The following is a 72,089-nucleotide window of genomic DNA, read 5'->3' on the forward strand; positions in this document are numbered from 1 at the left end:
AAACCGATTATTTCCCCCACATATTGCTTGTGCTAACAGTTAGCATCTGCTGCTGATTCAGCCACCACGTAAAAAGTGCCCGATCACGTGTTTCGCCTTCATTTAATAACTATACAATCGAGCTACATGTGCACGACAAACTGATTCAGTAGTTGACTCGCCTGATATGAAGTGATTGCTACACAACAAGCAATGAGGAGGATCTCAAATTCTCTCTTATTGTTGTTCACCCATTGGCTGTGCTTTGGTTCCTCTTTTGGTAGCCTGGAGAATGCTTGATCCTTTTTCTGCCTCTTCTGGTTGTGGCAGCTGTCAATCATCGTTTGCCATTTACTCAAAACGGCGGACGCGTTTTCTATGCTGCCAAAATGGCGACGCTGGCGGCCATTTTGGGACGTGTGACGCCAACGTCCGCATCTCTATGGCGGGAAATTGGACAGCATCATACTGGGAGCTGTTTGTGTTTCTTTTCGTTATGTATTTCACTCCATTCAACGTATCTGAGTAAGTAAACAAAATCTGAAGTTCAAAATCACTCAATTAATATTATGTCCCAACAAAACCTGCCAGCCTAAAAAAAAAAATCCTAAAATGTGTTTGTTCATGGTTCAGTGTCGTGTTGGGTTGAAGAACCAAGTCATACATTCGGGACACAATTCGATTACAGTATAGGTCATGCGATCATAAACATTTTTTTTTATTTACCTTAACTGATGACAAGAGCAGCTTCTGACTGCTCAGTGTCTTCAAAATTCCAGCGATTATTGCTCAGATCTTACAGCTCACGATTGACTTGATTTTCCAAATTGTCACTGAAGGTCCGAGGGCAGTCACACACAAGATCAATATGCCTTATTGGTTGTTCATAGAAGTACACTTTATTTTAAGTATGCGACAACAACAAAACGACATGCAAGTATCCCTATCTCTACATGATATTATACAAATAATGATTCTTTAGTTACAAAATATAGAGATATTTAAGACCATATGTACATGACATTTACATGACTATATCCATTGCCTTAATATGTGTATTACTATATAAACATTTAATAGGTATTTGTTTTAATTTCCATAAGATTATTATTTCTTAATGATATCTTTATGGTTAGGATTCTTATCTTTATTAGAAGTTACTGTCAAAAAACAAAAGCATGTTGCAGAAGAGAAAACGGGACCATACCTGACGTTACTGTGCCTGAATGATCAAGGAGCAGAGGCACGCCAGCGCTCTGTCCTTGGTAAAGCATGGAGAGTTGGCTAATTTATGCAGAGCACAAGGTTCAACAGACTATTTGTACATGGCGCTAACGGGGCTAGCGAGCTAACACTCCATTCCCGCAGCAGTCGTGAAAAACAGCTCGCAATCCGGCAGCTGGCGTTCACTAGCCCGACACAACTTCCACATTGTCCACATTGATACATTTAACGGCCAACGGCGTAGTTTGACCTCTGAACCGTGACATCGCTCACGCCAGTATCTTATTGACCTGTAAAGCGATTGTTCAATGTCCCTAGAACAATGGACACGCACAGACACTCACACAAGTCGTATTTACCTTGACCACATTCCGAGGCGGCAGATCCAGAAAGTAAAAACCCTGCCACAGTTTGGCTTTAGCTAGCTAGCTCTCTAGCTAGCTCCCATGCTGCTTGTTTACCTGCTAGGGAGCTAGCTAGCAGGGGCTAAAGCCAAACGGTAGCAGGCTTTTTAGTTTTGACTTCCCCTGACCCGGATACGTAGTCAAATTAAGCAGCACTTCTTCTTCGTACCATCAGCAGCCCTAACATCCAACGTTGTAAACATTATTTTTCTTTTATGTTGTGTAAGACAACTCAGCTTCCTCTTGTAGTTAGGTCATTGTGTGTAGGTGTACACAAACACTACCCGAGTTGTGTAAGCTCACAGCAGGAAAAATAGGCCTAATGTCTCTTTGCATCCACCCCTACACACGATATCTGTCACTATTTCACACTCTGCAACCCACTCTGTTGCTTTTATCGTCTCCTCACCTCGTTCTCTCATCTCCTTCACCTCCCTCGCCATTATTTATGTCTAGATTTATGAAATGATGCAGTTTTTGCTCTTCCTCCTCTGGCGGGCATGCAACTGGCCGTGACCGGGTGCGTGCAGAGGTCCGTGGTGGCCGGCCACTCCGGAGGGGCTGTAGCGATGGCGTAGCTCCTCGTTGTTGATGTAGCACAGCTGCACGGGCCGAGGGATGGGCTCCCCCATGAAGTAGCCCTCGTTTTCCTCCGATTCCGAGGAAGAGGAGCAGCTGGAGCACCACGGGTCAGCGGCTTCCACGTACCTGTCGCCCCAGCATGGCCCACCCAAGCCCACGGGTTGCCAGCCGGCATTTTGCAGGGTGAGATCCGAAGTGGTGCGGGGACAGGGCCTGCTCGGGTGGGCTTGCTGTCGGCAGCCGCCTGACTCCGGGCCAAACAGCTCCCGGGCGGCGTGGCCGGGAGGGAAGCGATCGTAATCCTCCTGGACGCGCCGGTACGGCGGCTCCGCGATTTGAGCGGGTCGGTCGGCCACCAGGTGCAGGGCGTTGTCGGAGCGAGAGCGACGGGAGCGCTTGTGGTGGCGGGCGCCGCGGTGATGCCCCCGGTGGTGCTTGCGACGCCTCGGCTGAGGCTGCTGGTTCTGGGATGCGAGTTCCTGACCGTTTATCAGCCGGCGGGGCATTCGGTCACTCATGGGAGCCATTCGCAAGTTGCCGCTGCTGCCCATCACCCCGACGCGACCTTTGCTATCAAAACCCAGCGGCTGCGGGCCATCCCAGTACCGCAGCGGGTAGCCCGCTCCGTGTGGCGTGTACATGTTGTTGTTGTTGTTAAAGGGACGAGATGAGGACAGCGACTCGGTGCTGTGGAACTGGACTGAAGAGCTAAGCGTTCCCATGTTGCTTTTTTCAGACACATTGACACCCGAATCCTTGCTCAGGTCAGGCATGGAGAACCTGGACAAATTCTCCTGACGTTTGCTCACTCCATCCAGAGAATTGCCTGTTCACATGAGAGAGCGCGTTTCATGTCACATTTGTAAGCGTTTGGAATTATGGCAGGATGTGTGGAGGACCCAAAATGCCAAAACAAACAAACAAACAAATACATAAATAAATAAACTAATAAATAAAGAAAGAATTTATCAAATGGATATACAGTAAAAATATAATTCAACAATTAAATACAAAAAAAGGAAACATAAATGGAAATAAAAACCCTTTTTTTTTTTTTTAAATACAGATGTTAAGGTTAATACTAGCCAAAAAAAAAAAAAGGTATCGCCACCATATATATATATATATATATATATATATATATATATATATATATATATATATATATATATATATATATTTGGGGTGTCGGTCAATACAAATTTTTAATCGTAATTAATCGCATGACTTTAGACTTTAATAATTAACTAAGAATTAATGAATCACTCATTTTATATCTGTTCTAAATGTACAATAAAATAAAATGTACAATATTTTTTCCAGTTTTTCATATTCTTGTAAAAGTGGAAAAATATATACCTAATACAAATATGGTTGTATTACTATACTATACTATAAATCATAAAGTTATTTGAAGTTAAATTTAAAGATGTACTGTAAAAAAAGGTAAATACAAAAATAAAAGCATATACAAAAATAAAAAATGAAATTCAAAAAATAAAAATAAATAACAATATAAATAGATTTAAATGTCAATAAATTAAAAAACTCTGCTCTCATATTTATTTATTTATTTCACGCTGCCTACGCTGTCAGCATGAAATGCGTCATGAAATGTTATTCAAATGAGGGGGCGGTCCTAAGCGTGTCTGTATCTATTTTTATTCAAAGTGTTTTTCTGGTATTTGTGTGTATATATATATATATACCCTTTTATATTTTGTATTTCATTTTTGGATACTTTTTTAAAATATCATTTCCATTTTCACTTTTCTTAATTCAATTTCTGTATTGATTCGGGCGTTTTCGGTCCTCCATCGAACGTGCAGGCGTCTTTACCTGTGGCATTGGACACCGTGAGCGAGTCGACGGATCCGCGCGGCGTCTGTTCCAGCGGCGTCAGCGGCTCGTTGAAGCTCATGGCATTGATGGGGTTCCTTCTGGTCAGCGGCGGCCTTCCGTCCCTCTGGAATCCATGAAGACTAATACTCCTCTTGTCGGAAAATCCTTGGTTCTGGCTGGACATCTCGTTGAAACTCATTTGGGTGCGCAACTTGTTGGGCCTGAACTCATCCTGGCTGTGGTGGATCCAGTTATCATTAAAGGAGTGACCCCTCAGGGCCGCCATTGGTGTCCTCTTTGCATTGCCTTGTTCTTTCCCCCAGGAATCAGGCCTCTTTCCTGGGTTGGCGGGACTCTGGGCCGGAGGATGAACATTTGAGCCGGGATTGTAGCTCTGCCTGGCGGTACACTGACCCAAAAGATGAATGGATGTCGGGGTGGGAGAGGATTCCCGCTGGGGCCCCTCAAAGGCAGCGGGGACGTAAGGGTCGTCCCGGCTCATCCACACCTGGTTAAGGCTCGGCGCGCGACTCGGAGTGCGGCTGGGGGTGCGGCTGGGAGTGCGGTTGGGCGTCCTGCTCGGGGTCTGGCTGGCCGATACGCTTAAACGGTCCATTTGAACGGTCAGTGGATCGATTTCAGCCGACAGACGGTCGGGCATCGGGGGCGGAGCCGGATGGCGCGACTCAACGTTTCTCCGCTCCTGCTCAGAAGTCTTGCGCTCCTTTTGCCCAATCTTGGTGCTGTGGCGAGACTCGCGGGATCGGGCGCTCTGGAAGGCGGAGTCTGACGAATCCGACTCGTCCGGATCCTGATTCAGACAACAAAACCGTCGGCAACTGCGAGCGAATACATCTGACGCACTAGAGCAGTGTTCCCAAGCGGTGGATCTGCCCGTTGCCATTCATTCGCCGGAATGGCGCTAGCAACTCAACAGACACCGAGTTAACCGACACAAGCTCATCATTAACTCATTCACTGCCATTGACGGCTATAGACGTCAAAAATTCATTTGAACTATTTCCCTCACTTAGTATGTAAACCCAGACATTTTGTTTTATTGTACATTTAGAATTTGTGATTAATCGTGAGTTAACTAGTGAAGACGCCCCAAATTTTTAATTATTTTTTTTAATCATTTATTTTTTAAATAATACAAATAACTAGTGAAGTCATGCGATTAATTACAATTAAAAATTGTAATTGGCTGACGGCCCTAATTTTTTTTATCTTTTCTTCTTCTTTCTTTTTTTTTTAAGAAAAGATTAAAAAAAGAAATGAACAAAAGTGGATTTTTTTTTTTTAACTAATAGAAATAGTTAAAATAATTGTTTTGACGTTTATAGCCGTCAATGGCAGTGAATGAGTTAATTCAGATGACTATATATTAGGGGTGTCAGGCGATTACAATTTGTAATCGTAATTAATCGCATGACTTCAATAGCTAACTCACGATTAAATGCAAATCTGCTCTAAATGTACAAAAAATTTACATTAAATACGTTTTCATACTCTTAAGATAAAGGTGGAAAAACGCTAAATTAATGGAAAAATGACTGCATCTTTTAGTTATTGATGCAGTCATTTCAGAATAATTCATAAAATTGAGTTAAAATTAAAAAGATATACTGTACTGTAAAAAAAAACAACCCGAATGTGATATTGATCTGTGTTGAGGTCAATTTTCTGCCACTAGATGGCATCATTGCATTTGTAAGACATTGATGACAGCTCAGCGCATTTTTCTTTTCATGTACAGGCCGTCCAAGTCAGGGGCCGGTCATTAATGGCAAACTTTAAATGAACTCACTCATTTTGACAGCCCGAGCAAATATCCTTTTGTGACACGTGCCTTGCTCCTTAAAGGCTGGGAAACACTGCAATAGAGATAAAAGTGCTACCACTTTGTAAATGTCTCACTGAGTATCAGTACCTGTCCAGCGCTGCAGGACCGTGAGCAGAAGATCTGTCCCTGCTTTGGCAGGAAGGGACGTCCGAGCAGGGAACGTTTGCAATGAGCGCAGCAAAAACATTCTTCAGTCGCGTGCCAATGTTGTCCGTCGTACGTCATCTGGCCTTGGTCGATGCCTTTCAGCAAGCAAACGAGAGACAACGTTCACTTTCGTAGTCTTATGAATGGATGATGGCGTCGGTGGTAAGCAGTGTTGTTCCGATACCGATACCGGTGTGGCCCCGAAAAACAGTGGTATCGGTATCGGCGAGTACTAACAAGTAACGTGCCAATACTATTCATTCTGACGCTAATATAGGACTTTGGACGCGGCATCTTGTGTCTTGCTCGTGCGCGACATTCACTGATGTGTGACGTGTTCACTGCATGCTCGGGGTGGGAATCTTTGAATGTCTCACGATTCGATTCCGATTCGAATCGATTTTCGATTAAGGGCGATTTTTTTATCCTAAATGATTTGATTGACAACGATTTTTGCTTAAATTTATAGATGTTCAAGGAATCGGTATGATCTACTCCAGTCTGACTCGCTAATGCTAATTAGCGCGCTACTCCACGCTGCAAAAAAAAACAGCTTTTATTGGAATAACTCGATGGTGACTTTTTCCTTCTACTCGCTAATGTGGCTACAACTTAACAGTGTATCAGACCGCGTGGAACCACACTGCCCTTAAGTGGCCAAACCGGGTACAACATGAACAGTGCTCCCAATAAAGGCACACACAAACAAAGGGAAGACGGTATAAAATAATTGAAATAAAATCGATTTTGGGACATTTAAAATCGATTCTGAATCGTACTAAATGAGAATCGATTTTTTGGGCACACCCCTACTGCATGCAGAGCTAAGACATCCTATTGGCCCTTGAATGCTTTGAACCAATGGCAGGACAGCTTTTTCATGTTGAGAAAAAAACCCCGTTGGTATCCGATACTGCAGAGCTGGGTATCGGAATCGGTATCGGGGGCCAAAAAGCAGTATCGGAACAACACCAGTGGTAAGAATGGCGCCATTCTAATGAATGTGATGGTGTGTTTTTTTTTCTCTCTCTCTCTCTCCAAATAAAACATTTCACTCTCAGTGGATAAGAAGCGACAAACGCACGTCTCCGGCCTCGCTGCTGATCTCAAGCAAGTAATAATCATTCACAGATCCCATCTGGATACAAAATGGGGGCTCTCACTTAATGACCATCTACATCTCGATTGCGCTGGCTCCGCCTCTCCGCAGCTGCGGCGCTCACAATAGTCGCTCTTCAAATGAACGTCTTGAAGAGGTTTTTACTCGGCCGCGTTAGAAATCAATGCTGGCGTCTCGGGACTTTTGAAACGGGATGAAGGACGCGTTGCTCACCGATGTGTTCGCCGCACGCGTCGCAATATTCTGCGTAAAGCGACTCGAAGCAGTTGCAGCAGTGCGGCCGTCCGTCCTTCATGATGTAGCGCTGGCCGCCGAGGGTGGTCTCGCACTCGTAGCAGCAGAAGTGCTTCATGTGCCAGTGGCGGCCCTCCGCCTCCGTGCACTCATCGGCAAAGATGATCTGGGGGGGGGGGGGGGGGGGGGGGGGGGACACGCCTTCAAATGAGATCAAAGGTCATTCGCAAACCCCGGGGAAACATGAGCGTTGTCCCGCCCTTTTCACATTTTTACCGCTCCTCGTCAGCTGGATACATTTTTTTTTTTTTTTTTTTTTTTTTTTGCCATGACACCCGACTGGTCGCTGGCCAGTCGCAGGGTTTACGGTTTGAGGAGTCAAAACACAAACGTTAACAATTCACAACTATGGACAGTGTAGAGCGTTGGTGTCCAAGCCATGGCCCAGGGGCCAGTTTTGGCCAGTCGGCCACGTTCTAGCGGCCCTCAGCATATTGGTATCCTCTTAAAATAATTCCCCAAGTCATTTTTTTTTTTGCCTAAATCATCTCCTCGTGACGCAAATGGTTCCATTTTTTGTGTTTCCTGAAAAATCTGAAAAAATTACTTAAGCGATTATTTTAAGAAGGGGTCGATATATACATTATAACTTTTAACACGACAAGTTGATGCGTTTTAAAAGTTGTTTTTGATTACGCTTGCTTTGATTCTGAATGCTTAGGGCAGGGGCGGATCTATTCTAGCAGGAATAAAGGGCAGTGCCACCCCACCACCATGAATAAACCCAACCTGTTTGCCTTATTACCTTTTAACAGGTGTTAAAAATAATTCAAATGAGCGAAAATAGCACAAAGTCCCGTTAAAAAAACCGTAACACATAATTGCTCATTTTGATTTATGCTCATTGACATTTGACATTATGACGTTGATTAATCGACAGGTAATCGGTTGTCAAAATATTTTAATAATCGAGTAATTGTTCGGCACCAATTTGTAATTGAAAATTGTCCAAATCCTTTGATTTTAGCACATCATCCGTAATCGTTGACTGGTTTCTGTAGTCCTTGATGAAAGAAGACGGATTATTTGCTGTATTTAATCAAAACAAGACATTTGCAAACAAAGAGAAAACAATGACCGAACCGATGACGTCGTACAACATCAATCCCCCCTTTTTTAACCACTATATGAATACGAAGTACGAAATAACCACCAATCCCTGGTTAGTAAACAGTAATCAGGGAAAAAAATTGTTTTAATACACGTTAATGTAAAATTAAAATTAATCTGATTATTCGATCAATCGATTGAACAATCGATAAATTAATTAAAATATTCGATAGTGGCAGCACTAGCTCTATCATTTATTTTTAGCATTGTATAAAGTTGGACAATGTCAAAGTGGCCCTTGCATCCTTCGATTTTTCTGTATGTGGCCCTCGAAGACATTTGTTTGCCGCCCCCCCCCCCCCCCCCATGTAGAGACTTCAGTAAAGCTAATAAGCATGTTTTTCGGAAGGAGGAAGAAAGCCGGACAAATCCCACGTCAGCATGAGGACAAGCTGCAAACTCCTCACAGAAATGCTGGCGACGATCACATTCAAAATGGCTGCCCGCTCACGCACTGTGAAAAGTCGCCTTATTATTATTACTATTACGATGACAAGACTCGAACGAGTGAAAAGTGCCACGTCGCGACTTGCCCGCTTGCCTCGCATACGCTACATCAAAACACGAGCAGATTTTCCGAGACGTGGCGAGAACACTCAGCCATCTTTTCACACCGGGCTCGTTCCAAGCGGCGATTATCGGGAAATCGCTGCTTGCGAGCGTTGGCCGTTTTTGAGGAAGGGCACCGGGCCCGGAGAGGCGCACCTCGTCGCAGGCACAGCAGCGGGGCTTCAGTCTCTCGGCGTGGTGCCGGCCGCAGTAGAGCTTGCCGTCCTGGTGGAAGTAGATGAGATCCACCAACATTTCCTCGCACATGCAGCACACAAAGCAGTTTGGGTGCCACCATTTTCCATGTCCCGCCCTGGCGGCGAACACCACGACGTCGCCCCCCTGGATCTGACCGCTGCACTGTTGGGGAGGAAAGCGGGAAGGAAAGGGTTACACGATTTCACGAAAAGAAAAAAAAAGGGAGCAAGTATCCAATGCTCGGCACGAGTTTAAGCTCGTAACTAGTTTGCTCCCAAAAACGTATAAAAACGTTTATTTTGAATATTGACATGGTCCCAAAAACGTATTTATGCGTTTTGATGTTTTTTTGTTTTTTTTCTGCTACAGCAGTCTTTGATGCAGCCTCTGACCTGAAGAGGTCGCTTAAAGCAATGGTAGTTATTTCAAAAAATTTAGAAAAGGGTAGCAGGTGGCAGCAGAGTATAAGAGATCAACCAGGGCCATGTTGAAAATAAAGCAGATTTCCCCACAATTCCATTCAGATTTGTGAATAATGATGAAACTTAGCCATATTTTAATGCTAATTGCTGCAAAACGGAAACAGATAGAAAGAAGAGACTGTAATCTTTCTTTTGGTAGGTTCCATGTTTTTATAGCAATAGTACACAATGTTCTGTGGGCCTTGCAAAATCCAGTAAAATAGCCGGGAGCAAAGGGGTCTGCTTCAGTCAAAATGGCTGCCAGTCAATGAGTTAAAGGGGAAGTCAACCCCCCCCAAAATCCTTGACAATAATATGTTCTATGCACCACATTGGTCTAAATATGACATTCTGGTTAATATTGCGCTGCAGCAAAATCCAGTCGTTTTTATCAATATCAGAAGGCGGCCATTTTGCCACTTGCTGTCGACTGAAGATGACATCACAGTTGCTCAGCTCTCAGGTAACAACCAATCAGAGTTCAGCACCAGAAAACAGGTGAGCTCTGATTGGTTGTTGCCTGAGCCCTGAGCAACTGTGACGTCATCTTCCGTCGACAGCAAGTGGCAAAATGGCCGCCCCCAAAGAAGGATAAAAACGGCTGGATTTGGCTTCATAACTCATATTCCACAAATGTCATGTTTCATTATATAACATATTATTGTCAAGAAATGTTTAGAGGGATACTTGACTCATTGAGCCATTTTCAGTAGTAAAAAGTTAATATTTTGTCCAGAATTATTTTTCATATACAATTAATTCCTTTAAAAGCAAAATGTTCCACTTGCTGTTGACTGAAGATGACATGACATCATAACCAAACCCAGAAAACAGCGGAGCCATAAGTGGTCGCTAACTACTTCCTTAGCACAGGTGATGTCATCAATTGATAGAAAAGTGCAAAAAAAAATGTTTTTAAAGGTATTAATTGTACATGAAAAATAATGAACTTATCAAATTTATTCCGATCAAAATAAAAAAAAATTACTGCTGAGAATTTTGGAATTTTGAAGCGTATCAAAAAATAATAATTAGAATTTTGGCAACGGAAAAAGGTTTTGCAAATAAAAGCTGACGAGACCGGATACACGTCGCACGTTTCGGCCGGATATGACGTCACACGTCCGTTTGTAGTCCCAAAGCAATGGCGGACGATAAAGTAAGGTATGTTTGGGGGGACGACCAAACAGAAATCTTTTTTGAATGAATTAAAGAAGCAAATATTAATTATATTTTAGATGGAAAACAGCAAAGAAACGTTACGGATGATCAAGAATGACAAAAAGCAAACTCATACGACGTCACCGCACGGCGCAGACACTTCCTGGTGGTGATCTTCTTCTTTTAAATTACTATTGGATTACATCTCGCACCTCTGGTGTATAGCGCCACCTACAGCGGCGGAGTCCCCTCTTAATATTCGCAAAAGAAGAGCAGATGGAAACACGTTTGTTTTGCGCATTTTCAGTCAATTCGCTCACAAAATTCAGACCGATTGGATGGAAACTCGACTCGTATGTGGATGAGTGGCAAAAGCTTTCATCTTGATTTCCACGCCAAATAGATGAATTTTCTTTTTAGTTGAAAATTTCTGCTTCCGAATATTGAAAAAAGATACGGAAACATGACCTCATCTTTGCATGCTTTTGATCCATATTTATGTTATTTGACTTTTTGTTTGATCACATCCTAAATAATAAATGCGTATAATATAACATATATTATGGCTAATAAAACATATAATAGTAAAAACGATGAAAAAACTTTGATATCATTTTATTCATATCAAAACATTTGTCATGTGATACGCCAGCAATTGTAATCATATTTTGAGTGAAATATAAACAATGCCAATAAGAAATGCTCAGTATTGCTATGATTGAAATCATAATCAATATCATATCAAATGTGTGTGTCGCCCATCCCTGAAAGATCAAAACGCAGTCCAAAATATAATTTTGAATTAAGTGTATACACAAAATACAGTTTTGCCTTGAGATATGAATTGAATTAATTCTGTGACTACGCCGATAACTCAAAACAATTGTAATGAATGGAAATGGAAATCTGGAAAAAAAAAATTGTACTTAATTAAAAGCATAAAGTGATGACGTAATTAGTTGGAATGTAAACAATTTGTCACACTTCATCAATTGTGCTGCTTTTTCTGGCTTTGGCCATCGAGAAAACGGAAATACTCTTTTTTGAGATGTCCCTTTAAGATCATCACTTAGACACCAATCGTAGTCATTCTTCGCAGATGATAAATAATATATGATTGTGAGTACTGTTATACTGGCTGTACATGTGTTATACGGTTTGTGGCAACATTTAGCATGAGCATAAAATAGCGGACTGAAATGCAAAACTGTGGTCGTAATTGTCTTTTTTTGCTGGTAATAAATAAACAGCTTCAAGCCTCTTTTTTTTGGGGGGGCCAAAATGTTGCTGATTGTTGAAGCGTTTTGAGCCACCATATGTTAAGTCTGCGCTCACAAGTTTGGAGAGTGGAATCGCTTGTATCTCAAAGCGCCTTTTGGATTGGTCCTACCTTATCGCAGATGGCGCCGTTGACGGTTAAAGGGAAAGGACGGACGTTGCCTCGGCCCAGGTTGTCCTTCTTGCGTTGGTTGCTGAATATCTTCAGCTCTCTTTTCTCCTCCTCGTTCAGGGAGTTGCAATACCGCACCTGGACAACGCGGGTCATCAGCGCTCCCAAATAAGCACGACGGACGACTTCCGTAAAGTACGAAGGATTCTGTTGCCGAACTTTACCTCGTTGTCGTGCGGTGGCAACTGGTGAAGCAGTTGTTTGATGCGCTGCTTCTCCCCGGGACTGTTGATGTACGGGACCTTCTCCTCGGGTAACGAGTTGTAATACTGATGCACCTGACGCAGACGAGAGCGCGCGTTGTGCCGCGTGTTATTTCCGAGGAAGGAATTTGACCTCTAAGTGTCACAATCAGGAAAAAGGTTTTGTTGACAAGTTCTTTGGCGGACTTTCTGGATTTGATCATGTGCCGTTCTCAGCGCTCAGCTGTCATATCAAGGTTTTCAAAAAAGCAACAACAACAATCAGCCAATCAATCCATAGTCATACTTGGAGATACATTTCACATGAACCCATTCAAACCCCAAAACGTGGAAACATGTTTTTTTTAATACTTTAATATTTAATATTTAATATTTAATACTACTTAAAAATATATATTATTTTCTTGCAAGAGCATACAGACGGCTTTAAAGCAGCTTCTGACATGCAGAGGTGGCTTAAAGCAATGGTATTTAAAACGGCCAGCAGGTGGCAGCAGAGTATACGAGATCAACCTGGGCCATGTTGCAAAACGCTGCTAAATGGAAACAGAGAGGAATAATCTTTTTTTTTTCTGATAAAAGAAGAAACTCTAATCTTTTTTTTTTTTATAGCAATAGAAAGCAATATTCTTGCAAAATCAGTCAAAATCCAGAAAAGCAGTAAAGCGAGGTTGCTTTAGAGAAAATGGCTGTTAAAAGGTCAATTCTGTACATTTTCCTTCATTCCCCTATAAATGGTCCAACCAAACCTTTTGAAACCGCTTCGGCAAGCCTCGCCACAATTTTTGCAACACTCGAAATGAGTAAAATTGGATTTGCGTTGGGAAACGGTCCGTAGAATAATTGATCGACAAATTGATGAGGCTGGTTTAGAAATGAGTTAATCGCTGCACATGTAAAAAAAATTCCTGCCGCACGAGAGGTACGACATCCTTTCCCACATTCTATCAAGATGGCTGACAGGCCGCGTGACTGGGATGCAACAACAGGCGATCATATTTTTATGGAGTTGAACAAAAGCTTTTTATCAAAACGTGACAACTGATGAAAGCATTTTTCTTCCCGCGCGATGGACAAAATGAGTTTGGTCATGCATACAATTAAGAGGAAGGAAGTTAAAGTGCAAACGAGCCCATTGCGGCACCCGAACGCATCAAGTCATTAACACACATTTTCAATTAAACGTATCCGCACGTTCATTGACGTCAATGACTTTCATTCCTTTGGGTTTCATTTTGAAAGGCGACTTTCAATCCCGCCGCGAGTCGGAATCGTCGTCAACTCTTTTCTGAAGTGATGTGTTCTAAATTGCAGCGTTGCCGCTGGGGGAAATTGCTTCCTCGCCAGAGCGACCCGGGCGCCGTTTGTTCACTGCATCACAGGTTGCTTTTTAACGTTTGGCCGCGCTTGTCACTCTGTTGAACGTGAACTGAGTCCCGACACGGTGTCAGCTTGATCATTGCCTCCTAAAAAAAAAAAAAAAAAAAAAAACGTCTTTACAATGATTCTTTCACCAATAGCCTGACAGCTGGGTTGCAGTTCTTTGTTTGACCCCCGCCCAACTCCAAACACCCCCACCGACCGCAAGCCAAAGACTCTTCAAGCACCGTGAAGGGAATCAGTGAATTAACCCTCTTCGTGTTATTGGGAAAATGCCGCCGATCGGCTAAATAATTCAATTCCGCTTCCTGATTGAGTTCAATTCGCGACACAAACACGCGTTCGCTAATGGAGCACGCAGGAGTGGCGAACGGCGCGCGGCGCTGGCAAATGTGAGCTGAAAATCTCATCGCCGTTGAAGGCGAATAAGCAGAAAAAAAAAAAAAGGGGGGGGGGGCTCGTACCTGTTCCGGACTCAGGCCGGGCGGAACCCAGGCGTATTCCTCCAGAGCGCATCCGGAGTCGTCGTCAGAGGTGGAGTTCCTCTGGAAGTCGTACATCAGCTTGGTGATGGTCTTCTCCATCTCCAGCGACATGGCTGTCACAACATGCTCTGTCACGCACGCTGCTTCAGGGGGACGCTGGCGCGCCTGGACTGACCCCCGCCCAAAAACACACCAAAAAAAAAAAAAATACAGTCAAAAATGGGAGCGAGGAGAAGATGCGGCTTTAGTGCTTATCATTTCCGTTTGGAAGGCCGCACGGCAAACTGCACTGCCAGTTTTGCGGCTGCCCGCCAACACGAAGGAGTACGACGCGAGACATTTTATAAATAGAGCTGTCAAAATGAGTGAGAAAATTTGGAGTCAATTGAAAGTTCCTTAAATGTCCGCCCCTTGCTTGGAAAGCCGGTGCTGCGGGGAATTTCAGTCGCAACGCAGCAGGCACAACATTTTGCAGTAATAAGTTGAATAGCATATATTTGTGGAGTTTGGGGTATTTGATACTTTTTCAAATGTGCAAGAAAAAGAAAAGAAAAACGCACCGAGCTCTCACCAATGTCTTACAAATGTAATGATGCCATCTAGTGGCAGAAAAAATGACCTCGACACAAATCAATATTCTTTTACAGTACAGTACAACTTTTTAATTTGAACTCAATTTGATGAATTATTCTACTGTATCAATGACTAAAAGATGCAGAAATATTTCTATTAGTTTCACATTTTTTGCCACTTTTATGTTAACAAGAGTATAAAAACAATAATTTTATTGTATTTTATTGTACATTAAGAACAGATATAAAATGTGTGATTAATCGAGAGTCAGCTATTGAAGTCATGCGATTAATTACGATTAAAACATTTAATCGCCTGACACCCCGAGTTATGAGACCTTTACAAAGAAATGATTTGTTACAAATTGAGTACATCTTGGTTGAACTATCTATGCAAGCGAATCTATAGGGACCGGCAGAACAATGAAATGTTCTTCCAGTAGATAGCGGAAGGTAAAAATGAACCCGTGTAATGTGCAGCAGTTTCCACATTTCAAAATCTTCATTTTTTTCGGTATTCATATTTTTGTGACAATTTTTTGTGGGGGTGCTTTTCTTTTGTAAAATGGGCGGTTTGGCTCAATATAAGGTTAGGAAATACGAGACGGCATCTGAATTGGACTTTTGGTATGGAATTCAAATTATGCACGTCTTCAGTATCGCAGTCAAAATAGTTACAAACTTCCACGAAGAGGAATATTACGAAATATCTCCTAATTTGGAATTTTAAATTTGGACGTTTTTGGAACGGGAAGATGTACTGAATCATGAGCAGAACATTTTGAAAAATGGGAAAGGAGGAGATACTTACCGGTACGTAAAATATATTGATTGATTGATTTTAATGAACATTTAAAAATTAGGAGTGGGGGGGATCAAAAGAAAGAAAAGGACCCTCAATATTTGTCATAATTCAGCACAGTTTTCATGTTCAAAACAAAAAAAGTCAAAAGTAAAACAAGTTTCTGCTCATGTTTATACCTGATTTGAATTTTTCTCTAACACTCGTTTTAAACGTCTTTTTTCAAATCTATAATTCCATAAATTGATACCTTTCACAGAAACACATATTTGCTTTATATTTGTTCTTATTTTGTAAAATGACTTGTGCCAAATAACTTATAGCAGCAAACCATTTATTGCAGCCCATTTTCGCATATGGGAATTTTATTGTGAACATTCCAGGAACTTCAGTCTGAAAAGTGTGTCGTTTTTTAAATATAGAAATTCTAGGAGTGTGGAAAATATTCTGAAGTTGGAATGATTTGAATCAGTCATGGAATAATGAAGGAGGAGAGAATTATTATTATTATTTTTTAGGAATTTATGGAAAATAATTCCCTTGGATGCGTCCATTTTTGGAATTTTGGTCATTTTGAATGATTTGAATCAGTTAGGAAATATGGAAGTAGCTGAGCACTCACAAAGTGATTAGAATAATGATAAAGAATTTTGGTGTTGCACAATAAAAATAATTTAAAAAATCTGTTAGCATGCCAAAAAAAATAAAACCCTACATCAATTCCCATGGGTAGTGGAGGGCCATTTAAAATCAAATGATTTGTTTTTACTGCCGTAACAGTTTGTCGTTGGTTGGTTGGTAGTTGTGCAACTAAAATATGAAAATGAAAATAATTTTGCTGGCATGCAAGGCATGAGAGCCAATATTCCTTCCCCTCAAAATCAACAATTGTTACAAACAGGGGGTGGCATGGCTCAGTGGTAGAGTGGCTGTCTCCCAACCCAGCGGTTGTGGGTTCGATCCCCAGCCCTTGTGACCACGCTGAAGTGACCTTGAGCAAAATACTGAATTGCTCCTGATGCCGTGCCATTTGTTGCTGAATGAGAAAAAAAAAAATCTCAGTCGAGTCGCTTGTATCTCAAGGCACCGCTGTATCTTACAAACCTTGAGATATGACAATATTCCCACACGGCGTTTCCACATACAATATGTGGCGGCAGATGTTTCCGCGCGATGAGGCGCTCTGTCCAAGCGCAGCTGACAAGTGTTTACCCCTCGAAAGTGGACGCTGCCTCTTTTTTGTTTTTTTTTCCCCTTTTGTCAGCGAAGATTGCAGGTTTGCAACCTTGAGGCCGAGGCTGTTCTTCTTGAGTAGAGCGGGAACGAGAAACAAGCCGTTTGGCAGCTCCACATCAGTTCAAACGTGACTTCAGGTGCCAGAATGAACCTCACATCGTTGAAAAGATTATTACTTCTTAATTTTTTTAACATATTTGCTTTGCCACTTTGTCAGTAGACGTAAACAAACATATTAGCCTTTCACTTGCTACTGCGCTGGAATCAGAAAGCAGATTGTGTCGTCAGCAGCTCGTGTTGATGGACAAAGAAGGTGCGCATTCCACAGCTGCTGTTGTTTGTTTGAAAACATCTGCGAGCTGACACAGATCGTCAGACGCCAACATCCCTTTGACGACATTTACGTTTGCTGTCATGAAGATACTTTTTGTTGGAGATTTGCTCGCTGTCCGCCATTTTTCATGATGTACACCGGACGTGGTTCACACCGGTGGGACATGTCCTACTTCCTATTTTTTGCGGAATGCAGTATCACAATAATTTTTTAAAAATACAGAATGTCACTTAATAACGTTCACAATGGCCATTTTGAAAAGAAGGTATCTCTCAACAAAACACTTTAATGACCGCATTGAGTGAACATCTCAGCTGGCTTATTTGGGGATTTCGAGGAAATTGAAAATACACAGAACTGTATCGTTATTGTCATTGCTAAACGAATGAAATGCAATGAGCAGCTGTATTAGATGAAGAGTGTTATAATGGTAAAATGAGGGAGTGGGGGGGATATATAAAAAAAAAAAAAATAAATAAATAGCAAACAAATATTCAGCTCTGGAAAAAACATTAAGAGACCAAAAGAACACTGGACTTTTCTTCTGCAAATAAATGCTCTCAATGACAACATTTCTATTTGGAATGTGGGATCTGTTTTTCATTAGTTGATGAAATAAACCACCAAGTTAATTCTCAAACTTTTTACCTAATTTGACTTTTTGTAGCTGTATCCAATTAACGGCCCAGCTAGCTATCTATCTATATATATATGCGTGTGTGTATATATAATATTTGTAATTATTATGATTTGAACAGATTTTAACTCTTTTACTGCCAAAAACGTTAAATAACGTTTAGTAAAATCCTACGGAGGGGCGCCAAAGACGTTTTTTTGGAAACGGGTGGAGGAAAGCCTTGGGCAGCTGTGCTGAATGTATCAAGCAGATCTAGTTAGTATAATGACTCATTTTGGCCCCTAGATGGCAGCGATGACTCTCTTTGGACAAGATTGGGTGGGCGTCAGTAGAAGACGTGAGGCGGAGCTAGAGTGTTGAGGGGACAATGGCTGAGGAAGCAAAAATGGCGACCGGTTGCAAGCAGCTCACGCTTGAGCATTTTTTTCAAAGACGAAAAGCATCGACCAATGCTAAACAGCACATTGATGATGACGATGATGATGATGGTGACTCCCGAGGTTGACGCCGAAGTTGGAAGCGTTGACGCGGCCGCTATGATCACGTAGTAAAGCCTCACCGGCTAGCGATGCTAACGCCGGAAAACGCGGAGCACAACCGAGCACTTCTGCACAAGCGGACGTTCAATCGGACGATGAAGAGTACCCCGAGTCCAATGCATATTCATCGGAGGAGCGGGTACAGTCTGATCACGGAGAAGACACTGGTTCTGGACTACGATGCCACCATGAATGGAGTGGATAAGATGGATCAGAATATCTACCACCCGGTATAGGAACTGAAGGACATGAGGAAGCCAGACGTAACACCACCGTAACGTAACCGTAGCATGATCCTGAGAGTAGACTTGATGGCAACACACACTGCAGTATATACTTGCTATTCCCCGGAAAAAACGGCCGGCAAGAAAGTGCACGCGAAGGGGCAATCGCAGTGAAACTAATCTGTTGTGCAAATGCTGTTGCGTCTCCTTGCACGCAGGGGAGTGTTACACAAAAAGAAAAACTGTCGTTGAAACATCCACATAATTGTAAATAGTACCACAGTTGCACACATTTGGAAATAGTTTGCCAAATTGTTGTCAAATTGTTACACTGTTGAATGTAAATAAACACATTTTGCTATCAAAAAATACTTTTTCATTCTTGGTGATAGTGTTTTACATAGGTAAAGCATTGTTTAGATGTTTGTGGCATCATTCATGAAAAAAAAAAGGGTGTCAAATTCACTAGAGTGCATGAAATAATATCGTTTCACTAAAAGCTTGATTTCTCCATATTTTGGTCCAAAACAAGCGCATTTGGGTGAAACTAACCATTTTCTATTGTTGATTACTGAAGAACGGAATAAGGTAGAAACAAACTTTTTTTTCTGATGAAAGATGAAAGTCCAATCTTTCATTTGGTAGTATGTGTGTTTCCATAGTCCAAACACAAAATTTTCTGTGGACCTTGAAAGATCAGTCAAAATGCTTAAATCGACAGCATCCCTTTTCTGAAAACGTCTGGCAGTCAAAGAGTTAATGTCGAGATACCATTTTAAATGTGAGTGCCTCACCAGTGGCGAACCTCAACGCACGTCATTTCCTTTTCCCACTTAACCCGCGATGACGTATTCCACTTTTGCCAACAATGACAAAAGGGTTCTAACAGAAGGCGACCACCGAGCGTGCATCGCAACGTTTTGACGTAAAGTGGCCCGGCCGAAGGTTTAGTCATAACACGCTGCTCCGTTTCCTCCTTTTAATGAATTCATACTTCAGAAATGAGCGCTTGTGTATTTAGAGTTGAGGCCGTTTTGTGGAGGATTGCGGAGAGGGCCGATTGATTGGACGCGCTGCGCGGCAGTTGACGCAATTCGGAGCGTCACGTTTTTCTCAATTGAATTTAGGACGTGCGCGACTTCTGCTTCGCTGCGCACAACAATTCAAAGACATTTTATCGTCATTACAATTAAAAGCAAGTCTGGTGCCTCGAGATGACAATTCGCAAGCACTTCGCACGGCAACCTTTTCAAACAACCGCTTGCTGCTTCATGTCTGTCAAATTAGAGATCGGTGTCATATGAAGGCGCATCTGATAGATGACGCGAGTGCCTCGAAATTGGACTTTCGTTCGTTCCATCACATGCAAGTTTGAACAAGAAAAATGGCACCTTATAATATTGTGCTTGATTTTTTTGACGCTCCTTCTGGTGTGCTTGTAATTGTCAAACTCATGAAGACACAAATGTGGAAGCGTTTCATAAAACATGTGAGTGGAAGTCATTTTGTGACTAAATATAACTTCTTTTTTTTTTAAACGTTAATACTGTGCCTATCCAAACGAATTGTTAGCCCACCTATGGCATTTTGCTTTGTTTGGTAGCATTAAGCTAGCAGCAGGCAAAGTTGCGTGGTTGCTTTAAATTAGGGGTGTCAAAATGAGTGCCTTACATTTATTGTGAATGATCATTTTTGTTAGGCTATTGCGTAATTACAATCATTGTCTCATGTACCAGGAAGTGCAAAATAATCCGATTAAAATAGATAACGATGAGTTTGGGGGAAATGGCTGGAGAATGAAATAGTTAATTAAAAGAAACATTTCTTTGATCTGACCACTGACCGGAGATGTAAACTGGACTCGAGTGAGGCAGCAGAGATGGTGGATGAGTTGAGGAAGAGAGAGCGAAAGCTGAGTTGCCGTAGCAACCGCTTGCTGAGCATCATCTCGCTATGTGGAGACATGTACGCGTTACTGATTTAACAAGGAAGTGCGTTTCTAAAAATGCGCCTTCCGTGTTCTTCGTCATGCATTGTTGACGTTGCATAATGACGGACGCGCGTGCTCGAGGCGTGTCATGTTTTAATCTTTAGATTCATGAGGATTAGCCCCGCCTCCCCGTTCCTTCCAATCAGCACTGCCTTCATTTGCACATCAATTAACGGCGATTAATCACCATCTCCGAGCCCGGGGGGCGGGGGGGGGGGGGAAGAGCTTCACGGGAAAATCAGGTATCGAGACGGGGAGACGCTTTGTGCGCGAAGATGGACCACATAGTTGCGAGGGGCGTCGGAAAACACAATACGGATGAGCAAGGAAGAGGAGGCGGCGAAACAATGGAGGCCTGTCGAAGCGGCGTTGCGAGCGGCGCTTTTCACGTGTCATGCTTCGCCCTCCTCCTTCCCATCCTCATGTGCCTCTGACAGCCTCTGTGTGGGCGTGCGCGCATGAGAGAAAGAGATGGAGAGAGAAAAAGCTCTTATTTATGTCAACGCCGACATGAGAGGAAGTTCTCGGCTCCAGCGCGCAACCCGACCGAGCTCGGCGGCCAATCGCTGGTTTTATACCTCCTCGTGCTGAGCGCAGGAAGATTGATTGTTGATTTGTAATCTCGTCATCTGTTACTCTCACGCCGCAATTTGACTTGCTTGTTTTATGATTGCGCTTCATCAAGCTTATCTTATTCCCTGCTGAAGAACGCTTCGCTGATACAAGCTTAGTGAACAAAAGAGAAAACAATTGACAGCCACCAGGTATCGGAATCAAGCTCGATAGGAAGCTCGGAGTCGGACAACTGCTTTGAACTCATTTGTTCCCCAAAAACGGATAAAAGCGTTTTATTTTAAATATTGCCCCAATATAGTACCAAAAACGCATTTTTTAATGCTAAAGCATACAGAAGGCTTTGATGCAGCCTCTGACCTGAAGAGGATGCTTAAAGCAATGGTAGTTATTGCAAAAATCGGCCAGCAGGTGGCAGCAGAGTGTAAGAGATCAGCCAGGGCCGTGTTGCAAAAAGGCTCTTATTCCCAGTGTTTTAAACAAGTTTGTGAATAATGATGAAACTTAGCAATATGCTAATGAGTATTGTTGCAGAACAGGATTTCAGAGACTTTTTTTTCCTGATGAAAGAAGAGACTCTAATATTTATTTTGGCAGGTTCCGTGCAATATTCTGTAGACCCTGCAAAATCTGTCAAAATCCAGTCAAACAGCCGGGAGCGAAGGGGGTTGCTTCAGTCAAAAGGACTGCCAGTGCATGAGTTCAAATGGAAGTCAACCTTAAACATTTCTTGACAATAATATGTTTTATGTGACCTCACGAGTCTAAACATGACATTCTGCTGAATATTACATTTGTGGAATATGAGTCATGCAGCAAAATGCAGCCATTTTTATCCATCTCAGGGGGCGGCCATTTTGCCACAATGTTGCTCAGGTCTCAAGCAACAAGTAATCACAGCTCACCTGTTTTTTGAAGCTCCACTGATTGGTTGTTACCTGAGACCTGAGCAACTGTGATGTCATCTTCAGTCGACAGCAAGTGGCAAAATGGCCGCCTCCTGAGATGGATAGAAACAGCTGAACTTTGCTGCTTCACTCGTACTCCACTAACGCAATATCAACCAGAATACCATATTTAGACGAGTGTGGCTGCGTATAACATTTTATTATCACCAGTCATTTTTGTTGGGTGGACTTCCCCTTTAGACGTGCCACACCAAATTTGGTCTGTTTTTAAAATAATGCCCTCAATAACTCAACAATAAAGTAGGTCAATCTTTGTGTTGGCCTATTGTAAACAATATATAGGGCTGGGATCAGGATGACCCTTGACCCCATATTGTGTGATCCAGACAAATGATTGAAGCAGCTGAAATACTTGCATGCAACTTTTGGTGCCCCCTAGTGCCGGAATTGTGAACAGCAGCTGCATCAACATCTCCACAGGTAATTGTTGTAAACTCCCCGCCCGCCATTGCTGCTTTTTTTGTGGCTGCATTGTTCGCTGCTGAATTTGCTATTTTATATCAGGCACCTTTGTGGGCAGCTCGGCTCTCTGCTAACGGAGAAGACGTGTCGACTTTGTTTCCTTTTGACACGAAAGCATGCTTGCTTTTGTGATGAAGACAGAAACATTGCAGGCAGAGTGCATCATCCCTGAATGTGGCTGCGTTTGTGCTTCGCGTATTTTAAGCCAGGAATCTTGTTGGGCAGTCTCGGAAAGACGTCGAGTTTGTTTTTCATTTGAATTATTGCTTTTTAAACAGTAATTAGTGAATGGCTATTTTCTGCGAGAAACACAAAATGTATTTAGCTAGCTTTTACAAACAGCAGACAAGGGGCCGCGCGCCGCCTGTTGCTCGAGTTAGCAAGTCGAGCACATCAAGCAGCTGAGAGGATTCAGAAGTGATGCACAACTTTAGCAGTCAAAAAAGTCGTACTCAAAATCAACAGCATTTTGTGCTATAGTAATGCTCCGGTGCAAATTCATCATGCCACCAAATTCAATAGAGCAACTGTGGCTAAAGTTGGCATGTTTACAGCGCTAAAGCTAGCGCTGCTATTTTGTCGAAGCTTTCATAACTGCATTGCCATTATGAATGGCCGCGCTTGAGAATCGTGCTCGCAGCTGGATGGGAAATTTTGAGCGGGCTGGCCGGATGCAGAGAAGCAATCTCGAACGCGTAGGACGAGTTGGGATCGCAAACCTCGACGTGCCACTCGGAAACTCCAGCAAGGACAGAATAAAAGTCGATTTTGACTCATATAGGCGCATAGCAACTGCATGGCAACTGACCACGCTATCACATTATCATCACAAGGAACATAGTAACTGGATCAAACTTGGCAAATTAACTCATTGACTCCCAGCCATTTTCACTGAAGCAATCCCCTTCGCTCCAGGCTGTTTGACAGGATTTGGACAGATTTTGCAAGGCTCACAGAATATTGTGTTCTATTGCTATAAAAACCTACTAAAAGAAATGCTAAAGTCTCTTCTTTCATCAGGAAAAAAAAAGTATATTTCTATGTGTAAAATATGGCTAAGTTTCATCATTATTCACAAACCTGTTTAAAACTGGGAAAAGGAGCTTTTTGCAACATGGCCCTTCTTGATCTCTTATACTCTGCTGCCACCTGCTGTCCTTTTTTTTCGTAATAACTACCATTGTTTTAAGCAACCTCTTCAGGTCAAAGGCATAAAAAATAAAAAAATTAAACTATAAAAACATTTTTGGGACCATGGCAATATTTAAAATAAATAATAATAAATAATAAAATTAAAATGAATAAATAATAAAACCAGTATGCATTTTCATCAACTAATGAAGACGAGACAAAAATTTACTTCACTTAATATAAACTGGACTACAATTTATGGACACTTTAGTTCATGAACAAAAATGTGATTAAAATTATTTGATTAAAAAAAAATCTTGTCTCTGCTAATCTGTCACTGTGACACGCCCCCTTTCAAATAATTGTAAATATAAACTTAAAATATTCTGGATTGTCTTTAAGTGCAATAAGTCAGGTCTTTACATAAATTTAAGGAACTATTTTAAATTCATGTGAACATTAAATGTCAAGAAAACAGTAAGATACAAAAATATTGGCCTTTAAAATTCTATTTCCTTAAAAATGTATGGGGAAAAGAGATCAGAATCAATTCATGGTTTTAAGAATTGATATTGGGCTTGAAAAGGAAAATCGATTCAATTTCGATTATTAGATTTTTTATAAATATGGATAAAACATCATCATCATAAGGGACATAATAAACCTAATAAGCATAATACTGTACATCCATAACACAATGACCCCATGACCCAACACAAAACACAATCTTAACTACATTCAAAGCTTGCTAACAGTTTTAGCAACGCAAAGTCACTATTTGAGGGGGGCGGGGGTGGTGGTGGGGGGGGGGGGTACATGAGCACAAAGTCATTCCATTTGTTCAGACTTTCACGGGAATCTCACCTCTCATGTGATAAACAAATCATCTGGACGGGTTATTGGTTGCCAGCTAATCTCAAAGATGCGTGTTGGCAATTATTCCATTGTAAACAACCGCTGTGTGTAATTATCATTCCGACACACGGAAATAAATCGTTTCTCTCCCGGTGAGCTTTGAGCAACGTTCAGGATTCACGAATGCTCTCAAATCGCTAACTCAACCTCAATGAAACAAGTCGTCCCAACGATCACGAACGTTCGCCGTCTCCATCGCCAATCGCAACGGCGTCTCCGGACTTCCGGCCAAAAAAAAAAAAAAAAAAAAAAAAAGTGCAAACGCGGTACAGGAAGAGGTTGACATCTTTCCTGCCGGCGCCGCATTTCTTGAAATGTTTGTGTGCTAAGAATGCTCAAGCTGCCCGGCGGCAAAATGGTTTCCCATCAAACACTTGGCCAGGACGCTCCCCGGGAGATCGCCGTGACGTCAAGCGCATGACGTGACAAAGCGGACGAAAGGCCATCGGTGAAAAAAAGGAGGAATTGATGATGAAATTAGATGAAGGTCGGTGACGCTCCGTTGAGTGTTTTCGGCGCGCCATTTCATCGGTTTGATCGTCTTTCGTACCGACAGCAAGCTATGAATCCAAATTCGATTGCTCAGCTGTGCATGATTCCACAACCAACGTTATATTCTTAGTGCCGTTATGTATTACAGAACGTGAGAAAAACATGGGGGAAAAAAATGGGCTTTACACTTTTATTATTAATCTTTATTGGAACAAAACAGAACAACGCAAAACCGCGTCTTTTAAACAGTGTTTAAAAACACGTATAACAATAGCGTGACCGAAAATGACCCAAATACAGAAATTATTATTATTATTATTTAGGCCTAAACTTGAATCAAAAATGAGGTTGAGGTTTATATAATTATTCAGTAAGTCACTGTAACATTGCGCACAGTTTAGACACAGACACTTACATTTTGGAAATTAAAAAAATTAATTAATAAATAAAATCACAATTTAATTAAAGCACAAAAAAAGCTAAATAAAAATGTATTGAAATGAATGTTTAAAAACGGAGAGTTCATGAGTGATTGCAAATGTACGATATTATATGACTTCAATGATAAATACAATCTAAATGTACTGGAAAAAAATGTATGGTACATAAAAAGTAAAAAAAAAAAAAAAAGAAGCATTTCTGGATTAACCCCTTCAGACCCATACACGGTCCTCGTGAACATGACACGTTCGCATATTTAAACCAATAAAACACATCATTTGATGATGTCAACACCTCTCGTTCATGATTGGATCTTACATAAGCGATCACAATCGCAAGTTGATTTGTGGGATGTTCAAAATGTGGCGCGTAAGCTTAATAAGTTTACAACATGTTGCCGGCACATTATGTTGCCTTCACTATAACAAATCCCAAAAACTCAATTCCATGTTGTTCTTATGCGGGAAAAGAGTCAAAATCACCAACATTTTATAAATTTTACCCAGCAGATAAAATGCGGATCTGGAGGGGTTAAAAAAAAAAAAAGTTTAAAGGTGAACTAAACCCAAGCTGTCAAAACTTGATGGTATATTTTGAATATGCATATATTCTTTAATGAAATCAATATGAGTACTTATTCCTGAAAATAAATGTTTCAAACGACGAGAATGTAACGCATATTCGTCAGTCCGGCTTATTTTGCAACTTCTCATCAGAGTTAGCAAATATTCCGCAACAACAAGCTACATATTGTCGATATCGTCCCGAAAATCACTTTTCAGGAAATTAAAAAAACAAAGCAAACGCCATTTTGCTTGAGCTGCCAAACATCACATGACTCAAGTCGATATCGTACCAACACAACACTCAAATCATGTTCCATCGTTAATTTCATACACTTAAAAAAAAGCCACTCATTTCTTATGTGGACAAAAAAAGAAACTTTTTATCCCAGAGAAGACACAGCGAGAAAAACTGTGCAATATAATATTGCAGCCTGCAAGGCTAAATGACAACAAGACGGGAAACTCAAGTTTGCTATTTTCTTTTGCTTTTGTCATTTCTTGCTGTGTGCTCAAAAGTGATCAGCGTAATTGAAGTCAAGCCAGGCTGATCGATCTGAATTGCAAAAGAGTTTCACATGCCCCCCCAAAATCCCTTGGTCTTAAAATCCAGGTAAGAAAACCATTTGGGGGGAGGAGTCAAACCTTTTGATGCTCACTGCAGTCCCATGAGATCGATTGTACCGAGAAACGGAATCACGCTCATCTAATGTCGACAAATGCGCTCAGATGACAGCGCGCAATTCTCGAATCGATTTTTAAACATCGAATTTTTAGGGGAATATTCAACAAAGAGTCTTACTTAGGGTTAGGATTCACACATTAAGCATGGAAGAATGTTATATGAATGGAACATTAAGCCTTAATATTTGATTTCAGTGCTGTTCAAACATGAGACCGCAACCCGAAGCCTGAAGTTTCAGATAAATAAATTTTCATACAAATCTTACAGTGTACAAGTTTACTGATTAGCATTTTCCAAATTTGAGTAAAAAAAATAAAAATAAAAATCGCAATCAATTTATAGATTCGTACCGGGATTAATCGAATCGAATCGTGACCTATGAATCGCGATTCAGATCGAATTGCAAGGTACTGACCAATTCAGTCGATTAAAAGTTTTAATTGTAGTCAATTGCATGACTTCAATAATTAACTCACAATTAATCGCACATTTGATCTCAATTTATATCAAAATTTTTAATAAACTGTACTATATTTTTTTCCTCCAAATTGTTCACACTCTTGTTAACATAAAAGTGTTAACCTAAAAGAAACATGGTTGCATTTTTTTAGTCATTGATTCAGTTATTTCATAACAATTCATGAAATGTTTTCAAATGAAAACTATTTACTGTACTGCAAAAAATGAGTGTGACATTTATTTGTGTTGGTCACGATATTGCAAAATGGCGGTTGTAAGACCATGACAGCTCATTTTTCTTTTCATATTAACCAACTCATTTTTAACATGAAGTAACTTTTTTTTTATTTGTAAAATCCAGTCCTCACAAATATATGCATTATTTAATTTATTACTGCTAAATTGTGTTACAGTTAATGCTTTTATTTTGTTAAGTTCAATACGGATGCACTTTATACAATGACGCAACTTTACATGAATTATGTTCCTTGAAGTCGTGACTATTTTCTTACCCAGAACGTTGGTTCGATTCCAAATTGCGCAACATTTCAGGTGCTTGACTTTGGAAGTAATGTCAAGGTAAAGGCGTAAATGAAACAATCATGTTTTTTTTTTTTTTAAATGGCGGGCCATGAATGAAGCACTGCGACGTGCGTGAGATGGTCCCTGCTGACCGAGCGACACACTCAAATGTCAAGCCGTGACCTTCCTGCCCGCCTCCCTGAACTCACTTAATGCCTGATGAACGATAATAACCGCTTGGAGACGCGCAAGTCCTTCACTCGCACCTTTTGCCGGCAGCAAAATGATTTGCAGTGATTTGCCAAACACGATAATGCTGGCATGATTGTAGCCGGCATGGCGTCAGCCCGCTTGAGTGAATAAATTAACACCTGCACACACACATATTGCTGATAAAAGGTCGGCGGGTTGTAGGTAACGTTATTCCTCGTTAGATTAGCTGTTAAAAAAAAAAAAATCGAATTTTTCTTTTGAAAGCTCTGAAGCATTCTCCATTCCTCCATTTTGTTTCTTAATCCTCATGCGCAGTCGAGGAGGTGTGCAAGTGTGTGTGTGTGTGTGTGTGTGTGGGAAAAAAATCATTATCAAGGTCGCTGCGAGCAGCCATGTGAGTCTCATCTTGTCTGTTCCTTCTCCACGCGCATTTTCCAAAACCGACTCGACTTGAATCGGCGCGGACCGACCTGGAAAAATGGCGGCCTTTATTGCGGCGACAAACGGCGCTCGTGTAGCGCCAATCAGCTCATAATCCCGTTACGGCGATTAAATTCTTACCGTGGCTTATTTGGATCAAGACGAACAAGAAATTAATTGAAGGGGGGGTTGACCCGGCAGGAATTATGCCGCGCGCTTCGGCTGGCGGAACAGAACAGACTGAGGAAATCTCGGAGTGGGTGACAATACTGGCGATATAATTGGGAACATAACACGCTCAAGTTGGTCGCCTGCATTACTCACATGCTGCCGTCAGTGGCTGGAAGGACATTTTCTTTTTCTTTTTTTAGGGGGGGGGGGGCGCCATCGAGGAGCCCGTACAGGTAAGTCACACAAAAGCACACTCTGAAGGACTAATTGCTGGGGGGGTGTTCCTGAAATCCAAATTAGGGTTCTCGTACCTCCAGCTGTACAGAATTTCACAAGGAGCTGAAATGCTGTAATGAAAGGGTGACACATCCCAGCCCCCCAACCCCCCCCCCCCTCTCCCTACTGTGTGTGTGGGATGGTCTGAAATAGAATTGCTGCTTTTTAACAGGCGAGCCGAGCCGAGTTGCTCCCTGGCGTAGCTTCTGAGGGGGAAACGGATTCGCTCCTGGGCTCGGAAGTCTCGTTCGTTGGAGGGGATTTCATTAGATCACTTGACAGGCGTGGCCGGGCGGAATGGCGGGCGAGGTCACGTGAAACAAACAATTGGGTCAAAAATAACCCAAATTGGGTCCAAACTCCACTTCTTGGGTTATTTAAAAAGTTGGGTCATATAAATAACCCACAAAACAACCCATAAATTGGGCCGCTTTGTGGATTACTCATTTAATTTTACGCAATTTAGTTGGGTCGGTTCATGTTTGACCCAGTTCAATTGGGTTATTCAATTAACATTCATAATTAACACCAATCGATCAGTCAGCCGATTTACCGGCCACAATTTCCTTAATTTTGTGGGATCGTTGAGCGACCGATCTCTTCAAAATAAACCGATCTTTTCCACCGATCTCGTCTCCCTCCTCAGAGGTCTGAAAAAGTCAGCCACGGTCTTCTTCTCCTGAGATGACTGATAGGTTTTTAATTTTTATTTGAGAGAACAATTTTATGTGCAGTGAAAACAACCCGTTTGTATTATTTCACAGATATTGTTCAATGTTTTCCAATAAAACAAGATTGGAACACTGAAGGTGTATGCTGCTTGTTATGAAAATTATTTTTGGGATTGGCAGGTCAGACTTTTTTTTTTAAAGATCTGGGATCGGTGATCGACCAGAAAATTGTAATCGGTACACCCCTATGAATACAAGTTGGGTTGCTTTGTGGGTTATTATTTAATATGGCCCAACATTTTGGATGAAATAACACAGAAAGTTGGGCCAGTTCATTTTTGACCAAATTCAATTGGGTTATCAATTAACCCCCAAAATTGGGTCAAAGAAACCCAACACATTGGGTTGCCTTGTGGGTTATTATTTAATATGGCCCAACATTTTGGATGAAATAACACAGAAAGTTGGGCCAGTTCATTTTTGACCAAATTCAATTGGGTTATCAATTAACCCCCAAAATTGGGTCAAAGCAACCCAACACATTGGGTTGCCTTGTGGGTTATTATTTAATATGGCCCAACATTTTGGATGAAATAACACAGAAAGTTGGGCCAGTTCATTTTTGACCAAATTCAATTCGGTTATCAATTAACCCCCAAAATTGGGTCAAAGCAACCCAACACATTGGGTTGCCTTGTGGGTTATTATTTAATTTGGCTTAATGTTTTGGATGAAATAACACAGAAAGTTGGGCCAGTTCATTTTTGACCAAATTCAATTGGGTTATCAATTAACCCCCAAAATTGGGTCAAAGAAACCCAACACATTGGGTTGCCTTGTGGGTTATTATTTAATTTGGCTTAATGTTTTGGATGAAATAACACAGAAAGTTGGGCCAGTTCATTTTTGACCAAATTCAACTGGGTTATAATGAACCCAAAAGTTGTGTCGAACCAACGAATAAACCACAAAACAACCCCCCAAAATGAGGTTGCTTAGTAAATTATGAATTTAATTTGCTAATAACTCAAAAAAGTTGAGTGGGTCAATTTTGGAGCCAATTTGGGTTATTTTTGACCCAATCTTTTTTAGAGTGGATGTGACCTGTGCGGGGCGGGTTCGCGGTGCACGCGGTACCGCGACCGCCGCTTCACACAGAAACAAATCCTCTGGCGTGGAGCCATTGACGTGTTTCGCTCGAGGCTGGATGAGGCGCTTCTCATTGTGTGTGCGTTTTCGTGGGCGTGTGCGTTTGTGAGAAAGAGGACGGCAGAGAAAGAGTCGGTTGCTATGCATTTTTCACTTTGGAGAAGTGCTCAAATGTACGAGAACACAATTATGGTTCCTTTTTTCAGAAAGCAGTTACTTGCCTTAAAGGCCAGTTGACAAGACATGCGAGACCTAAATAACGTCATTAATTAATTAACTTAATGACGTCATTATTTGAATGGTACATGGAATTGCAATAAGGAGAATGTGTCATCGTCATGGCGACCAAAGATCCTCCGTGGCGTAATATTGCTGTTCCAGCCAGGCAGCATTTGGCTAAAATTCACTCTTCAACTTTACAAAGTTGCGGTGCGGTCGTCGCCTAAAAAGGATTTGCTGTGTTTTGATGAATCGATTTTTTTTTTTTCCTTTAATGAAATAATGTTATGCCAAAATAACAAATGCCCAATTATTCTTTCAAATGATACGCATTGAGCTCAAGAAAAGAAAAAGTCATAAAGTAATATCTTAACTAATGTGCAAAGAAAGCAGAAACGCAAGTCATGCACATGCAGCGCGGAATACCAAATGAGGTCATGACATTCGCAGGCCGAGAAGATCAAATCTGGTGACACTTAAGTTGTACAGTATTGAATTTAAAAGTCGTCTTTAAAATAATGTTTCTTTTGTGCCCCCACTGGTCGAAACGCAATATTCGGATTTGTGGAATATGAAATAAGCAGAAAATTCCCCCTCCATACTATGAAGTTCAAAAACATGTCCTGATCTCTTCAGGTTAGCAGAGAGGTTGAAATACGAATGATAATGAATTTGGTTCCGACCCAAAATGAAAATGAGCGAAGAGCCACTCTGGGTATGATTCATTCCACTCCCTCTGCCACTGTTGAATCCCGTTTTTTTTTTTTTTTTTTTTTGGTTTCCCACCAGCTCTTTTGTGCTCCAGAGTAATCAAGTAATGACTCACAATAGTTGTTCCAACATGAAAGCCAAAAAGTTGACTGCGTCAAGACAAAAACAGACAATAGCAGGATGAAGGGCGCTGATGTAAAAAGCTTTAAAAAAAAAAAAAAAAAAAACACAGACAGACAAAGATTCTGACGCCATCTGACCTTTTCGGAAAGGATTTGACACACTCGCCGTGTCGGTTATCTCACATCAATTCTTAAACATTTAAGCCACAATGTCGGCGAGTTTGATGATAAAAAAAAATATTGAACTCGTGAGGCCATCATCTGTGGAGACGGACGGCCATTATCTGGAAAAGAACCTATTCGCTCACCTGACCTATGAGTAATGCCACATTAACTCATTCACTCTCAGCCATTTTGACTGAAGCAAACCCCCTTCGCTCCCTGCTGTTTTACTGGATTTTGACTGATTTTGAAAGGCACACAGAATATTGTGTTCTACTGCTATAAAAAACATGGAAGCCACCAAAAGAAAGATGACAGTCTCTGCTTTCAACAGAAAAAAAGTACATTTGTATCCGTTTCCGTTTTGCAGCAATTAGCATTCGAATGTAGCTAACTTTCCTCATTATTCACAAATCTGTTGAAAACACAGACAAAAAGAGCTTTTTTTCCAATATGGCCCTGGTTGATCTCTTATACTCCGCGCCACCTGCTGGCCGTTTTTGTAATAGATACCATTGCTTTAAGCATTCTCTTCAGTTCAGAGGCTGTATCAAAGACTTCTGTATGCTTTAGCATAAACCCCCCCCCCCCCCACATTTAAAAAAAAAAACGTATAAACACGTCTTTGGGAGCAAATGAGTTAAAATGCGATGCAGCAAAGGTGTAGCTCTTGTGTTCAATAGTTATACTCTGATTCCTAATCATTCAATACTGACATGATCGCATAACATTATTTACGAATGAGAAATAACACATCTGACCAGCGACACATCAACAACATGATGTCACACTGAAATGACCTGCAGCACAGTCTGGGAATTGTGTGTGTGTGTGTGTGTGCGCGCGTGTACGTAAAACCGATCTTCAAGAAAAAAAAGAACGATTATGCAGAAAAGCGCTGCTTTTCGGATGAGGGATTTTGCCAAAAGGAAGGCCGGAAAGTGAGACGGCGATGACGTGGCGCGACATGAAGCAGATGAAAAGATAACAATTTAAGTGAAGAGACAAAAGTGTCCACAAGGGGAACGTTTGCCTTCATGAGCGAACTGCAGATTTCAAGGCAGTCATCCTTGACGCTTTTGAAAATGAGAGCAGCTTCGCAGACCCAAAAGAAAAAAGGCTTCCACAGTTTATAAACACAATCCCGCCCATACTCAATTAGTCTCGTATCAAAAACCGATTAAAATGTGTCTTTATATTCTGAGAACGTTTGAAAAATTCTGCTTGATATGATAAAAAAAAAAAAAAAGATGTCATACTTTAATGCACAATTTGAACTAACAGCAAAGACCTCATCTGAAATAAATGTAGCTTGCGTCCTCTCAGTGACGTCTCGACTAACGCGCACTTGAGTCTCGACTGCACAGAGAGTGAGCGCCACTCGATCGCTCCGACGCCATTAGTGACCGATGGAGGCCTCGCCTCGGTCCTTTTCGAGCTCCCACCGGGAACGCCGCGCGCTCATCAAGATGGCGGAACACAAAGGCAAGATTCTTGATTGCGTCTCAGTTTCGACGGGTCAACTTTGAAAAGTATTTTTTACGGATTCTAATCAGCGAGACGAATGAGTTCATTTCGTCAACTGGGAGTTATGTCCCCGAAAGACTCAAACGGAGCATTCAAATATTTGAAATGGCAAAAAATCGAAGCCAGCCAAGTGTTTGGCGGAACATTATGATGTCACAGCCAACTGACCTTTTGGCTATAAAGTATCGGCCGTTGCGCACTTGCTCCTATTCGATGCAAAGTTATGGCCGCGGGCGGCCTTCGTGACGTCACGGTGACTTTGTGAATTGGACTTTTACAAGGTCAGGAAAGACAGAAACGGCCTGAGAAGCGGAGCACTGCGCAGGCTGCAGGCAAAGTTCTCGACTGAGGGTACGCAAAAGGACGTCGCCGTCTTTGTTCGCATCACTAATCAAAGTCGTCTAGAGAAAGAAACAAACAAACAATGTTAAGCGCTTGTCGTTCTAAAAAAAACACACACACACACAAAAAAGCCTCTCAAAGACAATTGGAACGCTTTATGCTGATGTCGATTATCTCCACTTGAAGAGCAGCTAATAGATTTTTACGAAAGCAGTTGACAGATACTTAATTGAGTTTGTGTGTTTTGATTTATTTATCCAGATGCAAGATTAAGGGGGAAGCGCTCGCCTATGAGAGTTTACAAAATGTTTTCATTTCATCAAAACCCATTTTCCATGTTGCTTATCCTCACGATGTTTTGCTCTCAAACCCGGCGAGAAGCCATCAGTCGGGTTTCCATCCAATGGTTTTGTGTAAATGTTTTAAAGCAACTTGTGTGCAAAACGGACTTCTGCCCGTTTCCATCGGTCGTTCTTTTGCAAATATTGAGAGGGGACTCCGCCGCCGTAGGTGGCGCTATACACCATAGAGCATGCGTGTCATTTAAAAGAAGAAGAAGACCAGGAAGCGACTGGGATGACATCGCATGAGTTTGCTTTTGTAATTCTCGATCAACCGGAGCGTTTCTTTGCTGTTTTTCATCTAAAATTACATCAATATTCGCTTCTTTAATTAATTAAAAAAATATTTCTGTTTCGTCGTCCCACCAAACATACCTTTATCGTCCGACATTGCTTTGGGACTACAAACAAAATCTGTTTGCATAACCAAAATTCGCATTTTTCTTTTTTTTTTTCGATACGTAATCCGTACCCTCTAAACTTAAAAACTTTTTTTTGTGCAAATTTTGTGCCCTTTTTCAAATTTCTAGCATTTCCATTCAGTTTTATTTTCGCATTTGTTGAAAATGTTGATAAAAATGAGTGGATGGAAACCCAACTACTGTTTGTTCAATATCCACAGTCAAGGTTTCATGAAATAAAACACATACAGTACACATGCAAGCCAATACAAGCAAGAGCAAGTTTTTAAGTGAAAAGCAGTTTTTCTGAGCTTAATTTACGAGATAATGCCATTTTATTTGCTGTTGTTTTGCTTGTAGTGCACTTCTATCTCATTTGCTAGCTAGCAACCAATCAGAGCTGACACTTTTTTTTGCATATTCAAATTAGATCTGTCAAAATTAATCGATGAAACCACAACTATTTTAATAATCGAGTAATCGTTTCGAACCATTTTTTCCATTCGAAATTGCCCAAATCCTCTGATTTCAGCATATCAACAATAATTGTTCCCTGATTTCTGTAGTCCTTCATGAAAGAAGGCTGCTTATCTTATGTTTTTAATCCAAATAAGACTTTTGCAACCATCTGTTTTTACTTACAAATTTGCATTCAGACATGACTCCTGACTCCCCCTGAAATTTGCTTTCTTGTAAACAGGCTGCTCCATCGGACTTTTTTTTTACTTAAGCGGAGATTTTCAAAATGTTGGAGGAAGTACAAGTACCGCATAAGCACGGCTGAAAATGGATGCGCTGAGAGCTCAGCAGCCGTGCTGCCATTAGCACAAAAGTGTTACTCAAATAAATCTCCTGGCAGGGAAGCATCAGTATGAAGGGAACACGATGTAAAACGCTAGCGACGAGATAGTTCGTCGCGGCGGCGGGATGCGGCGATCAGTATGAATCATCAAGGGATGCAATTCACAAAGGCTGCCACCAGGGGGGGGGGGGTTAAACTCGTCCGTCTTTACTCGCGACACGTTTCATAAATGGTGTTCCGAAACAATCCAAATCTGATGATACGTTGAAACGAAATGTAAGGAAATGCTGACTGACGGGCCGGGAAAGAAATTATCTGCAGTATTTGTCATGCGGTTGTACATGCAAAGTGTGGGGGAGGTACGTTGCGCGATGACGTGTTCGTTGGCTGCGGGCTATTTCCAATGGCCCTTTTTGAATGAGTGCGCCTACACATGGAACAGAATCGCAGCCGTGGCGTCACCCGCTTGACGACGGAGCGAGTCGGCAACCTCGCAGATTAGCGGAAGATGACCTCGACTCCATTAACGATCGCGAGCAGAGGCGGCCGTTAGATTGACATCATCAATCCTCATGCAGCACAACCGCGTCTGCTTTCTTTGCTTCCCATCAGCCCCCCCCCCCCCCCCCCTCTCCAGGATGCAAATTGGAATTTATTTTTTGGAGCGGGGAGGGGGGGGGGGGCAGTGCACATTGATCCAGTCAGCATTTTCTGGACTCCAGAGATAGTGTGGAAAATGCTGAGACACACATTGCCACAAAACACAACTCGCACCGTGGTCAATCAAATTGAAAGCACAAGCTTAAAGCCACACTTGACTCGTTTAGCCATTTTTTCCAGCAGCAAGAAATTCATATTTGATCTATTAATTCATTTGATAACCTCATTATTTTTCATGTCCAAATTAGCACGTTTTGCCGCTTGCTGTCAACTGAAGATGACATCACGCGTGCCCAGGAAACAGGTAACGACCAATCACGGCTCCGTTTGCTAACATCACATGACCAAACCCAGAAAACAAGTGAGCCGTGATTGGTCGTAGCGTTTATGTTAGCCGCCATTTTTTAATTTTGTCTCAGTTTTAGTCCGGTTTCAATCAAGCTTGTTAGTTTTGATCATAGTTAGTCAACCTCGTCTCCTTTTTATTCAGTCCAGTTTGAGTTGATTCTATACGCGTATACACGTAGCCGTTTTTGTTTTTAGATATTTCTCTGCGGCTTGCCCCGTCATCCACACGTCCGCGGGGATTTTTTTCCATTACAAACGAAGTTTTCTAAAAACTTTGGCCAAAGTGAAGATTTTGCATGTTTTACGTCGCCCTCTACACACGTAACTCAATCACATACCTCAAGTTATTTAAAAAGAAGAAAAGAAAACAATTACCTTGCTACGTGTGTACATGGCCTTAGCCTTTAATTTAGTCCAAGAAAACATCATTTTATTTATCCAGTTTTATCAACAAAAGTTGTCAACGTTTTAGTCCAGTTTCAGTCCGAACAATCATTTAACTGCTGCATATATTTTTTTCCAGCAGATTATGTTTAACATTTCAGATCTAAAACTATTTCACATCAAATGTTCTCTCATGTTTTTAATGAAAAACAGCTTGACACACAATTACAGTATATCAACAAGTTGCTACTTTTGCTCCATGCTATGAGCTCCTAAATTAGCAATCATAAATTAGCGGTCGGATTAACATTATTGTTGGAACGTCATTGCCGTTGGATTAATGTTACGTTATAACTATTTTTTTTTTTTTACCTTTCCCCGTGAATCCACCTCTGTCTGTCCCGTGTGTAGCTGCAGATTTGAAAGGGGGCGTGTCACAGTGACAGATTAGCAGAGACAAGATTTTTTTTTAATCAAATAATATTAATCACATTTTTGTTCATGAACTAAAGTGTCCCTAAATTGTAGTCCAGTTTATATTAAGTGAAGTCAATTTTTGTCTCGTCTTCATTAGTTGATGAAAATGCATACTGGTTTTATTATTTATTTATTTTAATTGTATTATTTATTATTATTCATTTTAAATATTGCCATGGTTTCAAAAACGTTTTTATAGTTTTATTTTTTTTAATGCCTTTGACCTGAAGAGGTTGCTTAAAACAAGGGTAGTTATTACAAAAAAAACGGCCAGCAGGTGGCAGCAAAGTATAGGAGATCAACCTGGGCCATGTTGCAAAAAGCTCTTTTACCCACTGTTTTAAACAGACTTGTGAATAATGATGAAATTTAGCTATATGCTAATGCTAATTGCTGCAAAACGGAAAAAGAAAAAATATACTATTTTCCTGATAAAAGAAGAGACTGTAATCTTTCTTTTGGTAGGTTCCATGTTTTTATAGCAATAGAACACAATATTCTGTGGGCCTTGCAAAATCAGTCAAAATCCAGTAAAACAGCCGTGAGCGAAGGGGGTTGCTTCAGTCAAAGTGGCTGCGAGTGAATGAGTTAATGAGGGTTTTAGTCTCGTCTAGTTTGAATCCGGTGAAAAATGAGCATTGACAAAAAGATTTTTGTTGCGTTTTCGTTGATGAAATGAACACTAATTGTTCATTATCGTTTCCGGTCGACAGCAAGTGGCAACGTGTGTTTTTAAAAAAAATGATGAACTTTCTAGACAAAATATTCACTTTTTTTTACTGCTGAAAATGTCGAAATGAGTCCACTCTCCCTCTTTAAGCACTTCTCTGCCATCCTTTCCTGTTCTTGTTCGCCCCAAAATGCGGTAAAAGGACCACTTTGGAGTGCGAGCGCGCCGAGCAGAAGGCTCAAAAAGGGGCCGATCCAGACGGGCGGAGTGGAAAGGAGCAGTGAGCTCGCTACACAAACCTCATGCCGGCACAAAGACGTTTACAAATAATTCAAGCAAATCTGTGTCACAACCATGACCGGTGCTTTTTGTACAAGCCACCAAAACCTTTCAAACGGGTCCCTCGGCGCTACGAGTGGGCCCCTGCTCCAATTATTTGCTTGACTTGTTGGGGTTCAATTTTCAATGATGGGTTCAATGGAGAGAGCAAATGATGTGATTATGAAGTAAAAAAAAAAAAGTGTAATAATCACTTCACTGCTATGTGAAAAACACTTATGTCCATTTTTGTCTTTTTTTATTTATTTACATTTTTATGTTTTGGGGATGAAACTAAATGCAAAAAGGACAAAAATGGACATTCGTGTATTTCACATAGCCGCGCCGAAATGCTCATTGATTGATGTTAAGTAACTTGCAATAATGCACTCATCCTCGTTTGTTTACATCTTAAACATATCTTAAAGATTGGGCCCCGTTTGTCTTCCCGATCGAGACCGCAATCACTTTCTGGATTTATCAAAGAAAGGAGTGTGAGCGTGTTGTTACTTTTATTTGTATCGATATATAATTGCTTGCGCGACCAATTTGTTTGAGTTTGTCAACAATGGCGCGCGACACGCGGTCAGACGAGATCCATCGTCTCACATTCAATCTACGTTTACCCTACAGACTATAGTTGGCTTTCCGTCCACCCATTTGTATTCAAATTTTCAAGAAATGCAAACATAAAATAGTAGAAATTCAAAAAAAGGGCCCAAAATTCGCAAAAAAACATTTTGACGCTTTGAGCGGGTGGATTTTGAAGCAAAGTGCAATTTTGGGTTATGGAAACAGCTATTGCGAATAAACGCTGACAAGACCGGGTCCAAGTCACACGTACGTTCGTCGTCATAAAACAATGTCGGACGATAAAGTAAGGTATGTTTGGGGGGGCGACGAAAGAGAAATATTTTTGGAATTAATGAAAGAAGCGAATATTATCATCCGCTTCCTGGTCTTCTTCTTCTTCTTTTAAATTAGTGGTGGATCACATCTCTGGTGTATAGCGCCACCTACAGCGACGGAGTCCCCATCTCTTAATATTCGCAAAAGAAGAAAGGATGGAAACGAGCATAAATGGCATGTCCGTTTTGCGCATTTTCGGGAAATTTGCTTAAAAACTTGGAAACAATTGGATGGAAACCCCACTTGTGAAAAAGAACAATCACAGGCTGCCTACAAATGTTGACATTTCAGCCTACAACAACTCCACTTTCAAATGGAGGGATCACTTTGTGTGTTTTTTGTGTGATCTCTGCCTGGTGAGCCAATTGTGCTTTTTCGCAATTGGAAACAACGAAAGTTAATTTAAGACTTTTTCTTATTTTCCTAAATATTTTAATTTCTTATTGTGTTACATTGAATTTTGTGGGCACTATGTGAACATTCTTGTTATCATTTTATCTATTTGATATTCATTCTATGATTTAAAAAAAAAATGGAAATTACTCACCAGTTACTCAGTACTTGATTACTTACTCAGAGGACTACCTTTTACTTCGACTTGAGTCATATTTTGTTAGTTTGTTTATAGAGCATACAAACAAATAGCATAAGAATACAAAATGATGGTTTAAAAGAAGAAAAAAACGAATACAGTCATCATTAGTCACAGCTTCCATGTTCAAAAGGGAGTAGGAAGAAGTTGAAAACTTATCTACTGTCGTCCTACCGCTTATTCTTTGTATGTTTTGACTTATTTCATTATTGATGCAATAAATCGGGTAATATATTTTAATAAAAGAAAAATGTGTAAATCTGGTCATGTATACAACTGCACTTTAACGTGTGTACATTTGCCAGCAACATTTGTACATGAAATTCATAGGCATATAACCTTAATACATTTATGAATCATATCCTCATACTCATATATACAATTTTCATTACACTCATGCTGATACATCTAAAAAAAAAAAATACAACATTTATGCAATTTTACCAGCTCATGTCTGATCTCAGTCTTTTTTTCTTTTCTTTTTTTACTTTGCTTTTTGAAGCAATTTATTCTAAAATAACTATTCTTACTTGAGCCTCTGCATGTTAACGTGTGAAAGAAGATGGCCAAACAACAAAAGTGGCCCCCGGGGGCCACGCACGGACGGAGGGAGGCCCCTCCACCCGCCAAACTCAAAAGCTGCAGGTGCACCCGCGCATCACGTCACACTCTACCCAATCTGCACCTCTTTGATAACGTTGTGAAAAAAGCCACATCTTTGTCATCACCTGCGAGATGACAGCGCGGCCTCTTTTTTTGTTCCGGCACTCTCGTGGCGCGTCCGCAGTCTCGGGCTGCGTCACCGCTCGACGCTGCAGGAAAGAAAAATCTCTGCAACCAGCAGCTCACAGCACAGATTTCAACGGAAGAGAAAACCAATTGCGTGTGTGTGTGTGTGTGTGTGTGTGTGTGTGTGTGTGTGTGTGTGTGTGTGTGTGTGTGTGTGTGTTTTTTTAATCACAGACAGAGAGCTATTTTGGAAAGTTACATGAATAGTGTGACTCTAATCAATAGGAGGTTTGAGAATTGAAGTTAAAGAAGAAGAAGAAAAAAAAGCATGTCTGTGTGTGGGGGGGGGGGGGGGGGGACGAGTTGCTCGCCATCATAAACTTCCTCGGCGAGAACAAATTCCCATTTTAATTTCATCCGGCACAGCAGGACGAGCTCTCGGACTCCTGCTTGGATTGGCTGCGCTGGAAACAACTTTCATTTCTTGTTCTGACACCTTGAAAAAAAAAGAAGCGGTTTCAAGTGACTGTAAGCAGCCGTCGCCATGGCAACAAAAGCAATCCCAAACATGCCACAACACGAATTAAGCGACGATGACGGAGAAAAATTAAATGCAAATTACAGCTGCTATTTATCCTTCAACGTGAAATTGCAACATTTCATAACTGCATTTTTTTTTGTCAGCCTGGCACATGTTGTGATTTCTCTCGCTTATATAAGAGAAAGGTCACGGCATATCTATTATTAAATGTCCGGGTCATAGGAGTGTGCATTATTAATAACTATGTCGTCTCTCTAAACACGCACAGCAGGTGACTCTGAAACGAGAATCAATCTTTGAGCGCTCTCGATCAAGCGAAAACACGTCAAGAGAGACGATGTCAGAATCTATAACAATTTCCCCCCCCAAAAACAAATAAATAAGCCGAGTATTAACAAGGTAATCCAGCCAAATACCATCCGCGTTCTTTTGAGAAAGGTGGCCAAACAGCGTAGTTGCGTTGACATACGGTAATAGTGCAAGATTTGAGTGAGCACATCAAAAGCAACACAAAAGCACCAGCGGACTTGAAAGCAGCAGCGAGACACACGCCCACCCTTCCTGAATCAGCCGTTTCTGTGGTGACCAGAGCGCCGGCGCTGGAGGTGGAGGTGGAGGTGGGAGGGGGGGGGGGGGGGGGTGAAGCGCTCACTCAAAGTGAAAGAGACAAATATTCCAAATCTGCTGGGAGCAGCATGAAGGCGGGGACGGACAGATGGATGCTTGGTAAAAAGACAGGGCGGGGTCAAATCGGGAGCTGCGACCGATCCCTCCGCATGTCAAAAATCGGTGACGGGTGGAGACTGCAGACGTCCAATGTCACAAAAACTGAGGGCCAACGTTCACTTCGCAGGGGCAAGTCGGTACGGGTGAGAGATAAAGAGATAGACTGAGGGCCGATCGAGATGATTAGTAGTCGATTATGAAGAAAATATTAACTCATTCAATCCATATTTATACGTTTTTGACAAATATGTTTTTTTAAATACTTTGCCGTGCACTCCCAAAAACGTATTTATACGTTCATTTTTTTTTTTAAATTAAAAACATATTCTATGCTAGAGCATACAGAAGGCTTTGATGCAGCATCTGACCTGAAAAGGTAGCTTAAAACAATGGTAGTTACTACAAAAACGGCCAGCAGCTGGCAATAGAGTATACGAGATCAGCTATGTTGCAACAAGCTCCTTTTGCCAGTATTTTCATCAGATTTGTGAATAATGATAAAACTTTATATATTCTATATTCTAATGCTAAATGCTGCAAAACGGAAAAACAGATAGACATATACTTTTTTTTTTCCTGATGAAAGAAGAGACTCTAATCTTTCTTATGGTAAATTCCATGTTTTATAGCCATAGAACACAATACTCTGTGGACCTTGCAGAATCAGTCAATCCAGTAAAACAGCCGGGAGCGAAGGGGGTTGCTTCAGTGAAAATGGCTGCGAGCCAATGAGTTAATCACCATTACTTAACAATTGTATTCACGATTAGGACAATCATTGTTTTTTTGGTACAAAACAAGAAAATGTTTAAACATGTAAAAAATATGAAGACAAATGCATTTCTTTGAAACACTATAATTATGCAAGGTCCTTTTGGACCAAATAAGATTGATGAAATTAGTCATTTTAAAATGAAAAAGGTGCAAATATATCAATTTAAACAACTCAAAAATTAGTATTAATAACCCTAAAACAATTTTGCCGATTTTGTAATTGTGGAGAGTAAATAATTGAAATTGTAATTGAATTTATATTAATTGCACAGCCCTGTTTGGAGCTGTTATTCGTTTTCAGTAAAAGGGGCATTATTTAAAAAAATATATATATATACAAAATGTCTTAAAGCGTATTTTTTAGTGAACAACTTTTCTGATTTTCAAAATGTTATTATTTTATTTATTGTTTTTTTTGGGGGGGGGGGTCTTAGACAGTAAGTTTTAAAATTCTAACAAAAAGTTCGGGAAGCTTCCAGGCTCATCAGTATGTGTTAAAAAGTTCAATGAAAACTCAAGTAAATATTGTAGCTCACTATTGTTTCTACAATAATTGTTACAAAATACTGTAACTGAAATTAGGGCTACTCAATTATGAAGAAAATATTAATCATAATTATTTTGGTAATAATTGAAATCACAATTAGAATGATCATTTATTTTTTGGTACAAAACAAGACAATGCTTAAACTTATTTTTTTTAAGACAAATTAAATTATTTGAAACAATATAATTATGCAAGTTCATTTTGGATGAAACTAATTGTATTAAATTATTTTAACATTTAAAAAAACAGTGCAAATGTATAAATGTATACAACTCAAGCAACTCAAAATTTGTATTAATAATCTTTTTTTTTTTCAAAATTATGCTGATTTTGTAATTGTGGAGTGTAATAATTGAAATGGTAATTGAATTTCGATTAAACGCAAAGCCCCAACTGAAATGTTTCACGTATCTTTGCTGCAATTTTAAACCAAAACAAAAGTTGCAGATAGTTCCCAATGTCAGCAGCAAATTAACTGAAAATCTAAATAGAAAGTTCCCTTGATCTATTATCAGCCATTAGATTTTGTAAAACACCGATTTGATCAAATTGCCAAATATTGGCGCCGATAATCGGCCGGCTGATAATTGGTCTATCCCTCCAAAATAAGGCCTCGTTCAAGTTTGAAAGGAGCCCACTCCTGAAGTGAGCTCAACATTGACGCGCTGCCATTACACAGACGATATCCCATGATGCAACAGAACAGGGGACCCGAATCCTAACATGGAGGAGAAGTGGCGAATCGTCACGTGATTTAGACGCCAGCTCAGAAACCAGTTGCAACCCACAAACGCCACCTCAACATGCAAACTTCAAGCACTTCACACACAAAAACAAGAAGATATTGCGCAACACGTGGCTCACCATCCTCATCATCATCATCATCATCATCATCTCTCTCTTATGGATTAAGCCAATATTGTCGGCACCTTCTGACACAGATTAGAAAATCTTGTACAACACAGATCGCCTCCTGCCGATGCGACAACAAACAAGGATGGATATTTTCTTGTGCGTCTGTGACAAAAAGGCTCACACAAATCTGAGGCAAATCTGAAATGTAAACACCTCCAGCTTTCCCAGACTGCTGTCGCGTTCCAACTGTGTCCACGCGCTGTCAGCCGCAATGTGCGTGCACGTCGCTTCCAACATTGTCCGCCTCAAGCGCGCGGCATTAAAACAAAAAAAAAACCAGCACCGTCTTTATGTTTCCCTTTTGGTTTCTAAACAAGGCTGAGAAAACGCTGGCAGAGCCGCCGCCGCTGCTGAAATCCTTACCACTCCACCACTCGCTCTTTCAGGGACACATGGATTTACACGGGGGGGGGGGGGGGGGGGGGGGTATCGGACAGATTCACTTCTATTATGCCCCCCCCCCCCCCAAGTCCCACTCGTCTTTTTCACATGTCACTCAAGAGATAAACAAGCCTTCACACTCGCATGGAGGGGGGGGGGGGGGCAAAACCGCCCCCTCCTCCTTCCTTTCTCACCTTATGATTGACACACCTGTTTCATTGGGGGAAACTTTCTGCGACGGCAAACGCAGACGACCAGCTTGCAAATAATGCCCACGTTTTGCACACGGTGTTCTTGAAAAGGCAAGTGAGGCTGAGGTCGGATGAGCGCGTCAACGTGCGTTTGAGACTCACCTGGTCGTGCGGCAGCTCCTTGACGGTGAGAGGCGAGGTGGGTTGGAGCGAGTGGCTCGCGCCGGATTCGCACCCGCGGCCGGACTGACTTTGCACCGCAACGCGACGCGCGCACAGCTCACGGTTTCCTCGCCCTCCTTCCATCTGGGAGACGACGAGGCGCTCTGCCTGTGCTGGGGGCTGCAGGCTGTCATCAGTCTCATCCCTCCCCTCCTACCTTCCTTCCTTCCCTCTGTCTCTCTCTGTCTCTCTCTCTCTCCCCTCCTACCTCACCTCTCCCTCGCTCTATCCTTCTCTCTCTCCCTCCCCCTCCCCCCCCCCTCTCTCTCTCTATATATATATATATATATCTATCCCTCCCCCTCTCCCCTCCATTCCCCCCTTTCTCTCTCTCTCTCACTCTATCCCTCCCCTTTTCTCTCTCACTCTATCCGTCCAATCCCCCCTCTCTCTCTCTCTCTCTCTCTCTCTCTCTCTCTCTCTCTCTCTCTCTCTCTTCTCTCTCTCTCTTCTCTCTCTCTCTCTCTCTCTCTCTCTCTCTCTCATCTCTCTCTCTCTCTCTCTCTCTCTCTCTCTCTCTCTCTCTCTCTCTCTCTCTCTCTCTCTCTCTCTCTCTCTCTCTCTCTCTCTCTCTCTCTCTCTCTCTCTCTCTCTCTCTCTCTCTCTCTCTCTCTCTCTATCCTTCCCCTCGCTCTCTCTCTTCCCATCCTACCTCGCTCTATCCCCCTTTTTTTCTCTCTCTCCCTCCTACCCCCTTTCTCTCTCTCTCACTCCCTCTCTCTCTCCCCCACCCCCTTCTACCCCCTCTCTCCCTCGCTCTATCCTTCCCCCCTCGCTCTCTCTCTCTCCATCCTACCTCGCTCTATCCCCCTTTTTTTCTCTCTCTCCCCTCCTACCCCCTTTCTCTCTCTCTCACTCCCTCTCTCTCTCTCTCCCACCCCCCCTCTCTCTCCCTCCTTCTACCCCCCTCACTCTCTCCCTCACTCTATCCCTCCTCTCTCTCTCTTACACACACACACACACCCCCCCCCCCACACACACACACACATCTGGGGAAATGTGTTTACATTAAGTTGTCTTGCTATTTGCATAACTGTGTGTGTGTCTGTGTGTGATGGTTAAATAACAGCAACGTCCAAGTGTTAGAGGCTCCAGTGGAAGTCTACGCATCCACCTCCTGTTCCCCCTTCACACCTCCAACCAGCAACCAGTCCGCCCTCGTGTTGCCAGCCCCTCAAAGCCTGTTCAAATGAGTCATCAGCTTTCAGCCAATCGTGGCAGCGACACGGACTGGGATCAGCAAAACACAAGTATTTATGTTCCTGTGCGCTGAGGAGAGAAAATCAAATGCCTCGGAGTAAGTCTGCAAGACAGCCGTGCCAAAAACTTTGCTTTCCACACACAAACGATATCGTCACGTTCGCTGACAACCATTTATTTGGAGGGTTCGAACCAAATCGTCGCCATTTAGTCTCGAGCTTGAAGGCGACGAACCGCTCATCAGGTTTTTCACAAGTCTTCTAGCAAATGGGCAATTTACACGAGACTTTCGACTTTCGCCCCGTCTGCCGCAGTTGCCAGAATGTGACGCTCGCAACAAAACGTCAAGGCAAAGACTGAGAATAGCGATTAGCCTCGTTAGCATTGGCTATTACCACCGTCACTAGTCTTAAAAAGAACCCCGACTGTAACATTTTTCAAAAATCATTCCCAGTTTAATACCTTTTGTTTTTAGCGCAGTCTACTTCCTGTTACCAAATTGCCATATGTCCGCCGGAACGCTTCGCCAGACGCAACGAGACCAAATGACGATGCGCCTGTTTTGACGCTGAGCACACGTACCCTTTATGTTGTTGGGTTATGAGCTAGCTGACGTTTTTTGGAGCTAAGAAACGTTAAGCTCGTCTGACCTCGACGGCGTAAACGCGCATCAATATATTTTTTTTTAGAGTTTCTAAAGTGGCAAACTTTTTGCGACTTAATAAAGTGGCAGATTTGCGAGAAAAAAAAAACTCAGAAACTTACGAGAAATACTAGAAAATAATATAGCGTAGGACTCAAATGTTTGTGGCAATATTTTTCGGTCGGGTTTTCAAATTAGGAGTTTGTAATTGCTTCAGCAGAGATTAATTGATCCACTTTATTATGATTAATTATGTTGAGCATTCGCTCGTTTGAAGCGTTGGGTGCGGCCAGCGACGACGAAGACGCCTCGCTTTGCGAAGGCCCACATCCTGAGGATCAAGCAATTAAGGTCATTTGTTAAAATGTATATTAACTTGTACATTTATGTTTCCAGAATTATTATTTACACATTCATACATTTTGGTATTCTTTTTTGTACAAGTGTGTCGAATCTGCTGTTCTCCGTCATTCGCTTGCATTTACCTAAAGTATGCTAGCTTCTGATTGGCTAGTGTTAGTCATGCGATCAGGAAGTGTTGTCGCTCAAGCTGTCACGTATGACGAGTAAAGTTGAAATTAAGAATGAATCTGTCTCCATCCATGTTTTTTTTCATTTTACAAACCGTGTCCTACCAACAAATCCTCACATGAGACTATAGCTTAGCTATGCTACGTGTATTTCTAGAAAGTTTTCTTAGGGTTTTTTTCTTGGAATATTACCTCTAAAAATATATATATTTATTTATTATTTATACGTGGCCCATAATTAATACGCCGTTGTAGTTTGACACTTTTACAGTTTTTTTAATTTTTTTTTATAAACGTCTGATCCTGGAATTGCTCCAGGTGGATACAGTTCCTTTTTGTGCATAAAGATTTAAAAGCAAATAAATATTCATTATTAATCACTGCACACTTGCAGGTGAAGCACTTGCCGGCAAAAAATTAATGTACAGTACATGAATCATCGGAAACAGTTCGTTACAATGGCAAATGCCTTTTCTGCAGATGTGTGAAGCCGCCATGAATACTAAACAGGTCATTTCATTCAACGCTCTCAGCCATCCAAGAAATCAAAATATGTTCCGGAATGTGTCTGACTGCTATTCCCTGTTAATGTGAAACGTGGAATAATCATGCAGATTTGTAAGATGCTTTTCTCTTATCTGCCCCAAAGTACTTGACGGCGGTTCCCTTACTCACAAGCATTAATGGCAATAACTTGCACGGCTGACCGGCTCCATTAAGCACTAAGCTGAGTAAAGGACACTTTTCCATTCAAGTCTTTGGGAAGTTGAAACCCGAACATCCCAGTCACTGTGCAGCGAGCGAAGCCGGCACAAGAGAGCTTAGCTCAGCTTGGCCTCATAAAACTACAGATGGCGGGCTTGTAAAAACAACAGAGCAGAGGCTCTTTTTATTTTAGGAATCCAAATCCATTTTCTACCGTTTAACCCTGTTCACACACACACACACACACACACACACACACACACACACACACACACACACACCCCCCCACACACACACACACACCCCCCCCACACACACACACACACACTCGCAATCACGTCACAAAGAAGGCGCGCACGCTGGAAGACCTGCTAACCACATGCGCCGTCGTCGCGCAAAACAATTGCATAGAACTGATCATTTGTGGCAGCTCCAAATGTGTTATTAAGATCAAATGACGGGCCCTTTGCTACGGCAGAGACGCAATTAAAGAGGAAGACGGGGCCGTAATTGGACGACAGAGGCGATCCGACGGGGGAGTATCCGTTACAGGTAACCCGAAATCGTTATAAAAAAAATGTCATTGTATAAAAAAAAAATTGCGGTGTCAAGTCGCAACGCAGCAGACACATCAACATTTCGTAGTAATAAATGTCATAATAATGCATATATTTGTGGAGACTGGGGTCAAGTTGTATTTTACAATTTTTAAAACGTGCAGAATTTCACGAGTTGCTCCAATGTCTTACAAATGCAATGATGCCATCTAGCGGCAGGAAAAAATGACCTCAACACAAATCAATATCACTCGTTTTTTTACAGTACAGTACAGTGCATCTTTTTAATTTTAACTCAATTTTATGATTATACTGTATCAAAAGGTGCAGCCATATTTCTATTATTTTAACATTTTTATGTTAACGAGCGTATGAAACTTAGAAAAAATTAATTTATTCTACATTCAGAACAGATATAACATTTGTGATTAATCGTGAGTTACTATTGAAGTCATGTGATTAATTGCGACAACATTTTTTTAATCACCTGACACCCCTAATAAAAAAAAAAAAAACAAGCACAGGGAAGTAAAAAAGTTCAATGGATGAAAGCTTGCAGGGAGAGCAGGACGAATGACGGTGATTCTTGTTGAGGCCAAAATGTTGCAGGGTAACTAATAAAGTCCTTTTCGAACCACATAACAGCCACCAGAAATGAAAGACTATATCGCTATATCGCAATCAGTAAGTAATATGGGAAATCATTTTATAAAGCCAAACATGACTGCACAGTCTGAAAAGGAACTGGAGACATTCGAAAAAGCTTTTTTCCGCCCACAGAAGAAGAATTCATAGTTTGAACTTTCAAATAGTGGACGGCAAGGATATCGTCCAGGATGCTTTTGATGCTATCCCAGAAGATTCCGTTGTTTTCTGCATTGGGGTCTTGGATTTCAATTGACAAAATGATTACCTGGAGTACAAATAATGTTGGCAATTTGTGCCTATGAAATTGTCCAAGTATTTTCCATATACTGAAATTCTAGAATGGAGTTCTGTGTCCCCCTAAGCCCCTCAATCAGAATCCCATTTTGACCGGCAGGCTTTGTAAGGCTACAGTGGATCAATCACAATAACCTGGGTCGCTAATCCCTGGACCATTTCACCGGTCGGCCCTGGTTGAATGTTTCATCAGTTTGCGGTATCAGGTCAGCTGTGATTGTGTCCACCAATGAACAAAGGGAGAGTGGGGGGGGGGGGGGGCATGAACGTCTTTACCAGATAAAAATGCACACAATTCCTCCTCTCTGTTTAAATTCAACAAGGAAACGGTGAGTAATCCTGCCAGAGCATAATTAATAGGTTAGTTTGTTTCCCCCCCGCCATCGCCGCTTATTGGTTTCGTCCTGCCTAAACAATGCCCGATTAGTCCGATCGAAGAAAAAAAAAAAAGATCGGCCGCAAATGTATCAGCGGGAGCGGTACAAGATGTATTCTCCGGAGTTTGTCAACGCACAAATACCGCGAGAATTCATCTTGCTGGCAAGGTCAACATTCACCCCTGGACCAGTATATTTGTGGCTTCATTTATTTATTTATTTTTTATTACTTATTTTATATATATATATATATATATATATATATATATATATGTAATTATTTCATTTATTTTATGTTTATTAGTTATTTGCTTATTTACTATTGCTAATCATTTTATTTTTATGTTTTTTAAAAATATTTTTTAATTGAATTTTATTTTGAAGGTTCTTGATTTTAGACACGTTGACCCGAGGGAGCAAAGGTTGGAGTGACAGAAACTGTCAGCAAGGTAAGAGATTTTTACTTAAAACTTAAAAGCTAAAACCTTTCAAAAAAAAAAAAAAAGGCAAAATAAATGCAATAAGCATAAAGCAACGAAACATTTAACAGTTTAACAGTTCAAAAATGTAGAAGTGAAATTAAGTTGACCTGTAAAGGTTATAGCACATTTTAGATTGATCCTGAAGTTCCCCCCCCCCGAAAGCGTACATCTAACGTCAGCTAAGGCCATGATTTATCTTGATTTATCTATTTTGAACTACTCATTAAAAAGAAAGAAAGAAATATAAAAAAAATTATAAAATGAAAATCTCTCTCTCTCTCTCTCTCTTTTCATACAAATCTTACAGTGTACATGTACAATTTTACTGATTAGTATTTTCTAAATTTGAGTAAAAACAAAACAAAAAAACATCGCAAGAGTCAATTTTTAGATTCATATCGGGATTAATCGAATCGTGACCTATGAATCGAATCGCCAGGTACTAGGCCAATTCACACACACACAACATAAAAAAATTGAAAAAAATGAAAAAGGCAAAAATGATACTGCTCATTATTAAAAAACAAAACATGTGTCTTTGGGTCAACATGAATCATTTGACTTTTCTGTTGGGACTTATTTTTGCTCGCTTTTCCCTGTATCCCCCGTCTACTCATTATGTCGTTGCCGCCACCTGTTCTCTTCAGCTCATCTCCCTCCGTGTCAACCAATCAGCTCCCTCCAGTCACTCGTGTCTTGTCTCGGTGTGCCTCTTTGTCTCGTCAGTCTGTTGTTGTTGTTGTTGTTGTTTTGATCCCGCTTTCCTTTCACTCTTTCTTGGTTCATTCTCCAATGTCGTGTTTCCCGACATATGCGGTGGTGAATTTGTTCCTCATGTTTCTTTGACATTTTGGATCCCAGCTATGCTTGGTTTGTTTTTTATTTTACACTTAGCCCCCTTTTTGTAATAAATACCTTTTGAAGTTCTCATGAACTTCTGCCTTCTTTGCCGATACACTTGCCTTTTTGCCAGAACTTGACCGCGACAAACCCTCAAGGTTTGTGATGCAAGTTCACTGAATAAGGTTTACATTCGTGCCTTATTTTATCGTTCCTTGGATTTGGGTTGAAATTTGGATTGATGGTTGGGTGGATAAAAGTCGAGTACAAATGTTGAATGTGGTTCTAATTCTAAGTTTCTGAACTACTGGTTGCTTGAGCTCAAACCAGGTACAATTCACACCTCTGTCCAATATTGTGAAAGAGCTGCCATCGCGTTGTGAGAAAATACACAACAAAAGGTGTACGATACTTATTTCCTCTGGGTGAAAACACATTTTGCTGTTGAAGTATCACACTTGTTTTTTTTTTTGTTTTTTTTTATCTAGCTGACCTTCTACATAGAAGCAAAACATTTCCATTTCCAGGTCGTTCTATTTTGACACACAAGTGTGAATGTTTACAACTCAATCCAATATGTTGATGGAGGGATGATGTCCCAGTGTCCCTTTTGCAATTACATGTCCATTTCTGTGCGCATTTGATGTGGAAATGTCAACTGTGAACTCATGGAGAGCTAAAAAAAAAAAAGTGTACAACTGAGCAGAATAAATCATTTTTCAATGAATAGGTCTACTATTGTCTGAATGAGGTACACACTTAAGATGCATGCCAGAGTTAGAATTAGAACAACAATCTAGTTTATATAAAAGATGATTATACAACAGCTCGTTCCCAGCAAACTATCTGGTTGGACTCCAGTGGTGCCAAACGGTACAACAACATTGTCACTTTCGACAGATCAGTCTTTCTCACAGGTGTTCTAAACCATTCGTCATCAAGGTCAGTGTGTTTCCGAACATTATTGTAGGGAGATTAAAAAGTTGGGGTGTGCCCAAAAAAGTGTCACCATTCTCATCTAGTACAACTCAGAATAGATTTTAAATGTCCCAAAATCGATTTTATACCGTCTTGCCCTTGTTTGTGTGTGCCTTTATTGGGAGCACTGTTCATGGAGTACACGATTTAGCCACTTAGGGGCAGTGTGGTTCCACGCGTTCCGATAGACACACTGTTACATTAGAGATTAGAAGTAAAGTCATATTAACATTAACATTCTCTGTATACAATTCAGAAGCGTTTTGTATGACAGGCCGTTCTTTTGAGTGATTAAAGTGTCTCGAGTAGCGCCATAATTAGCGTTAACGAGTCAGACTGGAGTAGATCATGACAATTCTTTCCACATCTATTAATTTAAGCGGAAATCATTCCCAATCAAATTATTTTTAATCAAAAATCGTTCTCAATCGAAAATCGATTCTGAATCGAATCGAAACGTGAGACAGTCAAAGATTCCCACCCACCCTAAAAAGTTAGCATTGCAAAGATGGATATACTGTAGGCCTACATGATCTCCAGCAATAAAATCTGATTTAAAGTTCATGACAAAGGCTCGGAGAGAAGTCCGGAGATGATGATTGGGTGGTTGCGCTTGCTCTGTCCTGGCGGGGGTCGACGGCTCCACTCTTTGGTGGAGGTTTTCATGCACGCCAGATCCACCACACCAGCATCTACCGAAACTCAGACACAATCTGCTTCCTCCTCAGGTCGTTGAATCGGTGGAGGCTGGCTGGTGTCTGCGGATCTCACGCGGCTTCGTCTGTCCTTCCTTCCTTTTCTCGGTCTTTCCTTTGGTCTCCCTAATTTGTTGGAATTTAGATGTTTCTGGGGTTGGTGAAAGATTCTGGTTGGTAACCCGGTGGGTAGTCGGTGAGGTCTGGTCGGTGCTGGATTTCACTTTTCTTTGATCCTTCCTCGGGTCACCTGACAACTTCACGACTCTAGCGGGATTGTGAAGTATTCGGTTTAGGTGAACGGTATGGGATTTTTTAATAGGTTTTAGGTGAAATAAGGAGCACACACATACACGCACGCACACACATACAAAAAGAGAGAGAGAGAGAGAGAGAGAGAGCAATGATGATGACATGTCGAATCGGTAAGATTAGCAAATGAACAATTCTGAGCTCTTAAAAAGAAAGAAAGAAAGAAAGTTTCAGTAAAAACATGCTACAACTTGTCAAGGGCACACGGTAAAGAATGTCTACGTTTGAAGAGCATTATACTAAACAGTTGCACTTTGAAACGCTAATTTGTTTTGCAATAGTTAATTCGTTTACACACTGTATGTAAGCAAGCCAGCGCACACTTCGCTAATGACAACATTAGCACATGCTATATCTACTGTAAACGCCAGGTGTGCACTACAAAAGATTTCGTCTAATTTAGCTTGAATTTCATTTTTGTTTTAATACTGACAGTATTTGCTATCATTGTGTCCGTGTCGTATATTTGACTATTTATTACATTTTGTACTTGATGACAATTATTGATTGTGAATTTTCATTTGATTCTTTTTAGTTTTCACGGCGTGGCGCGTATGAAGCGTGCATGATTGACCAGCGTGTCGCTACAAACACTGCAGAAAGTTGTGAAGCACATTTTGATAAAAATTTAAATCAAGGTTCCTCGTGGTTAGTTACGTGTCTTGTGTAAGAATTAATTCCCCCCCCCCCCCCCCCCCATTTAAAGTGCATCCTACTTTGTACCCTTCACAAACACTTTGTTGTGAAGGTGAATGCAATTTTCTTATTAAAGTCTGATTTGAATAAAACTGCATTAAAAAAAGCAGTGTTAGAATGTCTTAGCATTACTCCAGACAACTAAATAACTTATTTGTATGTAGTTGGGGAAATGTTATTAATTTGGCTTGTTGACATCAAAGTGCTGCAGTGGCTAACCTGAGGCTAACCGCTCAAATGTAAACAAATTCCAAACTCACAAAGACGTCTTTTTTTTTTTGCCCTCGTGACTTCAGACCTCCGTGAGAAAGAGGACAAATATGGAATATTTGTCAGACGTGCTTCCGATGTGTTGCCGGGATGGAAAAGGAACAGCAGAGGCAACTCCGCCGCCATTCTTCCCACGCGAGGAGCAACATTTGTGCAAGTTGCAAGTGAGGTTTATTTTAGCATCTGGGTAATGCAGATGTGTCCCCAAGCTTTGCAGTGACCGTCGAGAGGCTCATCGTAGTTTTTGGCCGCGTAATTAAAGAGGAATGAGCTCATCTGGGGCTGCTCATTGAGTGGGTGAGTAGGATGAAACCCGAAGTAGCGCAAATATGTGCTTACATTTCGGACAGTGCTGTAATCGTTCAGAGTATTATTTTTGATTTAAAGGCAAATCTCTTTCACAATAACCTTAAGATAGCGTAATGCACTTTGAGCACTGTATGATTGTAAAAAAAAAATGCTAAGCTCAGTCCGTGTAGCATGAAGGTAAACATAATCAATCATCCATCCATCCATGATAACAGAAAAGACATCTCCGACCCAGTGGATAAAGCTGCTGCTGGACAAATGCTTTTTTTTTTTTTTTGCTAAAAGCTCATTTTGTCTGTGACTTCAGATGCTCGCGAGACACATTTTTGATGCGTCTACCTTTCCTGCTGCATGAATTAATAATTGCGAAACATTCTCAGTCAAAACACAGATGACTATTATTTGCAGGTACAAATAGCAGTTTGTGTTTTGGGGTGAAACGAGGAGTCGCCCATCAGCAGCCATGCAACAGGAAATGGACTCAACGGGGCTCAGCAGGCACTGTGAGATTGCGTATACATAATGCACGAGGAAAGAAATGCCAGTGAATGAGCAATTATTCCAAAAAGAAAATGCGGAGTAGAATTGAACGTTGCCTCCCGAGCTGGCATTGATCCGTGTGCTGTCGTATGTTTTAAAAGCAATTTCAACCCAATAGAGAATGCTTTTCTCTTACTAAAGAGAAAATGGAACGCTTGGCAAAATGCCTCAAGGGAGCAGTGTTGTGCTTGTTACAAAAAAAAATTGTTACTATTTACTTCATTTTAAAGGCCGAGATACACCAATCCGATCGACCCGCGTAGAAAAATGACGTAAATACACACCGCACAGACTATTACGTACCGTCAGCGCAATTCCCCTCCATACCATTGGCGGCGGTAGTCATTATTCCTAAAATAAACTGGAAACCTCTTTAAGGGGGCTGGATATAAAACCAGAAACAATGCATAACGGTTAGCCAGCTAAAGTGAAAAGTAATTATATTTACTAATTAAAAACAGTCAATCCTACCTGCTCTATCCAGTTGCATCCCAATGTCATGCCATAGTTTGCCTTACCTTTGTCGGCATACCCTTTAACGGTAATATCATGTAAAAAAAAAAATAAATAAAATAAAAAATAAAAATCATATTCCTGATCTTTTTTCCAGACAGATGTTGTACGTTCAAATGCAGAAGGGTGACGATGTGCAAAATGAGCGGGGGGGAAATGGTCCAGGCTTTCCATCAGTACGGTTTATCCGCGTTTGTCAATTCCGCCAGTACAGGCTTTCAAAGTAAGGGGTGGTCATTCATCGTGCGGTAAAAAAAAAAATATATATATATATATATATATATATATATATATATATATATATATATATATATATATATATATATAATATATATATTTTTTTTAAATATATATATATATATATTTAAAAAAATATATATATATATTTAAAAAAAAAAATATATATATATATATATTTAAAAAAAAATATATATATATATATATATATATTTAAAAAAAAAATATATATATATATATATATATATTTAAAAAAAAAATATATATATATATATATATTTTTTAAAAATAACAAAAAATAAAAGAGTGCCATTAAAGGAACTTGAAATGAATTCAAAATGATCACACTCATTTTGACACTCCTATTTAAAACAAATATATGATAATAAAAGTGCTGCCATTGCTATACGGTAACACGAACTTCAGGATCCAATCGTAGTTCCTCTTTTGCGAATCTGCAAGGTGGCGAGAACTGACCGAGTTGATTACGTACATGGATAATAATGATCTTTTTTTCCTTTTCTTAAAAGACACACGTCTGCAGCACACAAGGAGTGAAGTCAGGTTGGCGAGCAGTGAGCCACGTTAGCCTGTTCTCACCCATCACGAGCCTAATCCATCATCTGCTGATCTTCCGCTGCATACTTCCGTCTCATTAAGGAAATGAAAGCTTAATTGGAAATTGTGTTAATTCTATGCCATGTTAGAAACTCAATCGCGGTTTTCATCTCCGCCCCCTTGCCGCCACTCACGCCGCGTCGCAAGGCCCGTGATGAATGTCGTCCAAACCCGCTGGACCACCAACGCAAATGTACAATGAATGAAGCGGAATGCTCAACGTTTGGCGGCCATGAATCAGAATTGCGTTGTGCGCTAAGAATAAGGTTCGGTCAGGAACGTAGAAGATTATTGTTGTCATGCTGAACACACGCAATGAATATTAATGTGTTTTAAATGAACTGAGCAGCGCTTTAAACGCACGGAATGCCAAACTATTATTCATTTAACACCCCCACGTCCGCACCACTACCAATTAATTTTGACCTGTGACATCTGCAGCCGTTGCTGATATGTGGACCAGCTCATGCTTTTCTAATTCTTCGTACCTACCAGCTTGTCACAGCTCTCCTTGCCCCTAATATCATTCAACTGACAAAAGCAAGTCATATTTATAGTAGTGTTAATTTCGTCAATGAAAACTAAACACAAATATTTTCGTCAACACACATTTTTCACCGGACCAAAACTCGACTAAAAGCCTCAATAATAAATAATAACTGGGACTAAATCATTATGCATTTTTGTCAACTAATGACAACAAGACAAAAATGTACTTCACTGAATAAAAACTGGACTAAAATTAAATGATATGATTTTGTAAAATTCTGTCACTGACACTCATGTGACACACAGTATTGACACACCCCCTTTCAACTCGGCAGCTAGCGTGCAACATGCACAAACACAGGAGAAAAAAAAGAAAAAGAAAAAAGAAAAGAGTAGATTAATATTATAATTTGTTTTAGATTACATTAGATTAGTAGATTATAATTATAACGAAACATGAATCCAACGGCTATAACGTTCCAACAATAATGTTAATCCGACCGCTAACTAATGCTGGCTAACTTGCTAGCCCGTAGCATGGAGCCATAGTAGCCACTTGTTGATGTACTGTAATTGTGTGTCAAGTTGTTTTTCATCAAAAAAGATAAGAGAAAATGTGATGTTAGGTGACAAAAAAAAATATCTAAAGACTAAAATGCTAGAGTTATAGTCAACTAAAAGTTGACAAAATAAAAACGGGACGGAGTGGACTAAGTGATTAAAACTAACAAGCGTGATTGAATCTGGACTAAAACTAAGACGACATTTTAAAATGATATGATAAAACCAATTTATAGCAGTGGCAGGCCGTGCATTTGGTAGCTTGCCCTTCATGGGACCGACTCGATTTACTCCGCCTCTTTATATTACCACGTCACAGATGTAAAAACAAAACATCAGTACTACACCACACTACACCCGTCATACGTGACAGCGAGAGCGACCACACTTCCTGATCAGCTGACTAACACTAACCAATCAGAAGCTAGCATACTTTAAATAAATGCAAGTGAATGACGGAAAGCGGCACATTCGACACATCAACTTAGATACTTGTACAAAAAAAAAAAAAAAGTATGAATGTGTAAATAATAATTCTGGAAACATAAACGTACAAGTAAATATTTATGTTAACAAATGAACTTAATTTGATCGTCAGGATGTGGGCCTTGGCAAAGCGCAGCGTCTTCGTCGCTTCAAACGAGCGAACGCTTAACATCGTGTGGTTAAAGCCGGTACTACACCTCCTTATTTGAAAACCAGACCGAAAAGTATTGCCGCAAAAATCAGAGTAGTAAGCTACGTATATTTCTCGTGTATTTAATTTGTGAGTTTCTTCCTCAAAATATTGGCCCCACCCTCTTAAAAAAAACATACTAGTTAAAAAAAAAAAAAAAGTTAGTCTGGCGCTCTGCACTTCCCTCTGTTTGTAATGACTCATTCTATATACATATGTACTGACGCATTTGATCATTTCATGCAATTAGATTAGTGCTGTCAAAGTGAAAGCGTTACAACTCATTGATTAATCACCCCAAAATTATTGCAATAATCATGCCTTGATGCAGATTAATCACACCGTTCATTTTGACCACAGACGATCATTTAGCACGACAGCGGACGGTTACGTTAAATGCAGTCAAGGCTGCGTTTGAGCAATAAACATAAACGACATGCATTCAAGTCAAGCATTTAACAAATGTTTGCGTACGACATTTCCAATATTTGTTCATGTCAAAATATTGGGGTCGTTTTTTCCCCCCCCATTTTAAATTATGCAAGTGATTAACGGATTAGAAAACAATGAGGATGAGAGCGTGCAGTGGATCAAAAAAAGTTGAAGACGTCATCATAACATTAAATTAAATAAATCAATTAAAAGGTGCTCTTCAAATTTAGCGGGAGAAAATATTGATAAAAAAGCCTTTTTAATTAAGCGATAAATCCAAATGCTAAGATGTGATTCATTTGATTACGTGGTCTATTTTTGATATTTGTCAGCCTCGGCCGCCGTTGTGAATGTGATTTGTGATTTGAAGAGGATTAGGGATCACAATCTGCTCCAGTTGGAGACACTGGACCAGTTTCAGACCCACCCGGCTGAGTCTGGCTCGCCCTTCAAGGTCAGTTTGATTAAAGCCCTTCAATAAGACAGACTTTATGTTCGCATCATAAATCGAGATGTTTAGGTGAACGGTATGAGATTTTTTCTAATAGGTTTTTTGGTGAGCTAACAGATGCACGCACGCACACATACAAAAAAAAATAATAATAAAAAATAAATAAATAAATAAAATAAAGAGCAATGATGATGACATTTCCGAATGAACAATACTGAGCTCTTTATAGAAAAAAAATAAAAATAAAAAAATAAATAAATAAATCGAGATGTAGAACCCGCCGAACGATTGGAAGAACAAAAGGCCGCACAACGTCGCCACGTCCAAGTACGCGTCGGACGTTTGTGGGGCTCCGCTCTCGCGGCCGCGCTCTCGTTTGAAGCCCCGAGAGCGAGTTGTGTGGCTGTTTAACATATGAATGATGAGATTTGATAAAAGCGCTTCTGAAAAGTGGCTGATGAATATGTGCGAATCTCAAGCGGTCGCCGTGTGATCGTGTGCAGATGAGTGTGTGGGAGGTGTGTGCGCGTTTTCTGATTGCGCTCACATTTGCACGCTGCGCACAAGCGGGTCTCTTCTCTGTACCTTAAACATTAATTAGCAGCTGAATTAAAAGCAAAACAAGGTCAACGCTGCATTATCAACGTGTGTGCGCGCGCGTGTACTAAACTGAGGCCACGACTCTTCACATACCCGACAGGAGTTCAGCCATCGACACATGCACAGTGGATTTATCGCCGTAGCAACCAGAATGATGTGGAATCATGCCGAAGGCTGCTAATTTCTTTGCGATTCTCGTCAACAAAAGGTTCGCTCGGGGAGTCCGAAAAACGAAGCACAAATTACGCGTGAACTTGAAAGGCCATAACGATGAGAAAGGAAGCGGCGTCATGAAGACAGATCAATGGGAAAAAGCTGTCTGCGTGCATAATACTCATTTTAAGGAAGAAAGAAAATAATAGAGCTGGCTTTAAAGAAAATCGAATCATCAATATGGAATCGATTTTCCTTTGAGCCCAATATCGATTCATAAAACCATGAAACGATACTAAAGATCTATTTTCCCCCCCACAAATTCTTAAAGGTGTATTCAAGGATCTTTTATCGCTGCGTCTTCCGGGCGGATCATCTTAACCATTGATTATCGATCCCATCAATCAACGACGTCATGCGTGCGTGCGTGCGTGCTCGTTCGTAGCTGCGCATGCGCACTTGGAGATTTTGTAGCATGTCGCCGAGCAGAGCTTCGGATGCAGCCATTCATCGTTGTCGCTCCGCCGATCTCGCCGCATACTTTGAAAAATGGCTGACAGCCGCAAGACGACATCCGTCTATGAAATGAGGCCGGATGCAGAGACTGATGAAGATGATGAGCTCGCAGCGTTCCCAACGTTTGATAGGCGTTTCCCCCCCGGACGAGCAGGAGAGCTGGTAGGATGGTCTTCCACATGTGCATTTATTAAAAAGTGACAAACGGACTTTTGCTTCGACTTTTCGAGAACATCCTTGAATTTAAGAAAATTTAATTTTAAAGGCCGATTATTTTTTTTTGTATCTTAGTGAAATTTACTGTTCGTATGAATTTAAAAGTATGTTCTTACATTCAGAATTTTTCATCTCATCCTTGCTGATTATAACACGTGTTACATTAATTATTAGACAAAATCTTTTCACCAGTTGCTGCCTCCACAAAATGGACTTTGGAATTTAATATTTGTGGAGTTTTTATCATGTTCTTGACATTCAAGAACAATTGATGTTCCATAATTAATCGATCAAAGTGAATGAAATCGAATCAGGGAAAAGTGAATTGAACTGAACAATCGAATCGATTGAGGAAATTGGAATCAATACTCGGCTCTTTAAAATAAAATGATATTTAGGGGAGAGGAACTGCAAAAATGGATTTCCTGCGCTATAAATAGGCAGGCCACCGCAGGCATTTGCAGTAAATTCAACACATAATTTGGCTACATAAGAGTTGGAGGTGGCGCGTGTGAGATGCCGGGGAGTCAAATATGCTTCCCGTGCCACTGCAAACCTCCTACAAGGTTTGGTTGCGTGCTCTAAATGGCCAAGCAGGTTTCTCATTGCTACTGTGGCAATTGTTTTGACAATTTAAACATCTCACTGGGCATCCACGGCAATCGCAGCCTGTCAAATATGCCTATCCCATACCCGCGGTTGCGTTACGACCGTCCCATTTGGTCCACGGTGGCGTGAAACCGGGGAATGAAAGCATCAGCAACTGATTCAGATTCTGACTGAAAAGGTTGTTTTGGACGAGATTAAATGAAATCTAAAATTGGGATTTACTGTAAGTAAAATCACATCTTAATGTTGTGCTCGTTACTAAAAATAGTAACAGTTACTAGTTCATTTTAAAATTTAAATAATTACTTTGATGATTACTTTAAAAAAGTAATGCGATACTATTAAAAGTAACTAGTTATTATTTTTTTTTTTTTTTAAACATACACTGTTCCTTTATGCTCAACTAAAGTGAATTAATGAGCGTATTTCCGCGTCGAAAAACTCATCTTGCGCTCGCCTTGACTGTACATGACTGCTGAATCCGATACCTGCCCACAATCTGTCCTCTTCGTTACGCCGTACGTCAGCGGCAATCCATTGGAAAGTAGTACAGTACACAGCAGCCATCCATTCATTATTTGATTCTGAAGCGCTTGGCCTCACGAGTGTCACACAATTAAAATAAATAATTGATCAATTAACAGACTAACGCACCATCTTGTAACTGTAATTGAGTTACTGTATTTAAAAAAGTATTGCGTGAGAGTAAAAAAGTAACTAAGTTACAGTAATGCGTTACTAGTAACTAGTTGCTGCCCAACACTGATTCTAACTGCGTTTTACAAACAAGATCATCATAATCAAACTAATCATGAAAAGAAAGAAACAAATAATAATTTAGGTCATAGTACTCAGTTGAGTAATTTTCTGTAAAATAAGAGTAAAGTGTAAGGTAAAGTCGGATTATCTGCAAGGCTTCAGTGTATGACTGCTGCTTTGCCTCAGCTGTGACACAACAGGAAGTGACACATAGCAATTTAAAAACTCATAAGAGGCTACCTTGAAAGCCACTGGGCTGAGAAAAAAAAAAAAAAAAGGGAGCTCCAGTTGCAGTTTAATCATCAGATGATTAGTAGAATCTCATCCAATCAATACTGATGCAGCAGGAGCGTTCCTCGACCGTATGTCAGTGAACAGCTCCCACTGCTGGCGGAGTCGCTGCAGGCACATGAGGCAGCAAAGACGTTCACCAGTCACCATTTTCTATGAAACGCCGCAAGGAGAGGATATACATTCGATAGAGATTTTGCTTTTTGTTCATTCCAATGCGTAACGAGGACGAGATGACCGCCGCTACGTGTCCAAATGGAAGGCATCGACAACCTCGACACCAGCTGCTATTATTTTGGTTCTGATGATGTATAAGAGTGTGTGAAGTGTAATGTGGGGGCTGATGGTGTGGAATGTGCCATGTCCTGGTTGCAGTGTTCCCTCCTCTCTACCGGTCCTCAGTGAGAGCGCATCACACTCTTCCCACTCATTTGTCCTCTACAAACTTCACTCATCTTCATACGCAGCATTAAAAAACCCCGCTGGGGACCATCAAGTTTTATTGCATGCACCAAAACACGAAAAGGAAAATAAGTGACAGTCAAATTAATGAATACACAAAACGGTACGCCAGATGACATTTGGTGACGCTGTCAATATGTCAAAACGTCATGTCAGCCAAAAAGCTGCGACGTAGCAGCGTTGGAAGCTTGGGGAGGCCGTCTCCCCCCAATTCAACGTAATGTTTTGGGACATTTCTGGAGTGAGTTGGCAAGGTAAGCCAGGAAATAAACTTGATATTGAATAGGCTAGTGATGAGTTATTAACATTGTTTTTCAGTTTCAATTTATATTTTAGCCGTTTTGGATTTAGTTATAGCAGTATGGCTCAATGAATAGTATTGTATTCTTATCTGTCTCTTTCGCCTGAGAAGAAAAGGGGCAACAAGTTCTTTTCCATGCCATCTAGAAGGGAGTTTAGTCTAGTACCGGTCTCAGCCGGTCGGAAGAGGGGAGGCACAGGCTTTGTATTATTGTTTTTCTCTAATCTGATTTATACCTATGGGAACTTGCTGAGGGAGGAGAGAGGGATTTTCTTGTATTCACTGAGTTGCAAACAAATGTACTGTGGGCTGATGGGAGGAGACTTTTGGTATTTTACCCACTTTTCAATAAATAATGATGTGCAGCGGAAGGACAGACACACAATCTGAACAGAACACGGTTTGAGTGTCGTCAATTGTTGTCATCAGAAGCTTCTGTTAAAATGATACCTTTGCAAAGGGACTTCTTCACCAGAATCTCACCATTCAGTTAATTGAACACGTAAAGGAGTAGAATATAAATATTATCTACTCTAACACTAGTTATCAAAAGTCTAATATTTAGCTCAAGGAGGGAGTGGCAAGAGACCTCATTGAGTTTGGTCCCACGTATTTGAACATAAATTGACATGAAAAAAATCTATATGTCCAAAACAAGTACAACTTTGCATGAAGTGCACAGTAAGGAATACACGTAACATCTCACTGCACTTTGGCTAACATTCATGCAAGTAGGCAGAAACAGGCAGAAAGTGTGACCTAACTCCATCGAAATAAATGGAGGTCAAACAAATTGCAGTCATCTGCACTCACCTATTTCGCTCTCTCTCTCCTCCAAACCAAGCTCGTTCAACAGTTTGGGCGCAAAAGAGGCTCTTACAAGTTAGCATTCAGGTAGAAGGAAATACCAAGCAAGGCTAAGACATCAAACAACGGAAACCAGAAGAGAACTCCCACCTCACTTCCTGATTCAATTTCCCTCCCTTTTTATACGTGCATCTCAATGGCTGCACAGGGTCACATGACCCCGTGCAGAGGGGAATTTAAAGGAACAGTGCACAGGCACCGGATTTGCCACCTGGCCTGCATGAGTCATTCTCGCAACTCTCCAGAGTCAATAATGACTGAAGATCCATCAATCCGTTACTGACGAGGCCTATTTTGCTGACAGATGAGGCCAGTGTTGCGGCGCATGAAAGTAACGAGCCGCCGTATGTAAGCCGGAAGCCTATCTTGTAAATCAGGTTATATTGTTTATGTTTAAATAAATTAATATCCATGTCGACGCAAAAAATGCAAACACCAGATCATAATCAAACTTTATAATATTGCGCCATTTCCCTAAACAATACCTCGAAATGCGGCCCTGGTGGAGATGCACTTTTAAGGGCTGCAACACGAGTTCGGTTTACATCCAGTTGTTTAGATTTTTTAAGCGAATTTACTGAAAATGCACAAAACAGACATGAACTTATGTCCGTTTCCATCTGTTCTTCTTTTGCAAATATTGAGATGGGACTCCGCCGCTGTAGGTGGCGCTATACACTATAGAGATGTGTGTAATTTAAAAGAAGAAGACCATGAAGTTGTTTTTTATAACAACTTTTTGTCTTTTTTTTTGCACTCACACAAACACGTAAACATACAAACATGGTCTCCCAGGAAAGGAAGCGAACCCACGCCCTTCTGCATCGTAGGCAAGTGACGGTTCCACTCCGCCACCTGGAGTCAGAAAACCAGGAAATGACTGTGCCACACGATGACTTTGTATGAGTTTGCTTTTTTAACCCTTGATAAACCGTAGCGTTTTTGTGCTGTTTTCCATCTAAAATTGCATTAATATTTGCTTCTTTAATTAATTCCCAAAAGATTTCTGTTTGGTCGCTCCCCCAAACATACCTTACTTTATCGTCTGGCATTGCTTTGTACCTACAAACGTTAAGGTGACGTATAATCCGGTCAAAACGTGTGACGTGTGACGTGTATCCGGTCTTGTCAGTTTCCATAGCCAAACTTAGCATTTTCCTTTATAAGCTTCAAAATATACCTCCTTCAAGCGTAAACGCCCTTTTTCAAATTTCTAGCAGACAGTAAACCAAAGACAAAAAAAGTGGGACCCATTCGCCTCCTTGCTTGACACTCAGCATTAAAACTTGGAATTGCCAGGTTAGATCACCAAATGATTCCCGAGCGCAGCCCCTGCTGCTGCTCACCGCTCCCTCAAGGGATGGCTCAAATGCGGAGAACAAATTTCTCCCCTTTTAGATGTGACAATCAGCGGTACTTTAACTAAGAATGGCGTAAAACATCGTGAAGCATCTTTTTGTCGCACTTTGATATTTGCCAAACTGCTGCTTGATGTAAAGTGCGCTCAGTTGGGTTCAGTCACAACATACAAAATGGATGTCTGTGCTCAAGTCAAAGTTAAAAAAACAACAAAAAAAACAAGCAAAAACAAAAAAAAACAGCAAAGTGACAAGTCCTATATAGGAAGACTATTTCCGCACAGCAGTTGTACATTCTCATTTTTCTTCATATTCATATTCATCTTCCTATTTGTACCATTCGAAAAGACAAATTGCCCACTGGCGGCTTTGTGTGAGTGTAACATGAAGATGAGTTTGCCCCTGAATTTCAGTGCTATTCTATGCTGAGTTTTCTGTCATGGTAACCATGTCCATGGAACTACGTCTTTTTGTACACATGCCACTGACAAACTAAAATGGAATTAGTGTTCAAATAACACTTGACTTTAAAAAAATAAAACGGCAACTCGAAGCGAGGTGTCGGTGCTTAAATTTTCCTCAAATTTTGGATGAACCCACACTTACTTGTCGGTGGCTGTGACAATCAGTGGTACTTTGACTTTACTGTCCATGATAGGGCGAAGAACCACTAGAGGTCAGCAGAGGCAGGATATTATTTCAGGCCCTTTAGATAATACAATAACATAAGATAATTCTGAACTGTAATGATGAGTGACTGCTTTGCAAAATCATCACCATGCGGTTACATTAAAATGAGCACAGATGGGTTCTCTGTGCGTACCCCAGCTTCCGACCGCAGACCATTCGCTGACGAAACGGTCCCAGAGGCGTAAATGTGGATGTTGTGAATTGTTATCCGCTTGGATGTCAGTCCAGCGAGTGACATTTGATCAATCCAGATTGCGGGATGCCTCCGTTAAGAACAACAGATACGACTCGATTCACTAGTACATAATACTCGGTGTTGCATAACAGCATTTTAAAACTAAATGCGAGTAAGACATTCTATGGTAAATATGCAAGCAAAAAAAAAAAAAAAGCAATATACAGCGCATCACTGTTATTTTTAGCAATCATAGTCCATCCATCCATCCATCCATTTTCTGTACCACTTGTCCTCACAAGGGTCGCGGGGGGTTGCTGGAGCCTATCCCAGCTGGCTTCGGGCAGTAGGCGGGGTACACCCTGAACTGGTTGCCAGCCAATCGCAGGGCACACAGAGACGAACAACCATACTCACAATCGCACCTGTGGACAATTTGGAGTGTCCAATTCACCTGCCATGCATGTTTTTGGAATGCGGGAGGAAACCGGAGTACCCGGAGAAAAGCCACGCAAGCACGGGGAGAACATGCAAACTCCACCCAGGAAGGGCCGAAGCCCGGGCTTGATCTCACAACCTTTGCACTGGGAGGCGGACGTGCTAACCAGTCAGCCACCGTGCCGCCCTCAATCATAGTCATAAAAATTAATTTTTTTATGTTCCAATTGTGAAATTAAACAGCCGTAGCAGAATGCTAACCTAAGGTAACCATGCTCCTTTTGCTGGCCCGAACCCTGACAGAAAATACGACACACGTCACAGAGGAAGAAAGAAAGAGGAAAAAGAAAGAAAACTGTAATGCGGCGGAAGATGGCAACACGCTGCGGAACGAGGATGACCCCGCGCAACGTTAAACCTGTGAGAGTAACACATCCATAAGCCCCCAAATCTCTTTAATACAACACCCATTAGGAAAGTGCTGAGCTCTTCAACAGCTAAGACGCGTTCGCCACTCAGCATTCACAGCCTGTGCTCTACATACGAGCAACACTTTTAGCCTGCGTGAACATGAAAGGAGACGCTGCACTTATAGACCCTTTGGAATCGCTGCTACATTCTGTGCGCGGTAATTATATTCAGAAACCTCGAATGAAAGCATTCGGTGGGAGAATTCAGGTCCAATGGTGCAAGGCAGCCTTCTTCTTTATTGTCACTTGCCCTCTCCGTGGCGACCCACTTCCTTCCTTGAATGAAAGTGGTTCAGTACAATATAATGTGTGTGGAGCCTGAAAAGTCTTGAGGTCATACCGGGTGGCTCGTTTCGGGTGTAAGTCGCCAACTGTCGTGATGTTTGCTATGGTCCATTCCAAGTTAAAGGCCTGACTTTTTCACAGGACGCGTTACCCAATGGGACCGAGGAGACGTTGATAAAAGCCGGAATTGTGGAGTACACTTTGCCATCTGTTGAACCCTTTTTACGCAATACGGCGGAGTATAACCGAGTTCCAGCCATTTAATAACGAAGGCAAGGATCACGACAGAATCCAAGAACTCATAGCAAAGTGTAAAATTGCTGCATTCACCTTTTCAATAAAGGTATCTGTCTGTGTTTAAATGCTCTACATCAGGGGTGGCCAAGTTCGGTCCTCGAGAGCCACGATCTAGCCTGTTTTCTATGTTTGTCTTCATTAAAACCCCTGATTCATGATCAGGATCGTTATCAGGCTTCTGCAAAGCTTGCTGATGAGCTGACCGAACCTGCTCGATATCAACTTCATTTCAATGTACAGGGAGTCCTTGAGTTACGCACGAGTTACGTTCCTACGCTGGCGATGTAACACGAATTTCGACTTAAGTCAAATTTCACCGTTTACATTAAAATATTTTGTACAGTAATTTTATTAACTCTTTGATCGCCAAAAACGTTTAATAACGTTTAGTAAAATCCAAATGAGCGCCGTCAAAGACGTTAACTATGTTTTTTTATTTTTGGGGGGGAAACGGGTGGAGGAAAGCCTTGGCAAGCTGTGCTGAAAGTATCAAGCAGGTCGAGTTAGTATAATGACTATTTTTGGGCACTAGATGGCAGCGATGACTCCCTTTGGACAAGATCGGGTAGGCGTCAGTAGAAGGGCGTGAGGCGGAGCTAGAGTGTTGAGGGGAGAATGGCTGAGGAAGCAAAAATGGCGACCGGTTGCAAGCAGCTCACGCTTGAGCATTTTTTTCAAAGACGAAAAAGAGCACATTGATGACGACGATGATGATGATGGTGACTCCGAGGTTGACGCCGAAGTTGGAAGCGTTGACGCGGCGGCTATGACCACGTCATAAAGCCTCACCGGCTAGCGATGCTAACACCGGAAAACGCGGAGCACAACCGAGCACTTCTGCACAAGCGGACGTTCAATCGGACGATGAAGAGTACCCCGAGTCCAATGCATATTCATCGGAGGAGCGGGTACAGTCTGATCACGGAGAAGACACTGGTTCTGGACTACGATGCCACCATGAATGGAGTGGACAAGATGGATCAGAACATGAAGGACATGAGGAAGCCAGACGTAACACCACCGTAACGTAACCGTAGCATGATCCTGAGAGTAGACTTGATGGCAACACACACTGCAGTATATACTTGCTACTCCCCGGAAAAAAAGGCCGGCAAGAAAGTGCACGCGAAGGGGCAATCGCAGTGAAACTAATCTGTGGTGCAAATCCTGCTGCGTCCCCTTGCACGCAGGGGAGGGTTACACAATAAACCACACAAAAAGAAAAACTGTGTAGTTTAAACAGCCACACGATTGTAAATAGTTTGCCATATTGTTTGGTCAAATTGTTACACTGTTGAATGTAAATAAACGTATTTTGCTATCAAAAAACACTTTTTCATTGTTGGTGGTAGTGTTTTACAGAAGTAAAGCACTGTTTAGATGTTTGTGGCATCATTCATGGTAAAAAAAAAAAAAAAGTGTCAAATTCACTAGAGTGCATGAAATAATATCGTTTCACAAAAAGCTTGATTTCTCCGTATTTTGGTCCAAAACAGAGCATTTGGGTGAAACTAACCCATTTTCTATTGTTGATTACTGAAAAACGGAATAAGATAGAAACAAACTTTTTTTTCTGATGAAAGATGAGAGTTCAATCTTTCATTTGGTAGTATGTGTGTTTCCATAGTCAAAACACAAAATGTTCTGTGGACCTTGAAATATCAGTCAAAATGCTTAAATCAGCTGGCACCCACATATCCTCTTTTATGAAAATGCTTGGCAGTCAAAGAGTTAAAATAAAATAAAATACAATTTAAACCATATTTGCACCACCCGAAAGATGCCGAAACCAATATTTAGTGTTTCCGCACGGACATTCATTGCTGATGGACGGCAAAGCGGAGCTAATGGATACTAAAACAAAGAAGTGTGCTCGATGGACGACCGTAGCTGGAGGTAACAACACAACTTGAAATACCTTTAAAAAGGCGTGATTACTGTGGGAAATTAACGAACAAGAAGGTGCAATGGATGAGGTACGGGCGCCGCAAAGACGAAACGGCGTAGGTCGCATACGTTGTAACTCGAGGACTACCTGTATTTCAAACAGCTGTTTAACCATCACGCTAACAGAAATCTAAGACTAGAGGAACAACAACAAGCTGACGAACCGCCTGTTTCCGGTCTACCTCGGAGGAACGCTCTCATTCAAAGAGTATGTCTCCAGACAAACTTTGCATCAGGGACAAATTCCTCTGTAAACTTAGCACCCCCTGTTGGGTCTCGCACTGTGCCAATCTACCGCTGAACATTGTGCCCATGTGGGCAAGATCATGTCATGCCTACAAAACAGATGCAGACCTAAACAAAGCATATCGGTTAGCGGGTACTCTCAAACCAACACCCTTGCCAGCACGATATCGTATAAATGACATTCCACCACCCCAGACGATAAACAATCACTCAAATTAAACGACATAAACAGCTGGACGATTCCAAACGCTCGCTATTTGGACACCAGCAAGTGAGGCAAAGACAAGTCTCGTAAAAGCTTTGCAACCGAAAAGGAAATTGACCCAAGCCAAGCCGCTTTCTACAGGATGGAATGCTGGAGGGAGTACGACGGTGAGCGACACAAACAACACCAAACCTCGATGAAAGGCTGCCCCTAAAATCAATCTTGAACAGGAAAGACTGCGTAACTCGAAACAGAGGAAGGACAAATGTTTGGAAAACCGAGGATAATCTTCACAAATGGGGACTCGACACCAGCCCTGATTGTCCATGTGGGAAAACACGAACAATGAGGTCGTCATTGGATTTACATATTTGGGAAATATTTCTTTGGCTGTTGTATGATTCAGTTTTAGCCAGAACAAATGAATCCCGAAAACCAAGGTTCAACTGTATTTCTCCGCATACGGTTAACCTGAATATGGTCTGTGAGATTTTTTCCCAGAGGCAGAGACACACTTTGATGAGTTCATCTGGAAGTGGAAGCAGATGTTTCAATTTAGAGTTTGGATGCTCACAACCGGTATTTGCTTGAGGATAAAACACAGTTTTATGGGAAAGAATGAAAGAAAAAAAGGTATGTTTAGAAGATGTTGTGTATGACAAGTTGGGCATGGCTCAGGTGGTAGGGAGTAGGGTGCGGTTGTCTCCCAACCTGAAGGTTGCCGGTTTGATCCCCAAATTTGTCAGATACTGATGCTGCATCATCAGTCGGTAAAATGATGAGACCGTCTTAAAGCGCTTTAAGGGAGAAAAGCGCTATACAAGTGAAAGCCAATTAAGAGAATCGGTTGTTGCTGTGTAAAATGAGTGGTCCGTGTGTTTAAAACAAGTGATGACAGAAACGAGCGAGTGTAATACCTTAATATATTGATGAGTGGTCAGTTCTGTTTGCAGTGATGGCTGGATTAGATATTAAACGTGGCCTAAATCACTTTGTGCTGACGGATTTGGAAAGTGATAATCCAAAGCGTGCCTTTTAAAAGGCTGACGGTGTCCACCGGGGTCCAATTGTAGCAAGGCCCTTCTCCATCACGTCCTGACCAGCCAGAAGAAACACCACCGAAGGGCTGATCGCAACCGCCAACCGCAACCATGAACGGCACAGAGGGACCTTATTTCTATATCCCTATGCTCAACACCACCGGCATTGTCCGGAGTCCTTATGATTACCCTCAGTACTACCTTGTCAACCCGGCAGCCTACGCCGCTCTGGGTGCCTACATGTTCTTGCTCATCCTGGTCGGCTTCCCCGTCAACTTCCTCACTCTGTACGTCACCCTCGAACACAAGAAGCTGCGGACCCCTCTAAACTACATCCTGCTGAATCTGGCAGTGGCGAACCTCTTCATGGTGTTCGGAGGATTCACCACAACCATGTACACCTCAATGCACGGCTACTTTGTACTCGGACGTCTGGGCTGCAACCTGGAAGGATTCTTTGCTACCCTCGGCGGTGAAATCGCCCTCTGGTCCCTGGTGGTTCTGGCTATCGAGAGGTGGGTGGTCGTCTGCAAGCCCATCAGCAACTTCCGTTTCACCGAGAACCACGCCATCATGGGCTTGGCCTTCACCTGGGTAATGGCCTGTGCTTGCGCCGTGCCCCCCCTTGTCGGCTGGTCCCGTTACATCCCCGAGGGCATGCAGTGCTCATGCGGAGTCGACTATTACACACGGGCTGAGGGTTTCAACAACGAGTCCTTCGTGGTCTACATGTTCGTCTGCCACTTCCTCACTCCGCTGATCATCGTGTCCTTCTGCTACGGCCGCCTGCTCTGCGCTGTCAAAGAGGCCGCCGCCGCACAGCAGGAGTCCGAGACCACCCAGAGGGCTGAGAGGGAAGTCACCCGCATGGTTGTGCTCATGGTGATTGCTTTCCTGGTATGTTGGGTGCCCTACGCTAGCGTGGCCTGGTGGATCTTCACACATCAGGGCGCCGAGTTCGGACCGGTCCTCATGACCATCCCGGCGTTCTTTGCCAAGAGCTCCTCCATCTACAACCCAATGATCTACATCTGCATGAACAAGCAGTTCCGCCACTGCATGATCACCACCATCTGCTGCGGGAAGAATCCCTTTGAAGAGGAGGAGGGCGCCTCCACCACTGCCTCCAAAACCGAGGCCTCGTCCGTTTCTTCCAGCTCCGTCTCTCCTGCATAAACGGACCGTCCATCCAAGAAGAAGAGTTCTGATCCCCCCCCCCA

The 72,089-nt window shown here is 41.4% G+C and overlaps 2 protein-coding genes across 5 annotated transcripts in view; one reads left to right on the forward strand and one right to left on the reverse strand.

Moving 5' to 3' along the window:
• Positions 1–852: 852 nt before the first annotated feature.
• On the reverse strand, positions 853–45,086 carry LOC147180041 (prickle-like protein 2). 4 transcript variants are annotated; one of them, XM_086069492.1, is made up of 9 exons: positions 44,832–45,086; positions 14,415–14,600; positions 12,532–12,645; positions 12,308–12,445; positions 9,254–9,457; positions 7,358–7,544; positions 5,965–6,119; positions 4,029–4,842; positions 853–3,015 (listed from the first exon to the last, which is right to left on the reverse strand). In XM_086069492.1, the coding sequence occupies exons 1-9, from the start codon at positions 44,973–44,975 to the stop codon at positions 2,066–2,068; spliced, it is 2,892 nt and encodes a 963-aa protein (XP_085925618.1). In that variant the 5' UTR covers positions 44,976–45,086; the 3' UTR covers positions 853–2,065. The 4 variants fall into 4 exon arrangements, with proteins under 4 accessions (XP_085925618.1, XP_085925616.1, XP_085925619.1 ...); XM_086069490.1 differs by having other exon boundaries at positions 14,415–14,615; positions 44,831–45,086; XM_086069493.1 differs by having other exon boundaries at positions 14,415–14,605; positions 44,832–44,974.
• A 25,789-nt stretch (positions 45,087–70,875) lies between these two features.
• LOC147180042 (rhodopsin) overlaps positions 70,876–72,089 on the forward strand; it is a 1,499-nt gene continuing 285 nt past the window's right edge. Inside the window, exon 1 of the mRNA XM_086069615.1 lies at positions 70,876–72,089. This exon is cut by the window's right edge and continues 285 nt beyond it. Within this exon, the coding sequence (XP_085925741.1) occupies positions 70,981–72,045 (1,065 nt within the window). The 5' untranslated portion in view covers positions 70,876–70,980 and the 3' untranslated portion in view covers positions 72,046–72,089.

Source organism: Leptonotus elevatus, chromosome 2 (assembly GCF_054856555.1).
Source record: "Leptonotus elevatus isolate MCC_2025b chromosome 2, RoL_Lele_1.0, whole genome shotgun sequence".
NCBI classification, from domain to species: Eukaryota; Metazoa; Chordata; class Actinopteri; order Syngnathiformes; family Syngnathidae; genus Leptonotus; species Leptonotus elevatus.

Coding starts and splice junctions, on each gene's coding strand:
- LOC147180041 (XM_086069490.1), bottom strand. CDS start 45,034: ATGAGACTGATGACAGCCTGCAGCCCCCAGCACAGGCAGAGCGCCTCG. Junction 12,446..12,531: donor TGCCACCGCACGACAACGAG/GTAAAGTTCGGC, acceptor CGCGTTGTCCAG/GTGCGGTATTGCAACTCCCT. Junction 6,120..7,357: donor CGCGTGCGGCGAACACATCG/GTGAGCAACGCG, acceptor GCTTGCTGAAAG/GCATCGACCAAGGCCAGATG.